Genomic DNA, 72089 nt, shown 5'->3' with positions numbered 1-72089 from the left:
TCTCACACACACACTCCATCTGACCTTACTATATACCACAACGTTACACAGCCACTGTACACCATTGTACAATTGATCTCTATGAGCACATCTGCACTTTGTCATGTTCTTTATCATGTTCTTGCTACTGTCATGTCACAATGATACACCGATCGTGTCTGACGTTTAGCATTATTTACTTAACATATTACATCTGCTGAGTGTGCACTGTATTGTCCTGTGTCTTGCAGGAGTTGCATATTTTTGCACTTGCACTTTTTGTCTGTTGTCCGGTACTTCTATGTTGTGTGTAACACCATGGTCCAAGAGGAACGCTGTTTTGTTTCATTGTGTACTGTATAAACGTATATGGATGAAATAACGATAAACTCACTCTTGACTCTATACAGTGGCACGGATTAATTAGATTAAATCACGTTGGACATTTCTTTTTAGTGGTCATGATTGTGCTAAATTGTGCTCAATTGTGTTAAATTGAGCACTTAGGGTAGAACTCCACTGGCGATTTTACCTGCAATATCTTCCGTTCTGACGCAATGAGACTAATTGCAGGCGTCACGTCGGACGCACTGAATCTAATGTAAGTAATACAAATGTCGAACATAGAAGCTGATTGCATCCGACATAACTGTTGGATGAAGATGCAACATGCAGCGTTCACATCCGACAGTCGTGTCGTGTCAGCTGGAATCAGCTTCTCTGTGTGACATTTGTATTACTTACATTAGATTTGGTGCATCCAATGTGGCACCTGTGATTAGTCTCATTGCGTTGGAACGGAAGGAATCGCAGGTAAAAACGCCCATGGAGTTCTACCCTAAGTGCTCAATTTAGCACAATTTTGCTCAGGACCACTAAAAAGAAATGTCCACTGTGATTTGCTCTAAGTAATCTGTGCCACTGTATATTGTAGAGGTATGGGATACATTATCCATAAAGCTCCGAATGACAGAAAGGTCATCTCCCATAGAGTTCATTTTATCCAAATAATCCAGATTTCTAAAAAGTATTTAGTTTTTCTCTGTAATAATAAGATATAATATATCTTTAATATAATTAATATAATTAATCCGAATTGGAAGCAAAACCCACCTACTGTATTAGGATTATTTAATCTTTACATGTTCTTCTATACACTAAGGTATGGCTATCCAAATTATGGAAAGATCTGTTATCCAGAAAACCTCAGGTCCTGAACATTCTGGATAACAATTTCCATACCTGTATATTCCCCATACAGTTTGTAATGTAAAGTGGCCTTAATGAATTCAGTCAATATGCACTCTCCATTTCATCTGTTTTAGAGCCAGCCAACCCCCCCCCCATATGTGCAGTGCCTTTGATTAGGGGGAACTCGCTGACAAGAGACAGTCGTGAGATAGCTGGGAACCAGGAAACACGCAAACCCGGACTAAAGGTAGGCAGAGGACCCTTCATCAGGTACCTGCTCAGCAGGTGTGTACCTATCTTTGATAGGCCTCTTCTGCCAATCCCTAATTCCGGACCTCTGTGGGTTATTCATAAATGACCCCTTAGCTATTACTGAAGCATGTGTCATTTCTCTTTGCCTTCATCTTCTATCCTGTAATTATACTGTTCCATGATTTTATATTTTCCTAGATTTTACACAATTTTTCTCTGGTCCCCTGAAAAATGTAAAATGGGGGTTCTACTGTAGTAATATTCTGAGACAATTTACAACTATCATTTTTTTTAATATTTGTGGTTTTTGTAGTTATTTAGCTTTTTATTTCAATTACAGCAATCAAGTTGCAATGGTCCAAATTAGCCTAGCAACCATGCATTGATATGAATAAGAGACTGGAATACGAATAGGAGAGGCCTGGATAGAAAGATGAGTAATAAAAATAGCAATAACACTACATTTGTAGCCTTAACAAGCATTTGTTTCAAGATGGGGGTCAGTGAAAACTGGAAAGAGTCAAAAGAAAAAGGAAATCATTCAAAAACTATAAAAAAATATAAAATGAAAACCAAATGAAAAGTTGTTTAGAATTAGCCCTTCTATAACAAACTAAAAGTTAACTTTAACATTACCATTTAGAACAATGTAGACAGTGTGAGTCTGACACATTATGAGAAATATTTTTCACTTTTTTATGGTTTTTATCATCAATACTCACAGTAACTTTAAAGCTAATTAATTCTAAGGCTAGCTTTTACAGTTTTTTATTATTTTGCATAACATATCTATCTGATGAGGCTATATGACAAATTCAGAAGACAAAGAATTTCTAGATTGGAAAGAGCTATAATATGTCGTAAACAGCAGCGGCACTTACATGCAACATACAACTTTGCTTTTAAACTTCACAGTCGCATATGTGAATACAAGGTGTACTGTAGAGTTTAAGTGCCAATGCAAATTGCATTGTAGCACCATATTTTACACAGTGTTATTAATATGCCCCTTGGGCTTTGCTGCCACTTTATAATTACAGAAAGAGGGTGTGTAAAGTGCAGTAAAAAAGGCAATAATGATTATTGTATTCATTGCGGGCGTGGTAAGTTTTGACTATTAAAGACTAACACACACAGTGAAGGCTTCCTAGATTTTTTTCCTATATGTCATCACCTGCTTCATAGACATGCAGTCTGATTTTATTTAGAATCTTTTAAAGAAACAGTAACACCAAAATGAAAGTATTCCAAAGTAATTAAAATATATAAACCATTGTTCCCTGCACTGGTAAAAATGATGTATATGCTTCAGAAAGTATATTATAGTTTATATAAACCAGGTTCTGTGTAGCCATGTGGGGCAGTCATTCAAGGCTCAGGTTACACAGCACATACCAGATGCACTTTTTAGAATCCCATTATATTCTATTAAAGAGCTTATCTATTATCTGTTAAGAAACCTGTGCCTTTTCTCCTTTTTCATGCCCCCATGGCTACACGGCAGCTTGTTTATATAAACTATAGTAGTCTTTCTAAAGCAAACACACAGCTTTACCAATGCAGGGCAACAGTATATTATATTTGAATTATTTTAAAATGCTTTAATTTTTTGGTGTTACTGTTCCTTTTAGGATTGTCTACTCACCAAACAAAAACACAGCTTGCCTGGGTGCAGGTAAAATGTGTACAAAAAAAAATATCGCACTCAACAGGCTCAGTTAGAATAACTGATTTTAATAGAAAAACAAAAGAAAGTCCAACGTTTCGATCACATCATAGTGATCTTCCTCAGGGAAAAAAAACTAATAATAGTATAAGCAGTGCAAACCCTTAAGAACCTATAATTATATATAATTATTCAGAAAGCTCTAATTGCAGGAAGGCCATCTCCAGTAGACTCCATTTAAAAATTATTTCCTTTTTCTTTGTGATACTAAAACAGTAGCTGGTACTTGATCCCAAGTCCCAACCAAGATATAATTATTCCTTACTGGGGGCAAAACAATCATATAATCTCAATCGTATTTTAAGGAAAGACCCAATATCTGGATAATCCTAGGTCCCAAGCATTCTGGATAACAGAAACCGTACCTATTGTAAGATATGTGTGTAAAAAGGGAACGCTATTGTGTTTATTTCACCAGTGTTAGACTGGTGAATATAAAACTCCAGGGAATATACTGTATGCGTGTTGTTGCACCAAGCATGGCTGTAAATGTGTACTGGAAAAGCTGGTTAATGGGTCCCTGGGGTGAATGGAAGAGAACAGGGTGGGCCTTCCATTCCTTGCTCCAGTAAAGGTGGCCATACACGGGCCGATAAAAGCTGCCGACAGACCAAGTCGGCAGCTTATTGGCCCGTGTATGGGGGCCCCCGACGGGCTTCCCCGATCGAGATCTGGCCGAAAGTCGGCCAGATCTCGATCGGATGGGGTTAAAAATCCCGTCGGATCGCGGCCGCATCTGTTCGTTGATGCGGTCCCGCGATCCGACCGCCCGTTTGGCGAACGCTAGGATCCGATCGTTGGGCCCTAGGGCCCACGATCGGATCAGCCCGATATTGCCCACCTCAAGGTGGGCATATCGGAGGGAGATCCGCTCGTTTGGCGACATCGCCAAACGAGCGGATCTATCTGTGTATGGCCACCTTAAGTGTTTTGCAGCTACCTAAGTTAGAGGTTGTTAGCTTATTAAGCTGTAGTTAAAAGGTGGTGTGAGACTACACCTCAGTGCTTCCCCCTTGAGACCTCCTTTTGAACTCAGACTCCTTTTCTGTGCCGTGGCCTATGGTTTCAGCTACGTGAATGTCACTATATATATAGATAGACAGACAGACAGACAGATATATATATATATATATATATATATAAATTTATATATATATATATATATATATATATATATATATATATATATATATATATATACAAATTTGCTTCAATATTGATAGATTTTACAAGTTGCAGTTTTACAGATAATCAGAGAGAACTTTTTAAAAAGGAGAAACAAAAGGGGAAATGATGCAAAAACAATGTGTAGGTTGTTCTAAGGAAATATGAGGAAATTTATTCAGAGAAAGTGCGTAGTTAAGTTTTACAATAAAAACCATCAGACTTTTGTAGGCGTCTTTATATTTATATGATCAGTAAACATTGATTATAGTAAAGTTTGTATTCAGTATCAGATTTATATCTATCCAATTATTGCTTGTCATTTTGTAATGCATTTTAAATATATGAGGGCTTTCCATATGCAGTGAAAAATAAACTCTAATGTCTTGACCTCAAGCTATGATCCATACATTGGTATATACTAATCCTTCTGAAGTGCAAACGCTGGCCCTGAGCATGTAGGCACATGATGCGCGTGTCATTAATGGAACACAAGTATTTAGCACCTTGTGTCAGGACACCACTTGATTGTGATGTGATGTCCAAAGCACCATACTTTATGCTTTTTGTACCTTCACCTCCATGGAAAAATAAGCCCTATAATGTTTGAAGAAGGCTGACCTCTCCTAAACCTCCCACTGAGGATGAACAGTCACCGAATATGGGGCACAGGACTGCACCTTAGTAGATGAGTGGCAGGAGTGCCGTAAATCCAAAACGTCAAAACAGGAGCGAAGAAACAATAGAATGGTCAGGTAGGCTGGGGTCAGTTCAGGCAGCAAGAAAATCAGGATCCAGGAAACAGGCCGAGTCAAAATACAGATAATCAATCAGTTATAACACTTAGTGTCTCACAGGAGCAATGATCACTTCACAATGGAGTCAGGTTCTCAGCATCCTTTTAAGCCGAAAATGCACTGGCGACGGACACCTGTGACGTGACGCAGAGCGTGAGACCGAAACGACTGCGATGTGACGCAGAGCATGAGACTGGACGTCTGCAATGTGATGCCGAACCAGACACGCCATCTTGAGAAGGGGTAGAGACACGAACAGAGTTAAGTTCCTTACACACAGGCAGTCTTCTGCCTACCTGTATTTCTAGTCTTCCTTTCCTCCAGCCCATGCAGCTACACACAATACATTCCTACATCAGAAAATGTTTTATATGATAAGATAATGTACTAATATGGCCATTAAACACCCAGTGACTCCTAACATCATTACTTTATGTAAATAAAAAATAATTAACAAAGACCAATTGAAAAGTTGTTTGAACTGGCCATTTTATAGCATACTAAAAGTTATCTTAAAGGTGAACCTCCCCTTTAAAGCAATTCAATTGGGTATTTATGAAATAGGCATCCCAGTCCAGTTTGAACCAGAAGTAGAGAGTGGGAGAGCTTGGAATGCCCCAACACTCATGTATATGTTTGGGGATAACCCAACCCCCTTCATAAATGTATAAGGCATGGAATTGGTCTGATTTGGTGTTTCGGATCCCACCTTTTGTAAGCTCCCCAGGTAGGGTTCCTATAAACAGGCGTTCTTTTATGCATTTTTCAAATGCATGCCGAGTGCAAAAAAACACATATATTGCTTTTATATGTGTTTTTTAAACTCTGCTAAGTGCTGTTTTGTCAGTTCCAAATGCAATGGTCTATTGTTTTCTATTGGTTCTGAACACACATCAAGTGCAAGAAAATGCAGCATATTGAGTCTAATCAAATGCAATGAAATGCAAATGCAAATGGAGTAAAACGCAACTCAGAACGCACATGCACAGTACAGGTATAGGATCTGTTATCCGAAAACCTGTTATACAGGGCCGAAAAGCTCCGAATTGTTTTCCATAAACTCCATTTTAATTAAATGATTCAAAATTTGAAAACATTTTCTCTGTAATAATAAAACAATAGCTTATCCTTGATCCAAACTAAGATATAATTAATCCTTATTGGAGGCAAAACAATCCTATTCGGTTTGTTTAATGTTTAAATTATTTTAGCACACTTAAGGTATGGAGATCCAAATTACAGAAGGGCTCCTTATCTGGAAAACCCTAGGTTCTGAGCATTCTGGATAACAGGTCCCATACCCATACCTGTACAACCAGGCAGACTATAATGGAATCAATTATCAAAATGTGTCTAGGTGCACTCAAAAATGTGCCTCAAACTCAACTCAAACGTGTTAAAAATGCCCTTACAATTAAATCACAGAGGGAGACACAGTTTGTAAGTCTCAGCCAGTGAATAGGCAAGTGTTCCTAAAATAAAGCTGGGATGACCAGGGTTATACAACCAAACAGTCTAAAACATCATGGAAAGGGGGTACACAGATTAGTTGTCTGACTGAGTGCCCAGTATTTTGTATTTTTGTAGGTTTGCTAATGCATTTTATTAACTCTAAAAGGTTTACTACACACCAGCTTTCCATGTGATGCATATTATTAGTAAATGTTACATTTTACTCTATTTGAAGAGTATACATTTGTTATATTTGTAGCTGTTGTCACATTCTGGGCAGAAGGTACATGCATATATACTTATAATTACACAAAAAGCACACAGGGTAGCATATATGTATCACTTCCCTACTAGCTACTTGTCTACTTTGTTGAATGGGGCAGACTTTAATTATAGTTCTTTACACTTTGCAAAGATCTTGTAATAAAGTTTTAATAAACAACATACAGGGGAATGTAATAAAAGTCGCAAACAGCAAAACAATTCGCACCAACAAGACTAAAAATCCACATCTCGCAATGTAATATTGTTCCTAAAACTGTTATTGCATTGCGACTTTTAATTGCGCATTGCGAATTTTAATTGCGCACTCATAAGAAGTGCTTGAAGGTGTCGTAATCTTTTGGAGCAAACATAACGACTTTTTCAGTAAGAATTTTTATTACATTGACTGCGCATTGGCGCAAACTATAAAATTCGCAAACGGTCTTTCACTGTCGGAAGTGGTCGCTAAACAGTTTCCGGGCTCGCAAAAGCTATATTAAATTCGCACAAAGCAAAATTTGTTCGCACAAAGGCATAACTTTTCGCATTGCCAATAGTTTTTCCGTTAGCGATTTTTATTACATTCCCCCGATAGTACGTTATATCACACATTAGCTCCAAAATATTATTGAGCATTGCTTTAACATTAATGCAATGTGAATGGATGGAAGGATTAATTATTCAAAAATTATCTTCTTGAATATGGAACAGTTCAAAGACCTTGCTAAAGGGCCAGTTCACCGTTGAATTAAAATATAGTATGATGTAGATATTTTGAAAAAAATTGCCATTAGTTTTATTTTTTTTTTGGTTTTTGTGTATGTTTTTAGCTTTTTATTTAGCAGCTCTCCACTCCAATTTTTGCAGCTATCTGGTTGCTAGGGTATTATTTACCCTAGCAACCAGGCAGTGGTTTGTATGAGAGACTGGAATATAAATAGTAGAGGGCCTGAATAAAAATATGAGTAATAAACAAAACAATAACAATAAAATTGTAGCCTCACATACTGTTTTGGCTGCTGGGAAATTGAATGTCTGGAAAAATACAGATAAGCCATCTCTAAGAAACAGTCACAACAAAAAACCTTGCAAAGAATGAATATAGAGTAGCTTTAGTTTCCCTGTTGCCCTGTTAATACAAAGAATACCAAAAAACATAATTTTTTTGTGATTAAAACAATAGGCACAATATATATCTAGCAAAAGCCATATTCATTGAACTGATATTGAACATGGGGGGTTTACTGCTGATTAAGAGTCAGTCCTCACGAGCAGATTCGGGGAGATTAGCCACCCCAGCGACAAATCGCCTCTTCTTCGGGGCGACAATCTCTCCGAACTGCCTTCCCCCTGCCCTCCGCCGGCTAAAATGAAAATTGCCTGTGGCAATTCACACACGACGCTTAGTTTTCCGAAGTCACCCGAAGTTTCCTCGTGAGGCAACCCGAGGAAACTTCGTGCGACTTCAGGAAAATGAAAAGCCGCGAGTGCCATGCCGCAATTCGGGAAGATTAGTCGCCCCAAAGAAGCGGCGATTAGTCGCTGGGCCACTAAATCCCCCCAAATCTCCAGGTATGACATTTGCTTTAAGTGTAAAATTAAAGATGTTTGAACTTGTTTCTTTAGAGGAACTAGATGAGGATAAATAAGCAATTTATTCAGATTGCCCTTCCCAGTTAAATCCCCTGTAACTCCTTCTTATCTAAGGTGTGTGAGACACTGATAGTAATCACGGGGAATAGAGAAGCTCATTGTATAGAACTCATCTGTTTTTAACTAACTGCTCATTCCATTAGAAGCAAGGGGAGGAATTACATTACCAAACCACTATCAAAATGCCTTTTATAAAATAAAAAAGAAAGAAATTCTAAACAGTCAGAACATGTATCTATAGAAATAAGTCAAATCAACTGGACTTGCTGTGTTTTTTCCTTAAAATGCATATTTGCTTAACAATAAGCAAATGTGCATTTCAAGGAAAAAGCACAGCAAGTCCAGTTGATTTGACTTATTTCTATAGATATACCATGACCTGGATGAATGAGAATCTTCACAAACAGTCAGGATATGTGTTTAATACAAGTACCATTTATTTTGTTTATAATTAACCCTTTAATGGGGGGTGTTCACCTTTGAGTTAACTTTTAGTTTGATGTAAAGAGTGATATTTTGAGACCATTTGCAATAGGTTTTCATTTTCAGCTCTTCATTATGCAATTTCATCAATCTAATTGCTAGGGCCCAAATTACCCTAGAAACCATGCATTGATTTGAATAAGAGACTGAAATATAAATAGAATATGGCCTGAATAGAAAGATGAGTTATAAAAAGTAACAATAACAATACATTTGTAGCCTTACAGAGCATTTGTTTTTTAGATGGATTCAGTGACCCCCATTTGACAGCTGGAAGGAGTCAAAAGAAAAAGGCAAATAATTAAAAAACTATAAAAAAATAAAATAATGAAGACCAAATAAAATGTTTCTTAAAATTGGCCATTCTCTAACTTAAAGGAGAAGGAAACCCCCTGGGCGCAAAACCCCTCCCCCTCCCTGTGTTGCCCCCCTCCCTCCACCACCCTGGCCTACCTGTCCCCCTGGGCAAATGCCCCTGACTTGTTACTCACCCCTCTGCGTAGGTCCTGTCCACGGAGTTCACAGTCGCCATCTTCTCCCACGAGCGTCTTCTTCCTGCTTTGACCGGCGTCTTCTGGCGCATGCGCAGTAGGAACATTTACCGGTATTTACATTTTGTGCTCTCTGTTTTTTTTAGTTTACCTAGGAAAACTAAACATTATTTCTTTCAGAAGATCTGGAACTTTCTAAATCTGCCTAAGATTTCTATCTTCTGTCCTTTACCACCTTATTGGTCACTGAGTTTAAGTCCCGGTTGAGCTGCTCAGGGATTGGATAGCTGAGGTTTGAACTTCTCCTCCAGCTCATCCAATCACCAGCAGCTTTACCAGGACTTGAAATTCTGTGACCAATAAGGGAAGAAAATGCTGTCACTGGAAGAAGATGCAGCAACCTGTGCTCCCCTCCTCCCTTCTGTAGTTGGCAGCTCACTGACAGCAGGTTGGCCACACTAATGAAGTAAGTGTGACACTGCCCCCCTAAAGGTAACCCTTTATGGTCCCTGTTGTGTGGTGGGGCCCTGGGCACCAAATTTTTTTAAACTTCTGGGGGTGCAAGTTTTTTTACATGGACGTTTAAGGGGGGCCCTGGCCACCAATTTTCTTATAAAGTGTGGGGGGGCCTGGCCACCAATTTTTTTCCACATGTGGGGTCCTAGCCACCAATATTTTTTTAATGGGGGGCCCTGACCACAAATGTTTTTTTTAATGGGGGGGCCCTGTGCACAAATGTTTTTTTCAATGGGGGGGCCCTGACCACCAATATTTTTTTATTAACATGTGAGAACCATAGCCACCAATGTTTTGTTTTTTTTAGTGTGTGGTGGGGGGTGGACCTGTGGGGTGGGAAGGGTGGACCTGTAGGTGTGGCTTGTGGTGGACGCAGCCCAGGGGGCCCAGGACATTTTTTTTCGTATGGGGCCCTGTGATTTCTGATGGCGGCCCTGCACCCAAATGAAAATGGTACATATGAATTTTCACGGATGACACTCTGTGCCATAAGACCCCCTAACAGACTCTAGAAAACCAGTACGGAGACCCTAGAAAACCATATATTTTCAGAAAGTACACATTCTGACAAATGGGTAAACACGACTTTCTATTGCAAACTACCAAACTGCAAAGCCGTGCTGAGCGTATCGGTTTTTATGAAATTTCTGAAAATCTTTACAAAGCTTGCATTTTACCCCATTATATGCCCCACATTTGATAATGTACCAGCATAGAACATCCTACATATGAACTCCAGGGATTTACTAAACACTTTGATGCTCAATATGCATATATTTACCAAACAACGTGGCACACAGAGACCTCCAAATGAATATAGCAGACAAAGTTTCCATGGGCAAAATGAAGTAACAAAAACAGTGAGAAATGCAATAAAATCACTATAATCCAAAAAAAACCCCACAAAAATCAATACTTTTGAACCTAATTTTGAATATCTTAGCTTAGGTTTTACAGACAGAAACACCTACGCAAGAAATGCAAGAAAATAGCTAAAAATTAAATAAAATGGGCAAAAATGCAAATACGCTATTAATTCTGTTTTTTTTTTCCAAGGATGGAGTAAAAAAAAAGTAACAAAGTGTGTAAACGTGTGCACTTGGGGGCATATTTATCAAGGGTCAAATCTAGAGTTTGTGGGAGTTTATAAAAACTCAAACTGAAATTTAATTCAATTTGAATTAGATTCGAGTTTTTTCACCAAAAAAAAAAATCTTTTTAAAAATGTTTTTTAAAAACAACTCCAAATTGATTGTAGGAGGTCTCCCCTGGGCTAAAGGTGGCCATAGACGCACAGATAATATTGTACAAAACTAATTTTTGTACTATATTCGGTGCATGTATGTTGGGAAAAGAGCCAACCGATATCGGCAGAAGACTTGGATATTGGTCGGCTCGTCGATCGGGCTGGACTCAAAATTTTGATCAGGTGCCTTTAAAGGCACCCAAACATCGCCCATTGTCAGTGCTGAATCCTCAGATACAGGTAGAATTTTATTGTTTCTACCTGTATATCTACCTGTATATCTGACGATCAAGCTCTTCACATGTGTATTGAAACGAACAATCTTTCTTGGAAAGATATTTTCCAAGAAAGATCATAATTGTTACAGTATGTCTATGGCCACCTTTAAACACCAATTCGGCAGGTTTTAGATGGTAAATAGACTAATTTGAATCCTTAAAGGGACAGTACATGATAAATTTCAAAATCCTAATTTCTACTTTTTTTAAACTCAAATCAAATTTCGACTATTCCCTAGTCGAATTACACTTAAATAAACTTGAAATTTGAATTTAAAAATTAGAATTTTCAATTCGACCCTTGATAAATTTGCCCCTTAGTGTATGTGCGTGCATGTGCAAGTATGTGTCAGTGGTGTGTGTAGTAACCTGCTTGTGAAGACATTCTGGTTAAGGGCATTCTGCTGTTTTGCCATTGCTTGATGATCATATTCCTGTTCCTATTTTGTGTGCTTCCTGTTAAGCTGAGAGCAAGCATGGAGCAGGCCAGATCTACCTGCCATGTTCTAATAAATATACCAAAAGTTCCAGGGTGTATCTGACTACTTACCTGAACTAACACAGTAGAATCATTAACCCACTGCTAGCCAGCAGTTTATTACAGTGTGAATGTGTGAAACCCCACAAAAATTTTTGTGAGTGTAAATGTAAGTGTGCAAAAAGTGTGTGATCGTGTATTTTGTGTGTGTTACACTAACCTGGGGTATGAAGGCAGTAAATCAATGTCCAGGAAGGCTGGAGGACTGAAGGCACCCCAGAAAGCCCTCTTCTCCGTGATCCAGGCAGCAGTAAACACATGTGTCTGCTGCACCTATGGGGCCCATGGGCGATCGTGCCCACGGGGCCACTTTCCCCCACATTGCGCTTATTGCCTAAGGGCTTCTGAGTGAGCGGGTAAGGAGTAAGTAGCCGCTCTTCCTCCTGGAAGAATCTATGTTCTGTGGCACTTAGGTACTTTTATCCACAGATTCTACCACTTAAAGGGTTAAATACTGTCCAGGTAAACATTATGTTCTCAAATAAACTGAATGCAGAACCAATAAAAAGTTAAAGGGGTGGTTAACCTTTATGTCAACTTTTAGTATGTTATAGAATGGCTAATTCCAAGCAAGTTTTTAAGTGGTCTTAATTTTTTCTGTTTTATAGTTTTTGAATTATTTCCCTTATCTTCTGACTCTTTCCAGCTTTCAAATGGGGGTCACTAACCCCATCTAAGAACAAATGTTCTGTAAAGGCTACAAATGTAATGTCATTTCTACTTTTAATTGCTCATCTTTCTATTCAAACCCTCTCCTATTCATATGCCAGTCTCTTATGCAAATCAAATCAATGCATGGTTGCATAGGTAATTTGGACCCTAGCAACCAGATTGCTACATCATGCTAAAAGTTAACTCAAAAGTAAACAACCCCTTTAAACTGCATTATGGAAAGTGGTATATGGTATGATGATACAGGTATAGGATCTATTGCCTGTAATGTTTGTGGCCTGGAGTTTTCCCAATAAGGGGTCTTTCCTTTATTTTGATTACAATGCCATAAGTCTGCTAAAATTATTTTAATTATTAAATTAAACCCTGTACCAATGTGAATTTATGCAAGTACATTGCTCTGTTTTATTATTACAGAGGAAAAGGAAATCATTTTTTAAAATTAGAATTATTTGCTTAGAATGGCATTTCTGTGATTTGTTACTTTCTGGATAAGTTTCCAGATAAGGGATCTCACACCTGTAACTCTCCTCTCATACCTGTACTGTCCTGTACATGAAGCATTGTTATTTATACTCTTTTATTTATGTTGCCTGCAATTCTACTACTATGACTTTCTTCCACGGGCAAAGTAATGCTGGCATTCACGTGTTTGTAGCAACTTTGTTAATATCAGTAGTTTCATTTTCTTTTCTTAGTAAGAATCCAGATTGCTGGGACGTCTATTGCATTTGTGCAGATCCTTCCCAATCCAGCAAAGTGATACAGTAAATTGTAGACCATTCCTAAGAATGAAAATGTCCATCAAGTCAGATATCCCTAAAAAATGAATACCCTAATATAAACTGAGAAAACATAGAGTTGCATGCTGTAATAAGTCATACATGAAGTGCCGTCTTTCCTTCTTTTATCCCTCTACCAAAATCTTTTCCCATACTAACATCCCCCCTTCCTTAAATGGTATACAAGGAAATGCATAAGGAAATATGTATATTACAAGAAAGTATACTGTATTACCCTGTTTATTTCTATGTCAAAATCAATAAAGAAAGATTTGGAAACTAATATAAACTGAGAACAGAATCAGTTAAAAATAACTTTAACCAGATTTTAGATTTTGAACAGAAACCCCACTGTCTTAGTAGGGCAGCAAATGGTTTTTAGAACTTAAAACATTGGGAAGTTAAATATATTGTTTACGTAATGTAACATAGAAAATGTATGTATTATAATGCAGTAGTAAAACTAGATAAACAATTTTTCCCAATAATACAGAGCAAACAGTAGCATAAAAACTGCAGTGGAAACGCCATTGGGGAATAAATAACTTATACCATGGGCCTCAGATTTATGGCATACAGGACATTTTCTCTGCCAGTGGAAGGGAGTACTTTTACATTTAAATGAAAATTGTGACTGCCAGATTTGGCCAGAAAACACACATTTGAAGCTGAAGCTAATGACAGTCTCCTTGGCAACTCTGGTGCCACTCTGGAGTGAATGGGAAGCAATTTTTCCCCATACAGCTACAAAACACTTGGGCACAAAAACATTTAATATGGCAGAGAGAGTAGTATTCAGCATCAGCAAAATGTTTGTTACATATCTGAACTGGATTTGGTCAGGACAGGCAGGAAATAAAGTAATTAAGTAAATCTAATCAGGGCCACTGTGACATCCATTGCTGGGGTCATTGTCTTTTATACTGATGTAGTCACTGTCACACATATTGCTGTGACCACTGTCTCATATATTGCTGGGTTTACTGCCTCATATATTGCAGGGTTCACTGTCTCATATATTGCAGGATTCACTGCCTCATTTATTGATGGGGTCACTGTCTCATATATTGCTGGGTTCACTGCCTCATATGTTGCTGGGGTCACTGTCTTATATATTGCTGAGGTCACTGTCTCATATATTGCTGGGGACACTGTCTCCTATATTGCTGGGTTCATTGCCTCATATATTGCTGGGTACACTGCATCATATATTACTGGGACCACTGTCTCATATATTGCTGGGGTCCCTGTCTCCTATATTGCTGGGGTCACTGTCTCATATATTGCTGGGGTCCAGGCCCGGACTGGCAATCTGTGGGTTCTGGCAAATGCCAGATGGGCTGCTATAAGATGCCATAAAAAGTCACTATTTAGTGGGCTGGTGGGGGCTGTTTGGGCCTCTGTGTTGGCTGATTGGGCCTCTGTGAACCTGAAATTATAGTGCCTATTTTAATTCTCAGTCCGGACCTGCTGGGGTCCCTGTCTCATGTATTGCTGGGGGCACTGTCTCATATATTGATGAGCAGGGGGCGATCCTAGTGCTAAAGCTGTCTGAGGCGGTATTCGCTATGCCGCCCCCACCTCGCCACCCACACTTACCTTTACAAAGCCAGCAGAGGTACGGGGGGCACATCGTAGCACCCTAGAAAAGCTGGATTTCTGGTTTAATAACTGCAAATTAAGCTCTTAAAGTTACCAGGAGCTGCTTTTTGCCACCCCTGGTAACTTGTGAGGAACTGCTGCCTCATGGCAGAAACACCCCTGTTGATGAGGCCACTGTCACACATAATGATGTCACTGCCTCATATATTGCTGTGGTCACTGTCTCATATATTGCTGGGGACACTACCTCATATATTGATGAGGCCACTGTCACTCATATTGCTGGAAGTACTGTGTCATTTTATTGCTACCCCATGCTATTTTAATCATAACTACCAATTAGAAGGTAGTATTTACTGGTTTGATGGGTTCCAAATGTTTACCTAAAAGCACTTTGCAACTGTTATTCAATTACTCAATAATGCAGTGTAACAACAAGGCACAACACAAGCACCATCTATTCATGCCCATTGAAACCCACAGAGAGAGAAAAAAATAAAGGGATGGGAGGAACGGTGTCTAGTGGCTAAATCTGAAGTTGTAATCTTTACTATTGTTGGAGGAAGTAGAATAAATATGAACATATGGTCATTGTGAACAAATTCATGCTCCAAGTACTTGTCACTTAACCCTCCAACAGCTAAAGATTGCTGAGGATAGGGGTGTAGGGAATTGTAGTTCAAGAGAAGATAAAGAGAAGATACTTAATGTATATATGTTATAGGGCTTGCAAAATTTGTTGTGGCCCAGCATCCCCCTTTATAAGCTACAAGCCTGCCTCAAGGTCTGTTCATTTATAGTATAAGATATACGTTACAGAATTCTAATCCATAAGGAGAAACTGGTATTTTATCTGCCTTCAATTTTAGTGCCACATTATTATACACGGTCAAAAATCTGAGGTGAAAGTTGAGTGAATATTAAAATAAAAATGTTGGCTGAAGTAGGAATTAGGATAAGAGTTAGGGCAAATAACACAACTGTGGCACAGCAGTGCAGCTTTTCCCGCATATTAATGTTGTCTGACCCTCAAGAGCTACTTTCATTTTCCAGTAAATATAAAGACTTTTTATTAACGTTTTTTTTAAAGAAAATAAACCGGCAGAAATGTATAACATATAGCTATATGCATGTGCATATAAAGGCTCCATGCTATTTTGATACAAAATAAAATTCAGCTGCATATACAATTTTTTATTTGAAAGGAGTTGTTCACCTTTAAGTTAACTTTTAGGAGGTTATTTATCAAAGTCGAGTTGTTTTTTCCAGGAAAATTTTGAGTTTTTGAGAGTATTCTAAAGTGAAAAATAGATTTTTCGGGTTAAAAAAAAAAAAACTCGGAAAAATGGTCTTCCTGTAATTGTATTAAGGGATTTTCGTATAAGAGAGCCCACATCTGTATTTGCAGCAGGGCATATTGGCAGTTATTGTTTGTGCAACTGTTCAGTAATGTGATGGCAAGGAGCAAGTGACTTCAGGCAGTGTTCAAATGTTTGGGGTAAAGATAACAACCCAAAGTAGGTCACAGCTGACAGGCTTATTGAGACACTGAGACAGGTTGCAACAGACTATTTTGGTACAATCTGTATTATATTGCAGCAATCAAGATTCCACTTTGTCATGGCTGAGCTAAAAAGCTATAAATACCGTGAGAATGCTGTTTATGAGGGTAAGTCCCAGCTGGCATTCACTCTTCTTCTGGTTGCAACCATGGACATCTGCATTGGCAGTTTAGGGGCATGTTGGTAATACAGGTATGGAACCTGTTATCCAGAATGCTTGGGATCTGGAGTTTTCTGGATAACAGATCTTACCGTAATTTGGATCTTCATTCCTCAAGTCTACTCAAAATAATGTGAACATTAAATAAACCCAATAGGTTTGATTTGCTAACAATAAGGATTAATTAAACATGTTACATTGGATGAAGTACAAGGTACTGTTTTATTATTACAGAGAAAAAGGAGATAATATTTTAAAAAATTTGGATACAATGCAGTCTATGGGAGACGGCCTTTCCGTAATTCAGAGCTTTCTGGATACCGTGTTTCCAGATAACGGATCCCATACCTGTAATTTTATACATACAGTACATACAAAGGGCTATCTAGCTGCCTATAACTGCATTATGCTCAGGGCTACAAATACATTACATAGTGGTGAACATTGATTTGGTCCTGTTCGCTACCCTGGAAAGGTTTTTGTGCAAACAATGAATCTTAGTAAGTCATGCCAAGGTGTCAGCAGCTATGCCCTGAGAGCTTATCTGGTTGAACAAATTATTTTGATCATACTAGCCACTGCATGGAAACGCAAACCCATGCATATCCAGGTCATCGTATCCCCATACCCCATATCTTAATTCATGAGGAAATGGTGTTGAGTCACCCAAATTGCTCTAAATGGGGAGCATATGTATTATGAGAACATCATTTGAAGCCGTATGAGCTAATGGTTCCTGAGTGGCATTTTGAAACTTGTGATAGCGATCAAAATGCAGGCAATGTGTTGTAGGTCCGTTCCCAGTGACATCAAATGAAAGGAACAATAAAAATGCCTAGTGTGCTGCAGGCCCAAAGGGATCTCACAGCAGTACAGCCTGAGCAGTTAATATTCGTGCATCTATCAGAATATCTGAGAATGCAATAATCCATCTAATGTTGTGAGGATACCCAGAAAACAAACTGTCTGGGGAATATTCTGACAGACTTGGAAACAACTGCCTTCAAACAAATATATCTATATATGACAGTGGCATTGATCCTATAACTTATACAGTGCTATATGAGCTTTTCTATATTCTTAAGCATTGAAGTGCTATATTAGCCCACAATTCACCTTATACAGGCATTTTTAAAAAAATTTGTAATTCTGAGCTTTCTGGATAACGGGTTTCCGGAAAACAGATCACATACCTGTAGTTATCTTGCAGCCTTATGGGAAAGAACTATAAAAAAGCAAAGCGACTTATTGAATTTCCTACTCTCTCTCTTGCTGTGTTCCAGTATTATGCAATTGGATTCGAGCTATTATATTTGATATCGTATATGCGACTGGTTTTACAGAACCTCTTATATACAATGCAACAGATTAGAAACCTTTCATCTGCTACATTTATCCCCTACTCAGTGGTGCCCATATCTGTGTTTCCAAACAAATATTACTCTGTCAAAAGAGGGTTAATTTTGTTTAAAGTGTTTTTCTCCTTTTGGGGAGGTTCATGGTGGGGGTAGGGGTGCTACTGTACAATGGGGTACTGTCCGGCATCCAACTGCACGCTAATAGTTTGTTTTGCTAAAAACTCTATGAAACACCACATTATGTGCTAATGTTGCATGAAATACCTCACACTGGGGTAAACTGTGTTGCACAATAAAAACAAAACATCATGCGACAAGCAAAACCTAAAATGTAACGCTAAAATATGTAGCAACAATATATATCATTTATATATATTATGCATGAGTTTTCTCCCACAACATGTGAACAGACCACTTTAGAGCTAAAGAACAATTTGCAATCTTTCAGAACCTCTAGGTAACTGGTGTCAAATGCTAAATTCTCCCAAGATCCTCTTTGCTCCAAGAGGATTCTGGGAATCTAAGCTGGAAATAGCTGAGAATGTACGAGGAGTTACACATTATGAAGTACTTAAGAAACATTTTTGGCAGTCCATGTTTATCCCATCAGCATATAAAGCTAGGCACAGTGCCGGTATTTTTTCCTGGAAAATGTGGCAACCGTAGGCACAGTGTCTTGTTAGTAGTCTGACTGACCAGGCCAAAACAAGGCTTGCTAAAGTACCTACCAACACGGTTAGCTGCTGGATTTCATGCCATTGTTTGTTCTAACAGGACAATGTTGACTTCTATAGATGCAGTAGGTTTGATGGCTACCCAACCCATTATAATCACATAGCTGAAGATGTTGGCAATAAATTGCATTATCGTGTATGGGACATTAAAGGGGACAGAGATTAAAAAATAAAAGCTTTAAGCCATGCCACACTGGCACTAGTACACCCATGCCAAATGCCATAACCCCTCCCCAATATGGCACTGCTCTGCCTCTGATGCTATTACCCCGCTCCTTTTTTAGTTTTTGCATAAGTCAAAGGTGGCAACCCTAAGCCCAAATGTCATAGCAAGCACCTCAAGTGATCACTGAGGAGAGGGTTAGACTGGCCTGCAACTGCCAGTATACCATAGGCTCTCCCATGTGGCCCCACCAAGACAATTTTTATTATCTTACGATTAAGTACCTCTAACATGAAATGCATCAGGCTGTAATTCTCCTGGAATACACTGACTTTCATCATCTGACAGGTGATGATGAAATAGGCCCTGGCATTTCAAGTTGACAAAGGCCCACATAAGCCCCCCACTAGCCCAATAAACAGTGGTTGTCTGTGACATCTTACAGCAGCCCCTCTGGCATTTGCCAGAAGCTACAGATTGCCAATCCAGGCCTGTTCATCATCACTACTGGCCTGGTCTTTGGACTTTGTGAGAGTGTGCAAGCTCCTACTGTATTGTACAGTTCCTATCAATCTTTTCTTGTTTTCACCACAGGCCTATAAATGGAGGCCCAGTCCAGCACTGGCAGTGATACTACCTTAGATATTGCTGGATAAGGCACACAAAACTGGACAGATGGCATGGCAACCCTCTTTGGTCCTTGTGCCATGGACCTTCAAATAAAAAAAAAAAATCAGTGTTACAGAGTATAGACTATTAAATGTTCTTTTTTGCTTTATTTTCCCAGTCTATGCAGTTGTCTCATACAACCTCAACAGTTAGGATGGCCATATTGTGGAAACAATGCATTTTTGTCCACATACAGGCCAACTTCATGGCTGAAACAGAACAGAGACAGATGTGAGCAGGTCAGCTTTGCATGTGGAGAAGATAACAGGCAGAGAATCTTTGCCCTTTTACCCTTGGGTACTTTTTTGTGATTCAATTTGATTCGCAAGTGATGGAAAGTAATTTGGCTGCTAATTTTGTTAATTTCCCAATGAATCTCCTGGTGGTGTGGACCAGTGCATGATTTTATAGTAAAATGTCTAATTTATGGCCAGCAGTTTGGTTAGCAGTTTTATTCACTATTGTGTGTCTTAGGGTTGCCATGTTGGTGGGTTTCCCGCCAATTTGTGCTACTAATTTAAAGTCCAGGTGAATTTTTGAAAGTACAAATTAGCAAAATTACAGATTTGGGCTACTTCTTGGGCCTTTGGCAACCAGACAACGTTTTTTCTTGCCTATTGTACCAAACCTCCCAATGCATGTAGGGTAATGTAGTTTTTGTTTAACAGTTTGCCTACTGCCAAGTTTAATGTAAGACTACAATGCCCAGCATGCAATGGGACTATCTTGTGTAGAAGTTGGGAGTTACTAGATTTTGGGCTCTGTACCCCAGTCTACCGTCACTCTCGTGTTTTCCGGTGATTTCTTCAATTTCAGACAATTTTGGGGCAAAAATCTGCCGGCCATCAAAATGTCTAGAGGTTGAGCTGTTTTACCAATATTTATTGAAATTTCATATGTATTAGGGCTTCATGGGGCCCCTATTAGTGATGTGCTGGTCAGGGTTTTCCTGACCCGCACCCGACCCTAACCCGCCCTGCTGCAGCCCGTGCCCGCCCGCACCTGCGCTTCTGGGGTCCTTTTATAGACCCGTGCTGCCTCGTCGATGACGTCACAATGACGTCACAAAAGGGGCGGGTGAGCAGACGCGAGACTATAAAACCAGAAGTCGGAAGCCGGCATTTGAAGGTGGCAGTGCGAGGTTGACCCAGACCCGCGGGTATCAGGTCGGCCTGCACATCACTAGCCCCTATACCTCCTGGACCCCCATCTATAATTATGCCCCTGATGACAGGCAAATCTGTCCCATTTTGCTTCATGTAAAAATAAGTGAAAGTTTGAAAACGGCTATTTTCAAATATATTTTTTGTTTTTTAGACTTTTTCACTGCACATATTGTGCTTTTTTTGGGCTACTTTTGAAGTGCCTCTTGGCTGGTTTTCTTGCTTACTTTGGCTGGTTTTGAAAATTAGACCTGGCAACCCTGGTGTCTCTGTGAACTGGTCCCCATATGTTTTGAAGAACTAAGCTTCTTAATTACAGCGTCCAGGTCCTTCCCTCCCATATGACATCTCTCAGCCATATAAACTATAACATACCTCCCAACTGTCCCTTTTTCAGAGGGACAGTCCCTCTTTTGACAGCTCAACCCGCAGTCCCTCATTTGTACTGGAAAGTCCCTCTTTTCTCTGCGCTGAACAGCCAGAAAAAGAAACAAAGTTTCTCACTTAATTGGCTTTTAGCAGAGAACCCAGAACAGCTAACAGGTGCAAATAAGATACTTTGTAACAATTTTGAGATACAAAAACACAGTTTAGATAAGGAGAAATATTTTCAAACTTTCATAACCTGCCAAATTTTGTAAAACAAACATGGTAATTAGGGGGTGTGGTCACAGAAAGGGGTGTGGTCAAAAAATTGCTGCACTACATGCGGAAAAAAATTTTTTGTCCCTCTTTTTACTTCCAAAATGTTGGGAGGTATGCTATAACAGCAACAACAAATCATCATTCACAGCTATGCGCAACTTATATCATTTTCCTTAATTGGGCAGTGGGGACGTTAAATTGAGCCGGTAGCTTTACAGCTCTATCATAAAAGAACTACTAATAAGGGCTGAGACTACAACTCCCACAGCTCAGCGACACACTCAAACTCCTCATTGGAAACGTACTACTAGGGTGTGTCCAACTGTTTAAGCGGGTTCCTCGAAGACCCGCCCATTAAACCATAACCCCACCCCCGCATGTTGCCGCGCCCTCTTTATGTCGGGAACTCCAGCTCCTGACGTAATATGGGATTTAAGAAGCAGAGTGCGCGTAGTAAGAATTGCATGTTAGCCGGGACTTTCAGTCGGACTGTGTGTTGCACCCTCTCCTTGGATATTGCGCTACTCTCTGCCGGACGTATGAAAGGTAGGGAAATGTTGTGGCGGTATTGCGAGTAATAGAAGGTACAAAAGCTTTTTTTGTTGTTGGAGTCGCATGCATTTATTTTATTCCTATAAATCCGCATAGAATGTAGATTATAGTTTGCCTGCCAGTGAGTGTATCTATTATACTTGTTGCTAAAGCCTGTTGTTCAGCATATACTTGTGTAGTGTATGATCCCTGTCTGTGCGTCTGTCTGTGTGTCTGTGCGAGGATGCACCTGTATTATTGGCTGCGATGCGCTAATGGGGCGATGAGAGATGCTCAGGTTTTGCGGGGGTCTTAGTGTTGTCCCTATTTGTTTTGGACGTTACTGTGACAATTATATGGCACCTGGTGTCACCCCCGCCCTCCTATTCATTACAGTTATTATTACTGTGCCTATAGGGTAGATTACTATCTGCCTATTCCACAATTCCAGGACACTCGCAACTAAGTCGGTGGGGGTGATTGATAACGCATCAGTTTTGTTGCGATGATGTTGTTGTAGTAACTGCGTTTTTAGCCAAGAGCAAAGAACCTTCAGTGTTTGTGTCTGGCCACATAGAGGTATTGGTTGCTCTGCCCATCTGTGGGACTAGTCCAGACAGCTTCCTCCAGCTTATGCACTGAACAGCTCCATAGGCATCAGTGTAACCTACAGCTTGGGATCAGAATGCTTCAGCGTATTGAGGTGCAGTCATATACAATTCCATCTTCATTTGCAACATTTCTGGGCTAAACATCAAGTTGTTTTCTGCAACACCTTGTGACCTCCACTTTCAACTCCCAGCAGCTATGACGTTCTCAGGTTGGACAGTGCAGGGAAATGCCACAAGCGGTTACTTATTTCTTGTAGATTTATCATCAGTCTAGTTACTTGGAAGGATTTAAGGTGGCCATAGTCGTGCAGATTTTCCTTCACATCGGACGAACGATCGTTCGGTGCCATCTCCTGACCTGCGACTAACCATTCCGATCAAATAAAATAGTAAAAGAACAGATCAGATGAACGATCGTTCGGTGCCATCTCCTGACCTGCCACTAACCATTCCGATCAAATTAAGTAGTAAAAGAACAGATCAGACGATGTTCTGCCCTTGACAGGAATTGTACGAAAGTTATGTCCTACAAAAGCAAGTGAAAGTCACCCATTGATATTGTCAGATCGGCAATACATGCAGAGATATTATCGGTAGATGACAGAAATTTTCTAACCCGTCCGATCGTCTGAACGACTGATCGCCATGGCACGAAAAATATCGGGACACTCCGCACACGGCCCGAATATCGCACGAATCGAAGATTGGTACAATCAAATCTTTGCGTCTATGGCCAGCTTAAGGGCTCTTACACACGGACGTTTTTGCCTGCGCTCCCCTGCTTTGCACTTTCTTCTGTTCAGCCACAGGGTAGCGCAGGAGTAGACACAGTCAATTATTTTGAAGGGGGCTGCACTCACACAGACACATGTATGCGCCGAACACAGGTGAAATGCAACATGCTGCGTCTGTGTGAGTACAGCCCCCTTCAAAATAATTAACTGCATCTAAGGCCGTGTGTAAGAGCCCTAAGGCTCATCTCAGGCATTCAGCATATCCCACTGTTCTGTACAAGCTCCCCAAAAGTGTCTACAAATCACAAAGGCAGCAAGAAGTTTGCTTGATTCATTTGGAACTCTTGAATTATGGATGTAACTACAGAGGAAGCAGACCCTGCAGCTGCAGGGGGCCCCAGGAGGTATAGGGGGCCCCATGAGGCCCTAATAATGCTCAATTTCAATATCTATTAGTAAAGCAGTACAACCTCTGGATATTTTGGGAGCCCTAAAATTAATTTGATGTGGGGCCCAGTAACATCTATTTACGCCACCTGCCAAAGACACAAGCTGGCACATTTTCTATGTTATCTTTATTTCCTTTTGATAACAATGGCACAAAGTGTCATTTCTACTATTAAAATGCCTGCTAGGTAACCCTGTCAGGATAAGGTGATGCCAGGATGAGTTTCCCTCCAGTTTTTTTATACTGTAACTTTCTTTGTGAAATTCTAGATTACTGGAAATTGGCAGAGGGTAGCAGACCTTTAGTGGGCCGGCATACCAACCCAGCAAGTAAAAAGAATACATATAATTTGTTTTATGAGTTATACTGCTATTACTGAAGCGCGACATGTGTTGGGCGTTCAATTAATAATTTCTGGGTCAACAAACTGGCACTGTACATATCAGCCTAAGGTGCCATAAATGTAAAAAATCCAGCACTGTGTTAATTTGAAAAAAAAAATAAAATGGAATGATCCATGTGAGCAGAACAGTTGGTGGGTCAGATCCAGCACTGAATTATGTATAGAGCACCCTGTTCTTTATAATACCGACCGATAATTATGTTTATGTTAGGTGTGTGAAGACAACATTTTTGTACTCACCACAATTTGAATGTGAGTGCTAGTGCTACAATTTGCAGACAGGAGCACAAGTGGGCAGTTTAGGCAGCCTTGACAGTCATACTTGTTATTAGCCTCATTTAGCACAAACATGAGCTCATCGAAACAATCACAGACACATCACATCTATAGAAACTGACACACCCTAATACTTTCTCTAATACACAGTGCTACGCAATATGTTGGCGCTATATAAATACATAATAATAATAATACTATGTTAGAAGTAAAATAAAGTGTAATACTTGTACAGTGATGCGCCTAATGGCCAGCAAGTTTTATCTTTATACGCCATTTGATTCTTTGTACAACCTTTACTTGCAGACTGCACGCCATATACAGTATATAATGTTACACACTTGGTCGGCAGTAAAGGTTTTTTTTCTTTCATATGTTAACAACGTTGGTAAATATTTATCCAAGCCCTATGTACGTGATATTGAAAAGGTAGCAGAGTTTGCCTTCGTAATATAATGGTTCATCCTTCGAGTTGAGATCAGGTAAACCCACACCTAGGTGAACCTGTCACATTTCTTGCATGACGAGATACTCGGTCTGCTAGATAACAATAAGTCTATCGGTGCATTATTGTGCTTTGGTTGCTCTTCGCTGCACATTCAGATATGTGGTGTAAATGTAAGGCTGAACAGGTTGTTTTTAGAAACACTGTAGTACTTTCCTGGGGATCAGAAAGGAGGCATGCACAGAAGTATAAATTCATGCAGAGTATTTTAATACCGGGCAGGGCCATAGACAAAATAATCCACAATAATCTGCAGCTCTACAGCATCTAAGGAATCCCCCATCTTCCTCTATTAAATAGGAGGCATGGCAGCTGGCGGTGAGATCTGTCATATTGCATGGACAACAGGTGTTGAATTTTGCTCTTTTCTTTCACTTAAAGGGGTGGTTCACCTTTAAGTTAACTTTTAATATGTTATGGAATGTCCAATTTTTTTCAATTGCCCTTCGTTTTTTTTTATAGTTTTTGAATTATTTGCCTTCTTCTGACTCTTTCCAGCTTTCAAATGGAGTTCATTGATCCCAATGCTCTATACAGCTAAACATGTATTGTTATTGCTACTTTTTATTACTCATCTTTCTATTCAGGCCTCTCCTAATAATATTCCAGTCTATTATTCAAACTGATGCATGGTTGCTAGGGTAATTTGCACCTTAGCAACCAGTTTTCTGAAACTGCAAACCGGAGAGCTGCTAAATAACGCAAAAAAAACATAATAAAAAATGAAAACTAATTACACATTGTCACAGAATATCCCTCTATACATCATACTAAAATTAATTAATTTGAAGGTGAACAACCTCTTTAATATTTGAGAAAAATCTTGATAATGTCAGCCCCCTCCCAGTGGAATTGCATTTGAAGCATTAACATAAGCATCATACAAGGGCCATGTGTTTGGCCTATAGGGCTGATTAGTGCAAATCATATTCATGCATAAATCGATTTATGGAGCTTGTTGTGACATTCCTTTTGAATTTGTATTGTTGACACTGTACATGCATGGTAGAAATAAGCCCCATGTTTTGTATCTGTTTGTTACTGTCATTTTATTGGAAGAAAATCAATGAATTGATGAATCGGAAGTGATTTTTTTTTTTTACTTATAGTTTTTTAATTATTTGCCCTTTTCTTCTGACTCTTTCCAGCTTTCAAATGGGGCTCACTAACCCCATCTAAAAAGAAATGCTCTGTAAGGCTACAAATATATTGTTATTGCTACTTTTTATTACTCATCTTTTTATTCAGGCCCTCTCCTATTCATATTCCAGTCTCTTATTCAAATCAAAGCATGGTTGCTAGGAAAATTTGAACCCTAGCAACCAGATTGCTGAAATTTCAAACTGTTTTGCTGCTAAATAAAAAGCTAAGTAACTCAGCTAGTTTTGCTAGCGTTAATTTGGCATGCAAAGCGAAGTTGCGTTAGTGTTTGCTAATTTGCATACGGCGGGAAGTTACATTTCTATGGAGTATATGTTGCAGCAAATACATTACATTACACAAGCCCAGAGAACTTTAATAAAATAAAGTTGTTATAATGCCCTACACATGTGCCGAGTGTATAGTTTATGTGCCATGTGTAAGGAAATGTAGGGTGGAAGCCGGATACCCTAAAAAAAAATTACGATCTTTTGCAGCCTATCGCCCTGAAAAACTGAAAAGCGTTTTTTGGGACTTAAAAAAATTTTTACATTTTTTTTAGGTGAACTCCTATCTACTCTATTGCACTTCACCTGGTCTGAGGTGGCGAAGGCAAGTCTGGCGCAAGAGGTAACGTTACGTTCAGTAAAATCCGCATCTTAGTGAATTTGCGTAGTTACGTCCATTTGGCAGAGCGAAAATTCGCCTGGGGTTAGAGTGTGAAGTAGCGCTACAGTCTATCTCCTTCGATAGCGAATTTAGGCCAGCATTAGTCACTTCGCCCTTTAGTAAATTTGCCCCTAAAAGATAATTTAAAGGTAAACAATCCCTTTAATGTTTTTCTGAGAAGACCTGTTTACACCAACTGTAGGCTTTTTATGAGTCAGGGTATGAGTTGGGTATTTTTTCACTGTCAAAGGCATGTTATAACTGCCGTAAGCTTTTTATCTGATCATATTTATTTTTGTTAAACCAGTTTGAAGAGTAATAATAACTGCTTAAACAATTTGCACAGGGAAAAAATCTATATGTTTTGATTGCACATAGATTAAGAAGTTTTACATTCATTTGATGCACATAGCCTGAGTTGAACTAGAAACGATCAGAAAAATAGCTTCTTATTTGTGCATGTAATTCAAAAGGAATTGTGCCTTAAGAACCTTTTTTTACATATTCTTGTACTATATTGTCTCTTCCCTCTTTCAGTAGGAAAGGCTTGTTTGCATCAGAGACATAACAAGTGCACAGTAATTTATATAGTGGAGACAGAAAAATAAGAGCACAGTGAGCTATTAAATGGCTACAAAAGAGTTGGGATTGTGATGTGGGCCAAATCCCCTACTCCCTGCCCAATTAGCCTGTCACACTACTTGATCTACACACCCCACCCCAGACAACTGAAGCATGTATGTATTGCTTGCCTTTCAGTAATAGTTAATGTATCTTACAGCAAGTGTGACACTATCCTAAAATGTTCTAAATTATTTCATAATATTGCCTCTGAGATAATTCGCAATTGGTTTTAATTATTAATTAGTTGTGGTTATTGAGTTATTTAGCTTTATTTGCAATTTCAGCAATGTGGTTGCTAGGGTCCAAATAACCTCAGCAACCATGCATTGATTTGAATAAGAGACTGGAGTATGAATAGGAGAGGGCCTGAATAGAAAGATTAGTAATAAGAAATAGCAACAATTTGTAGCCTTACACAGCATTTTTACACTGATCTGTTAATACTTTGAACTTACTTTATTTCTAAATGACTCCTAGTAAAAAAAGCACAAAATGATCACAGGTTTTAACTGTTACGGCGCAAAACCTTGATGATCTCTTCTGTTTCCCTTGTATAGTAATGTGTGACCTCTGGGTTTATTTACTCACAGGTTGGGCGGGTTTGGGATGAAATTTGGGAAAACCATTGCAGGTTAGGGTTGGGTGCGGATCACATTGGCCTTGTACTCTCCTCTGCTCCTAAATATTCCCTGTCTTGGAACCAGATGTGCACATCATTAACAGGATGATGCTGGTACCAGTTGGGTGTGGGTCCTACAGTAGAAAGATTTTTTCAAGTTAGGTTGGGGTGCGTGGGCTGAATTTTTCCCTGATCCGCACATAACCATTGCACAGAGCTCTGAAACCTTACCAGTCTCTATCCCCATTTAGAAAATCTTTAAACCTCAAAAGTCTCTCATTTAAATTTGATGCTTAGAAGTTTCATAATAACCCATAATTTTTTAGGTGGGGGAAGCTCCACTTGGCTGCAGGAAGTATTAAAGGGAACATTAGGAGTGGCTGTGGCAAACCTGTGGCTTGCAGAAACCAAGGGATAACTGATGTGCACAGACTAATTAGAAGAGACACACCAAACAATCCTGCAAACTATGATAAACATGCAATTTAAAGCTTTACTCATTGTCTCTGTTGGAGATTCTATAGACCAGGCAATACTTTTATTTTCCTGCTGATGACAAATGGAAAATGAGGATGAAGGCAACATTTACATTTAAAAATCACATGAATCGTTGCAATGGATGTAACAAATCTTTAACAAACAGAATGCTGGCACGCATGGTTCATGTATTGCACGCATTTGCCAAGCAACAGGTGCCATTCTATGAAAGATTCTTATCCCCTTACTCACATATATTTCTATTTGTTAACTGAGGTTTGTCTTTTCATCCGTTGTGTGACATGCACTATTCAAACAAAAGCACTTATTTTATGTGGAGTGTGTGTGTATACAGACTGGTGTATTGTATGTATAATATGCAAGTACAGGAGAATAGCTTTCTTCAGCGTACCAATTGGTACGTTATATGCATCTACAGCTAGAATAAGTGCAATGGATTTGCTTGTCCATTCAGGTTACTGAACTGAAATTATGTAAATAATCTTTTAAATCTCAGGCAATTTATTTCTGCACATCAGACTGAAGGCATAGTAGTGTGGTCATTGAGCAATGATCTTTTTTTAAATCATGATTTAAAGGGGATATTCAGCCATTGCATTTTTTTTACTTTACTTCTTACTTTTTGCATGTTGAATATGGTTTTTTAAGCACTTTCAGTAGGTTTTCATGATATATTTTGCATTGTTTTGAATTAATAGCAGTAGCCCGCCTATTTCCAGCTTTCCTCCGAAAATGAAATATAGTTGTCGGAGTCAAGTGTGAGTTTTTCATATATATATATATAGTGAATAAAGTACCCCCTCTTGTAAAATATAAGGATTTTATTACCGAGAAGTTTCATGAACATATAAAAACACGAAGCCGCAGGCCGAGTGTTTTTATACAGGTCATGGAACTCCGAGGGGGAGTTTGCAACTGGGGGTACTTTATTTATTATAATACACAAGTTTCAGTGAGTCATTTGACAGAAATGACATCAGAACTCACTGTTTATAACTGATGACATCAGAACTCACCATATATAAGGATATAATTTACAAAATATTCATGGCTTTTGTGTATTATATATATATATATATATATATATATATATATATATATATATATATATATATATATATATATATAATTTTTGTTTTTAATTTTTTTTCAATTGTTTCTCTTTCTTTTTTTTTTGATAGTCTGTTTTGAAACATATTATAATATTACTTATAATACACCATATTTTATTATCACCCTGCTTTTGGAATATTGGGGGCTAATAGTATGCCAGAGGTGTTCCCTGATTCAGAGCGTGAGTGAATGACAAAGGGATATGTTGAGGCATGTCTCTGGCTGAGGCTCCTGCCAGCAGTGACTAAACTCTTACCCTCGGCACAGACTCATATGACACTGTGCTACTCGTGCTTTCATTAGCAGCTGACTCAGCCCTTTACATGCAAACTGGGAATCATCCCACTTCTAAGAAAGGCACATGAAATGCCTCTTTTATAATGAGTAGTAGTATATTTAGGTTCCCATTTCACAATAATATGTAGTTCTTCTTTGCCTCCTTTTGTGCTGTAGGTAGAAGTGGTGCAGTCATGGGACTACTCCTCCTGGCAATAAAACATATTTCTCTCTTTTAAGATTGTAAAATGAAGTTACGCATTTCATATTTCAGTCAAAGGTTTTCTCTACTCAAACACATATTGGGGATCCTTTAGATCCTTGCATCAATTTAGACACAATGATAGGTTGTTTTCTATAGTCCTTGGGGCTTAGAGGTTCAGTCGGCTTTTGAGCTACAGTGTTTAGTAGATGGGGAAAAAAATTATGTGTGCTCTGTTGAAAATCGGAATAGATTTATTAGTATCCAGACAAAGTGTCAAACACACTATCATAAATATAAACTCTGTCCAACTTTGGCACAGAAAGCAAAAATGCCCAAAAAACAGAATGCATGTCTGATGCATTCAAATGCAAGGTACTGCATGCAGAGTTGTAACTATAGAGGAAGCAGACCCTGCATCTGCAGGGGGCCCAGAAGGCATTGGGGCCCCATGGGGACCTAACTAATATGCAATTTCAATAAATATTGATAAAACAGGCCAACCTCTGTCGATCGGACAGGTTAAAAGATTTCTGTCGGCTACTGATAATATCTCTGCATGTATTGCCAATCGTACATACATATGTTTTCAGAGGGAGACTGTCACTAGCTTTTGTCGGACATAACTTTCGTACGATTGCTGTCAGGGGCAGAACATCGGCTGATCTGTTCTTTTGTACTTTATTTGATCGGAATGGTTAGTGGCAGGTCAGGAGATGGGGAAGTCTGATCGTGCAATGATTTGTACGATCGGATCTTTGCGTCTATGGCACTAATCACATGAGGCGATTCGTTTTCCTAAGCTGGAATGTTTCATCTTAGCCCGCGCAGAGTCAGGGAAGGCGTTTTTGGGGAGATTGGTCATCGCAAAGACGAGGCAATTAGTCGCCCCAAAACGCCCAGTGTGGCCTAACCCTAAGGCAGATCTTTACTCTGTTTTATTATTGTGGTAGTAAAGAAAGCCTCGTAAATAAATGGAATACACATGGTCAGAGTTGGTGTACTATTTTCAAGGAAAAGTCTAGTTTAAGACCACTAAAAAAGACATTTAATGGCTTATATATACACTGCACAGACTGACTCAGAGACACATACACTAACACTGATGAACGAGACATACTCTTGTATATATAGACATACATGTTGATTCACGCAGAGCAGACTAATGCCGATATACTGTACACACACATACACAACTGCTGATACATGAAAAGGTCTGACTCATTTTATATATATATATATATATATATATATATATATATATATATATATATATATATATATATATATATATATATATAGGTAAGCAAATAGACAGCACTCCAAGGAATATTCACCAGGGTAATATATGCGAAAGAAGTTTTATTGAATCCGACGTTTCAGCTCTATTGCAGAGCTTTCATCAGGGAAGGGGATTCAATAAAACTTCTTTCGCATATATTACCCTGGTGAATATTCCTTGGAGTGCTGTCTATTTGCTTACCTACATTTAACCTACCTCGACTAGCACCCGGGTTCTGATCTGGCTGAAGGTGTGCGTCCACAAGAACTAGTATATATATATATATATATATATGTGATGTGATATATACCGACAGGGACCAATGCAGAGCAGCCTGAGCAGCACAAGCATACATGCAGAAGAGCAGGTCTAGAAGGAAATGCTACCATGCATACAGTAAACTGGGCTATTCCTGTAAATGATCATGATTGGTTCTGACTGTGTTTGTGTAGCAAGCAGAGTAATAACTTAGATCTATTATCATGATGTTCCGTTTTTTCTACAATTAACACTAGGTTATAGACTCCTTCCAGCGAAGTCCAAGGTCACCATAAAGATCAAATCAGCCTGTTGCTGTAAATAGCTTGCATTCACTCATCTTGCACGTCATTTTGCACTCTTGATGCAACATTTCCTTTGTGAAATATAAGACTTTTATAAGAGGGAAACTACTTTTATAAAAAAAAAATGTATTTGTAATAGGCTGAGTACAATGAAGATTTTCAGTAAATATTAAAGCATACAAAAAGTATACAAAACTTTTTAGTACAGGTCTGGGACCTGTTATCCAGAATTTTCCATAATTTGGATATCCATACCTTTAGTCTACTAAATAAGGATATCTTGGTTGGGAGAAAGTACAAAGTATTGTTTTATTATTACAGAGAAAAAGGAAATCATTTTTAAAAAATTCATTAGGTCTTTGGGAAATGGCTTTCTTATAATTTGGAGCTCTATGGATAACAGGTTTCCGGATAAAGGATCCCATACTATATACTAAAAGTACCCTATGGGACTTGATAGCTGATTCACTAATAAGGTATTACGTCAAGTCTGGTAAACCCCGTGGCAGTTTACTTTGTTACGATGTCAATAAATATATATTTATAATATTTAATCACACAAAGCAGTGCTGTAGTGAGGAAACAGTAAGCACTCATTTAACCCAAGGCTATTTATCGGTTTTCTAATAGAACACATTGACCCTTTAAGAATATCTCTCTCCATGAGAAAGTTTAAAAAACCATCTGTTGGAATCCGTATTACTTACAGTCAAACAGTAAGATAAATGCAGGAGAGATTTATGGGACTGAGCGGTGGTGAGACAGAGTCAGCAAGAGAAACCACACCAGGAGCAAGTCAAGTAAGGATAAAGTGCTGAAAAAGAGTATTTAGCAACAGTGGCTCAAGATATATTTAAACCTTAATCTTTTAAAATGTTAACTACTAGTTCCCACAGTGATTAAGTCACAACAGAAAGTCACCCCAGATGAGCCGCATTGTCCCCTCTGGGTTATAAGCTCTTGGGTAGGCAATGGGTTTATCCAGCACAGCTGTAACTGATGTCACATAGTGGAGACATGATAAGTCTTGTGACATTACTCTTAGGGGCCGATTCACAAAGGGTCGAATATCGAGGGTTAATTAACCCTTGATATTCGACTGGGAATTAAAATCCTTCGACTTCGAATATCGAAGTCGAAGGATTTTAGCGCAAATAGTGCGATTGGAGGATTATTCCTTCGATCGAACGATAAAATCCTTAGAATCGAATGATTCGAAGGATTTTAATCCAACGATCGAAGGAATATCCTTCCCCATAGGCTAACATTGAGTTCGGCAGCTTTTAGATGGCGAACTAGGGGGTCAAAGTTTTTTCTTAAAGAGACAGTACTTCGACTATCGAATGGTCGAACGATTTTTAGTTCGAATAGTTCGATTCGAAGTTGTAGTCGAAGGTCGTAGTAGCCCATTCGATGGTCGAAGTAGCCCAAAAAACATTTAGAAATTCGAAGTTTTTTTACTTTGAATCCTTCACTCGAAGTTAGTGAATCGGCCCCTTAAAGTATGGGGTGGGGGGGGAATTATTCTATTTAATATTACATTGCACCAATTGGAGTTTTTTGTGTAAGTATAGTAAGCCATCTTTCACATGCTCTATTAATAACAAACAATAATAATTAGGACATGGGAATTTGATTTAGAAAATAGCTAACAACCACAAATCTTACCTATTGAACTATAAAAACTAAAAAAATTTAACAACCTTCAACAGATGGAAGGAATGCTGGGATCTGTGGGTTCTGTCAAATGCCAGAGGGGCAGCTGTAAGATGCTACAGACAGTCTCTATTTAGTTTAGGCAGAAACTGAGGTGGAGAGCTTAAAGGAATTGTTCAGTGTAAAAATAAAATCTGGGTAAATAGATAGGCTTTTCAGCTCTCTTAGTTTACACTGATTGGTTACCCTGGCTACCAGGCAGTAACCAATCAGAGATTTGAGGGTGGGCCACATGGGTCATATCTGTTGCTTTTGAATCTGAGCTGAATGCTGAGGATCAATTACAAACTCACTGAAAAGAAATGTACCATGTGGCCCCCCTTCAAGTCGCTGACTAGCTCAGAGTTATAGAGCTGAAAATCAGGAAGTTGGATTCTGCTGTTTTATTAGACATCTGTTCACTCCAGCCTGTATATATTACATTTTTGGCTAACTAACTATATTAGAAACATTTTTTATTTTGCACAGCCTATATATTTTATTTTTTATATCAATTAAGAATACTATCATAGGTGATCAGATATGGAGGCTACAGGGGATTACATGACAGAATCACGAGGAATAACCACAGGGATTAAAGCCAGGGTCTGCAGCCTGTTATCAAGTGATAAAGGCAATTCACAAAAACTCAAGCACAGCTTTTCCTTATGCAGCTGGCAGGAGATCAATAAGCATGTGTAACTTTGCAAATTTAATATTTTGAGTGATTCACTTTGTTTATATTACAAAGTGTTGCCATCTTGTGGGCAAAACAGAAAACTAGAATTCCCTTTAAGATATTGTATACAATGATATTATTATTATGCATGTTATTAAGGATATGCATTTTAAACAAACATTGCTCCCGAGTTTGGTGACCCTTTTCCATACACAAACACACACACTCTTGTAATTTATAATATGAGGCCATATAAGATGTCATAGCGATATACTCCAGTGTGTTCCCTTTTCTGAAAGACTGATTCATGACAATTTCAGTTCTTTAAAATGTCTTAGTAAGAGGGACATTCCATTAAAAGCAATATTTTGCGGCCGAGTGTTTTCTTTGGAAATGCAGGTCTTCTTGTAGAGAAAAGTTAAACAATTATGTGTTTAATGTCTTTATGTAAAGGGAAACTTGAAGGTTAAAAAGAAAGGCTTTGTTAATCTTGCATATGCATATAAGGTAAAAAAATCACTCTGCACTGTAAAATATAAGTACATTACAAATCACAGAGGAGTTTTTTGATCATATAAACAGCTATGGCCACAGCCTTTATGCAATTTCTTATATCCTTACCTTGTAAATTATTTCTCATAATATACATATTTTAGTGAATCAGGTAAAACAAATGACATTTGATATTTAGCTGGAAAGTATTGCACAGTATGGCAGAGGTCATAAACAGAAAATGTTTATTGGTTCTTGCCCAAATGATGTTCTTGCCCAAATGATGTGTTGGCTAGAAAGGTCTTCATCAAAAGACATATGGGTATATGGGCATTTTATCCAGAATGCTCGGCACCTGGGGTTTTTCAGATGAGGGATCTTTCTGTAATTTGAATCACCATACCTTAAGTCTGCTAAAAAATAAAAATCTTTATCTAGAGCAAGACTGTTACCCATGGGTTGGAGGTGGCCCTCAATGTCCACAATGTAACTTGTTCCTTTAGCATAGCCCATATTATGGCCAAAAAGGAGGTGCTGGCAGGAATATACCTTAAATTATGGCTAAATTCAGAAACCTAATGCCCCACAATGTGGCTGATGGTTTACAAAAGGGGCTGATACTCTGCACCAAGGAAAAGAATCTGCAGGGAGGTGCAGTTAGCAAGTATATAAATATTCTTCTGTAAGGCTGAGAACTTGCCCAAAACAGAATACCCCAAAGTAGGTCTGGGATGCGGTATGTTTGAGAGAGTAATTTCTATTAGTCAGTCCCTTTCATCTTACAGTTAATGCAAAATCTTTCAGTGTGTGGGAAGAGAAATGTGTGTCTGTTTATGAAGTTTAAATAGTTTTTACAACCACGTTGTTAAACATACATTATCAGTTACAGCATGGCATTGGAATTTGCTACACTTCAGTACTCTCACTTTTACCTCCCGTCCCAATATACTTCACTTACTTTAATTTTGTTCTCCCTTGCAGATTCTCACTCTGGAGCATTTTTGCTACTTCACTGACTGACTGAGCCAGTTTTCTACTTGTTTTAAGGATCACCTCACATGAGTGTTTAAGTCCAGAGGAGTCACTGCGTATCAGTCAAGGTGAGAAAGCTTTAGGGTTAAAATTCTTAAAATTTGGGAAATGCTGCCATTGAAACGAATTAGAAAATGAAGGGACTGTAAAAAAAAACAAAACATAAAATCCAGGCAACCATCGGGGGACATAAAATTGAGGTTTGAATGTATAATCTAATAATGATTGTATATGTTTAGCATATAAGGGCAGATTTACTAGCGGGTGAAGTGGCAAACACTAGCGTCAATTCGCTAGCGTTACTGCCCGTAGGGCCAATTTACTAACGGGTGCAGGCGTCACTTTCGCTAATGAAAGACAGACGTTAGCAGTCATTCGCACTCTTATTGCCAGCCGATTTTTCGCTCTGGCGAATGGGTGTAACTGCGCAAATTCACTAAAATACGGATTTTACTGAACGTTACCTCTTTCGCCAGACTTGCCTTCGCCAACTCAGACCAGTCGAAGTGCACTGGAGTGCATAGATCTTCCTCAATCTTCTGTTACTTACATCAAGAGCCTGCAAAAGTCCTTAATTTTTTTTTTGGGTAACTGGGTTACCCCATACATTTTCTAACATATGAAACATTAACTATACAGTGGGCTCATGTGTAGGGCATTATAACAACTCTATTTTCTTTATTAAGGTTCCCTGGACTTGTGTAATGTAATGTATTTGCTGCAACATATACGTCCATTCAACTTTAAATTTCCCGCCGTATGAAAATTAATCTGAGTGCAAGGCCTATAGGGAATTTGCGCCAAGCAGAAATGACCAATAGCGCAGCGAACGTCGCCAGCGTTCGGCCGCCCACCACGAAACTCTGCATTCCAGTGAATTAGCGTTGTCAGAGCGAATTTTCGCTTGGCGAAGTGTAGCGATGGCTGCGAAATTTTCGCCCTCGAGTAAATCTGCCCCTATGTGAGAAGGGATAAGCTATGTTGGGGCTTTCCATTTGGCCATTGTATATCAATATGTGTCTAGGGGGAATGAAAACGTGTGGAAACTCAAACTCGGCTGGTTTGCTACAAAATGCAGTGTTTTATCAGCTCTAACTGTAAAGCCAAAATAAAATTGGAAGAAATGTATTCTTAAGCAATGCTTCACACCGAGGGGCAAATTCACTAACATTCGTAGTTTCGCCAGTCGCAACTTCGCCGCACTTCGCCAGGCGTAGTTTCGCTCAGGGGTAGCGTAAGGTTGCGAAGTTGCGCTAGCGTTGATTCGGTATGTAAAGCGAAGTTACGCTAGCGAAGGCTAATTTGCATACGGCGCCAAATTCAAATTTCAATGGAGGAATACGTATCAGCACTACAAATGCCTAGAAAACCTTCAAATCAGCAAATACAATTTTTATTTTGCCCTACACATGTGCCCACTGTCTAGGTAAGTTGCCATGAGTCAGGAAATGTAGGGGGGAAGGAGGGGAGCCCCAAAAAATTTTTCGATCTTTTTCAGCCTATCACCCATAATGTAGAAAACACGCCAGCGTTTTTTGGGACTTTGAAAAAATTTTGACTTTTTTTTAAACAATCCCTATCTACTCTATTGCGCTTCGCCAGGTCTGAGGTGGCGAAGGAAGTCTAGCGTAAAAGGTAGCGTTCAGTACACTGCGCAAGTTAGTGAATTTGCGTAGTTACGTCGCTAGCGAAAATTCGCCAGGCGTAAGGGTGTGAAGTAACACTAGCGAAACTACGCCAGCGTTCGTTAGTGAATTTGCGCAGTAACGAAAATGCCAAACGCTAGCGAATTAACGCTAGCGTTCGGCGCTTAGTGAATTTGCCCCCATGTCTTGTACAAAAATCAGTACATATTTTGTTACTATTTATGCTTTCCCTTTTCTACAAATGAGCAATTTATTAAACTGCAGGTTTCCTCAGTCCCTGTGGAATTTGTTGCAAGATTCCTCTCTAAATAAGCGTTTGTAACCTTATACCTAATTAATATTACAAAATTAGACACTATTACTCACTGAACTCTTTTATAAACATTTTGGCCTCTCCCACAACTTCCTCTTTTCAGCTACTTATTCAGAGGTTAAACTCAACTAAAGGTCCATTTTTAAAATGTAAAAATAGAGCATAGCAAAAAATTGTGACTAAATAACGCTTAGTTGTGTAGCTTTTTGCTGGCAGTCTAATAATTGATACAGGCTGTTCAAGTCTGCTTCACACAGCATGATGTGCACGTAAAAGAAATGATTGTATGCCATTTCTAAGGAATTTCATTTTGTAATTTTTTTGAAATACAAATAGTCCCTTTTTTTGTTGCATGAAAACTATTTTTGTTTGTGGTTCTACTTCTTTTGTGTGAATATCAGCAGCCCCTCATACAGTAGCACTGAAATTCCTCACTGATAAAACAGGATTGTCACAAAGCTAATGCTATCATCAGCTTATGCAAAAGTTAGATGGCACAGTTTTACTGTATATGTAAGGATTGGGTTCCTATAGTGTACTTGCTTACCACTGTATAGGAACATATAAAATTTCCTCATCCATTCTTTCCACTCACACTCTTTGTGGTAGTCCATGTCCTCCAAAGTCATTAGATTTTTGGGGTGCAAGTATGTGAAAAATTATTTGAAGCAGAGTTGGCAAACTTATTTTGTTGTGGTGTATGTTAGAGGAATAGTTACCCTTTAAGTGAACTTTTAGTATGTTATGAATGGCTGTAAATATTCTAAAGTTCTAACAAATTTACTCCATCAGAGAAAGTTATCTCATGGTTTATCACGTGAAAACTTATGGACTATATTCAAGGAAAAACTTTTCTCCAAATTCAGTTCCAGTTTATTCCCACAGACTTTAATAGAGTTTTCACTAGATAAACGGTGAGATACGTTTTCTGAATTGAATTAATTTAATTTTGTCCATGAGTTTTCACATGATAAACCGTTTCTTTCTCAATTGAATCTGGACCATAGTTGGGTAGAAATTATGGAAATTATGTTTTGGTGTTCTGTACCAGGCCAAGACAACCAAAGCCCTTTAGCAGAGAAGATATGTGCCTCTGAAGATGCCCCAGTATCTCCCATTTTCTTTTCTGCTGATTCACTGCACATGTTTTGTGCTTCTGACACTTACCTGAGCTTAGGGACTGATGCACAACATACTGAATATATATATATAATATGTGTCACAATACAAGGTTGATTAGTAATTAATTCAGATTCACATTACATGGCAGCTCATAAACCAGTACAATAATCAGCCCTGTAGCATCAGCTTCTGTGACAGGTGAACCTTTTATGCTTGATAATTTGTGACGACCCTTAAGCTCAGCTTCTCAAATCACACCGAGCGTGTGGGTGTCACTGACAGTCCTAAGAAAGTCCAAGAGGGTGAGCTCCTGCGACAACGTTGAAGGCCTGGATTGTTATAGTTACAGAGATGCCAAACCTTTAGGCTCGTGCAGTTCTGCATATAATTATGGCATTTATGTCTCCTGACTGTGGCTATTTAGCCAAGACAGTCCTTAATGGAGTCCTGAAAAAACACAAGGCCAAGGATAGTGGAGTTTAGAACAAATGAGAGCATGTATGGTTGAAATGGGCTGTGGTTTTAAATATCCAGATTTTTCAGATTTCTCAGATTTTCCAGAGGTATGCACAAATATGTGCTTAAAGGGGACATAGTTTAGCAATATTAGAATGAAGAAACATTGGTATGGAATCTATATGTCCCATTTATTAAAGGATATTACTAAATGGTTTTGATGAGCTGTTGTAAAGTACACTGTAATGCAGATATATTGAGGGCTGTGGCGCATTCATCGTTTGTCTTTAAATTCTATAAAAAAATATGTTGGGTGCAAACCCCCATGAAATTAGCTGATGAATAAAGAGCAGGGCACAGGGCAGTGTGACATCATAGCCTTAATGGCACTGGCCCACCCCCTGATGTCACCAGCCCAACCCCTGACATCACTAAACCTGCCCTCAGATGTCATAGGCCCATCCCTTTGCCTGGCTTTCTAGAAATACTATTATTATGTATTTAAATAAGCTGCTGTGTAGCCACGGGGACAGCCTTTCAAGTTCAATAGGGCAAACATGCTCATGTTTACACAGCAGGTAATAGATAAGCTGTATGGAATACTCTTACACAGGGAGATAAACAGGGGCCAAATGCCATGCATGGCTGTATGCATGGGTATAGAATGAAAACATTTCTTGTATAACATAGTCTATTAATAGGTGATTGATGAATAGATGCAAACTTTACATATAAATAAAACATATAAACCTTTTAAGGTTAACATGTCCTTTACATGTCAGTCCTGTGTATGTGCTTGTTGTGAGGGTTGTTTGATCTCTTTGATGTATTTACCTGGCCTTCTTAAAACTGAAATCTGTGCCCTGATTCTACCAGTGCACCCTACATGTTGTGGAGCACACCAATAATTCAACACTTGTTTTCGTTGTCTTCTGTGTGAGCAAAAAAAAGTGTACATAAAAGATTATTTTTCAGAGCATAAAAGATTATTTTTCAGAGCCTAGCAAACATTAAAAGGAGCTTGTTAGAGCTTTGGATTGAGACCCGCTGACAAGCTAAATGTCAAAGCTTCTTGGCAGTTGCTACCTTCCTTTGTTGTCTGCTCACAAGTAGCTTTAATTACTTTTGTAAGCATCTTTGTGTCTGGAGGTGATACAGTAGGCTCCACATTTATATACTCCCCCTCAATAGTCTCGACCAAAGCAGAAATCACGGAAACCAACAGGGGCATAACTGACAACCATAATAATGCAAAATGATCAAAGATGGGTTTTTAGCTTTTTTTAGCTCTTTTTCTATATAATAAAAGTTCAATCTCTACAATTTACTGTATTTATCCATTAAGGGATTATAAAATATGCAGTTTAACCCCAAACTCTGAGAGCTGCAGTTTGACCATTCCTGCTCCTGCTTTATAGTATTTTTTCAATCGATATGGATGAAAGAATTCCTGATGGTTTCTGAATTTCCTTTGTTGTCCTGCTGCAGTGAGTATTTGGCGTGCGGGGGGGTTCGGCGTATGACATGTACAGACATGCAAGGCTGGGTTAGTGAGGGCAAGGTGCGTGTTTGTGCAAGCTGGAACTTGCCTGACTCATACTGGAATGATGTCAGTGTGCCGCTGTGCTGGGTGGGAACAGTAGTAACATGATACAAGCAAACAAGACTATTTTTAACATGTCTGTTTTCTTTTTCTCTACTCCGAGCAGAAGCAGGAACAAGAGTTTCTCAGCTGCCGAAGTTAAAGGCACGGAATTTTTTTTTCCCTTTTGAACCAGGGAGGGTGTATTACATAAACAAACACTGCCAGTGCACAGATGGCTGCGTGTGTGTCTATCCAGACAGAACATTGCTTAAGTTTAGAATATGTTCTCCCTGGGTCAAAACTTATGCAGACTGTTATGTATTATTGCCTAACTGCCTATTATTGCCTAATTGATTGTTCTCCACCAGAATGATAGTCATATATTGTTCTTCTTATGTTATATAAAACTCTCCGTGCCAGAAGAAATAATAAATGACTCCCTATGTTTACATTTATGTGTGTTGGCAGACCTGCACCTGGAGGCTTTATTCAATATAGCATTTATGGAGTAGTGGCATTCAATTACACTATTATTCCATTTTGGCTATACAGTAGTTTAAAGTGACCCTAGTTCTTTTCAGTTTCAGTGCCTCATTTACACATGGGGCTAAATGAAAAAAGGTGAGAAGCGATTGTAGTTTGTCATATTATATCAACAATGCAAAGTATCTTCTTCTAGATCTCTTTAAGATTATTTTTAAAACATGTGCATCATTATGGGCATTAAGCTGGCAGGGCATGGTGTTTGTTTTACACTCCCTCTGGTTTCACATGCCCAGAACAGGGTGTGGGCACAGTATGGAAAGGAAACCCTGTATTTTATTCCTGAATAATGGCAGGTGTAATCCTCTCATTGGCTTTTTCATGTGGTAAAATGTACAGTTATTAAAAAACTAAAGGGTTTGCCACAAATTGACATTTCCATACACAAGTCTATGGAGCCTTTGGACAGACAGGGGCCATACAACTCTATTAGCAAGCCACATCTAACCGACTGACCCGGAGTCTGTAGAAGCAAACTACTACTTTCCCATATGCTGTTTGGGCATAATCCCCTGTGTCTCTTTAAGCAGCAGCCGCTCTGATAGGGAACAATATTTACTGAATTTATAATATTTTAACAATTTTATTTTTTCTGCCCCTTCATAGAAAATGCATTCAGCCTTTGCCATCCTCAAGCAAGCATCTGGGAATAAGGAAAAGGCTTGCAGAATGCTTTTTGGCCCCATGGACCATGAACAACTGAGAGCGGACTTTAATGAACTTATGCAGAAATCCGACGAGGAAGCAAAAGCTAAATGGAACTTTGACTTTGCCACTGAAACACCCCTCGAAGGGCAATATGATTGGGTAAAGGTAGAAAACAACACCTTGAATGGCAGCTCTCCAGAAAGTCAAAAAGAAAACCAGTGCCAAGATGTAGCCACAGAGAAATGTAACATTATCCCATCCTCTAAAGTGTTCCAGAATTGTGAAAGCAGCGATTCAGGCAAACGAAAACAAAAGCTGATCACAGGTAATTGTAACAGTTCTGGAAAACAATGAGGCTGTGAATAATGGCAGGGCATGGTGATTTTTTAAAACTCCCTCTGGTTTCACATGCCCAGAACAGGGTGTAGGCACAGTATGGAAAGGAACCCCTGTATTTTATTCCTGAATAATGCCAGGTGTAATCCTCTCACTAACTTTTTCATGTGGTACAATGTACAGTTATTAAAAAACTAAAGGGTTTGCCACAAATTGACATTTCCATATACAGAAGTCTATAGAGCCTTTGGACAGACAGGTCCATAAAACTCTATTGACAAGCCACATCAAACCGACTGACCCGGAGTCTGTAGAAGCAAACTAATACTTTCCCATGTGCTGTTTGGGCATAATCCCCTGTGTCTCTTTAAGCAGCAGCTGCTGCCATGTTAGGGAACAATATTTACTGGATTTATAATAATTCAACTATTGTTTTTTTTCTGCCCCTTCAGAGAAAATGCAGTCTGCCTTAGCCATCCCCAAGCAAGCATCTGGGAATAAGGAAAAGTCTTGCAGAATGCTTTTTGGCCCCGTAGACCATGAACAGCTAAGAGCAGACTTTGATGAATTTATGCAGAAATCCAACGAGGAAGCAAAAGCTAAATGGAACTTTGACTTTGCCACTGAAACACCCCTTGAAGGGCAATATGATTGGGTAAAGGTAGAAAACAACACCTTGAATGGCAGCTCTCAGGAAAGTCAAAAAGAAAACCAGTGCCAAGATGTAGCCACAGAGAGATGTAACATTAGCCCATCCTCTAAAGCGTTCCAGAATTGTGAAAGCAGCGATTCAGGCAAACGAAAACAAAAGCTGATCACAGGTAATTGTAACAGTTCTGGAAAACAATGAGGTTATTAATAATGAGTGAGAATAATGAGAGTATGCCCTAAAGTATATACAGCAATTCCACAATCATGGATCCGCACACACTTGTTTCCCCACTGCAGAAAAACTAGTGTGTGCGGATCCATGATTGTGGAATTGCTGTGCCTTCGGGTCAACGGATAACCAGCACCACTATAGCAGAGAAAGTGAGTAAAATTCCGGGTGTGCGGTGTAATTATTACAATACTAAAGTATATACACTCACTTCTATGTATGTGCTACACACTTCCATCAACTAGTTTTTGCATGACTTGGGCACCAAACCCCAGTCATAGGGTTTAAATAAATGAACACCTAATCGTTCAGACCTGCGGGGTTTCTCCAAAATAGATCTATTGTATAGATTATAAAAAGTTACTAAAAATTGTATTTATTTTGTATATTTTTACTTTGCCTATGAAATGTGGCTAATATTGTTTTTATCCTGTAAAGTACTGACATGTTTAAAAAGCACTTTTACAGAAATGATTCATCATTCACAGTAGTATTTGCTCTTGTGGAGCTTTTAATCTCATATGTTAATATAATAAAAAACAAACAATTTTCACAAATAGCAACAATTTAGTTTTCTTTTTAATGCTAGTAAATGTTTTATGCTTATTGGTTTTCTAGATATGTTAAACTCATTTAAGCTGGCTAGGTTTAAGATAGGTTTTCCTTGTTGCAAGTATGCTTAGCACCCATTATTACACTTAATACCTTTTATTAATATTTAATCTATTCTTCTGATTTTGCCTTAACAGATTTTTATCCTGTCAAGCGGAGATGTTCACCCGTGCCCAGCCTCCATGATTAATCACCATGCTGTTTACAAAGTCCTTCCTTTAGATATGAACAAAGTTTCATTTCTCAGATTCAAAGTGTAGGAACGTTGGATTTTCATGCTCTTATACAATACCTGGACTTTTATGGACATTGCATAGACTCCAGAGAACTACAAAACCCTTGTACCTCGCTATTACTTTAATAATTTAAACAGCCTGAGGAAGAGAAGAGCATTAGAATTAGAGGCGTGTAAAGGAAATGTGTTCTCAGTTTCTAGTTATTGCAAAATACTTTTTTTATTTTAAATAGTAAAACACTGCATTTTTATAGATATATGTATATAAATGAAACTTAAGTAAATTAATGAAAACGGTTAATATTTTGAAGTTTGCAACAGGTTTTCAGAGCAATATTCAAAAGTGCACTAAACTTATAGCACAGTTTTCTGTTTAAATTCATTCATTTGAAAATTACCATTTTGCCATATGTGCAACTTACTTTGCTTTCTGCACGTAGCATCATGCCTTGGAGATTTTTAAATGGGACCATACAATAGGCCAGCTTAAATTAAAGTGAGAAAAAAGTTAATCACGTAAAAAGTCATGGACGAGATTCAATTTGTGATGCAATTCAGGTCAGAAAAACATCTCACGGTTTATCACGTGAAAACTCTAAAAAGTATATGGGAAAAAAAATGGAACTGATTTTGGAGAAAAGTTCTTTCTCCTCGAGTTGAATCTTGTCCATTACTTTTCACATATTAAACCACTTTTTTCTCACTGAATTGAATCTGGCCCTATATCGATTAGCCCTCTGGCTGAATGGGCAGCTATTATACAAGTGGTCATTCACATGCATGGCTGTTCCATTTGGTTAGCTGAACAAGAGAGGAGCTATGACTCTTTATTTGGTTTCTTCATCTATTGTTGCACCATAAACTCTGACATGTTGCATCAGCAGTTGAATGAATCAATATGTCCAAACCGCCCGAGCATATCTGGGCATGTATAGCCAGCTTAATTGTGCTAACACTGAAATCTTGAAAATATTACCCCCTAGAGGGTGGGTGGACACCAATGCCACCTGCAGTGATTACAAGTTTTATTTTTATTTTTGCACTTATAGACATTCACATCTGGCGAAAAATAGCTATAAACAAAGACAAAATAGATGCCAAACACCTTACCATATCCTAGATCAGACCATTAAGGTACTGCTCCTGTGCCATGCCAATAAGAAGGCATCTAATTATAATGCTCTAGGACAGCAGTTCCCAAAAGGGGTCTGTAGCAATGGCTGGGGAGCTCTGGTTGAGGGTCAGTTAGGGAAAGATTTGTACAGAATTCCTATTTCTTCTTCATCTGGAAATCAAGTCTGAATGTAAATTAGATTTTTTTGAAGGGAACACCTATATCATGTCCTAAATATTCTTAATAATGGCCGAGTTAATCAAAGCAGAAGTATTTGCTTATCTCTGTAACTTTGTTATGAGATAAACTTAAAATGATATAAAAAAATAGAATGTGTAAATCAGCGGGGAACATCCCAAACGTATATTTGGCCATATTTTTTTGGACACTCCAGCCCTCACCAGACATGACTATATCTTTACTAGTGTTGTGTTTGACAACTGTAACATTGAACATTTTTAGAAGTATATGCAGTAATCATGTCAAAAACCCTGCACAATTTAGGTTTCCAGTGATACATCCTCTACTATGTCGGATAATCAGCATTGGAGACAACTTGAGTTTAGAATGGAGCTATCTGTGTACAAGTTCTTTTTGGGGCATGTGCTAATATAAGGGAAAGGGATATTTTATTTTAAAATATTTTAATTTATCTACAGTATGTGTATATGTTAAATTTGTTGAATTGTTATTATTGTATTAATATATAAACTTCCCTTTTATCAAGTTAAAATATTGCCACATTCCTTGTATTGCATCTTTTAAAAAATAAGTTGGAGCTGTTATAAAAAGGAAATAGATTTTTCACCGAAAAATGAACCATGTGATGTAGATTCTCTTAAGCAAACTAGGTAATATAATAATCTATGTTTTCAAGCAGCAGACCAGTTTATACTTCCTGTGGATTGGTTGCTATGGGTTACTAGACTTGGAGCAAGCTTTGCATCTGTCATTGCTTTATCTGCTAAAGGATTTAAGCTACAATTTAGGGATTTATTTGTCATGCTGTGAGGAGTGAAACATTACCGGTGATGTTGCTCATATCAGATCTTTGCTTTATTTTTCTAGCTCTGGACAACATCGCCAGCAATGTTTTACTCTACTATTTACACAGTATGATAAATAGGCCCCTTAATATGTTATAGAATGGTCTGTACTTAGCATCATTTTTAATTGGTCTTCATTTTATATAGTTTTTGAATGATTTTTGCAGCTTCCCATTTAAAACACTATTTGAATAACAGGGGTCACTGGCCCAAGCAACCAAACAGCTGCTGGTCTGCAAGGCTCCATTTTTACTGTTGACGTAACTCTGTAGTACTTATCTTTTCTACTTACTGTATCTGTCATTAAAACCACTGTCTGGTTGCTAGTTTAAATGGGTCCCTAGCAACTAAATCACAGTTGAAATGCCTAACTGGAAAGCTGCTGAAAGAATAGTTGAATAATCCAAAAACCACTAACATAGAAAATAAAGACCAATTGTAAATTAGAATATTACAGCCTATTTTAAGTGTGTTTGTAAATTACTTGGGAACACACTGTGAATTGTCACGGATCAATTTATTTTATAGTTAATGAATATGTATAGCACAAAGTTTATTTGGTTGTCTACAGATGTGCCCATCCATATTTTTCAGGCAATAGCTGTATCATGTTTCATATTCAGGGCAATTTAAAATAATAACAAATCTGACACTTGGCTATTCGATGTGGAACCTGTGGCCCTTACATATTATATGGATTACAGCAACACATCCCATTGAAATAATTATTTTTTTTTCCCTAATCACGACATTTTTGCTCATCTCTGCATCATACATTTGAGCTGAGCTCTCATCGGTCCTGCCTATAACCATAACTAGGTGCAACATTCTCATAATCCAAGCAGCATTGTGCTGAACACAACTTGTATGTGCAATAGTGTATACTTACTGTTCTGTAGATTTACACTAAAGAGCACAAACTAGTATCTTAGATGATATTTGATACCAAGGGGCCAGCAAAACATTTTCAGGTTTTGTTGAGGCAATTAAGGGCAGAGACACACGTGGAGATTTGGGGAGATTTAGTTGCCCGGCGACAAATCACCTCTTCTTTGGGTGACTAATCTCCCCGAACTGCCTTCCCGCTGGCTAGAATGTAAATCGCCAGCGGGATGGCAATGCTGGGGTACTACTACTGATATGTAACAGGGCGGCCTGAAGGGAGGGAAGGATATCATTTTAAAAAAAGAAAAAATACAGAACCACAAATTTTCTTTCCCAAAATTGACTCAGTTTTTCTTCTTTCAATTTCCTATTCCAATATTTTTCCAAGTTTACAGGTAGAATTAAAACATTTTAAGGACAGCTTCGTGGACAGCATCCTTGAAGCTGTCCTTAAAGGGACACTGTCATGGGAAAAAAAAAAATCAAAATTAATCAGTTAATAATGCTGCTCCAGCAGAATTCTGCACTGAAATCCATCTCTCAAAAGAGCAAACAGATTTTTTTATATTCAATTTTGAAATCTGACATGGGGCTAGACATATTGTCAATTTCCCAGCTGCCCCAAGTCATGTGACTTATGCTCTGATAAACTTCAATCACTCTTTGCTGCTGCACTGCAAGTTGGAGTGATATCACCCCCTCCCTTCCCCCCCCCAGCAGCCAAACAAAAGAACAATGGGAAGGTAACCAGATAACGGCTCCCTAACACAAGATAACAGCTGCCTGGTAGATCTAAGAACAACACTCAATAGTAAAAACCCATGTCTCACTGAGACACATTCAGTTACATTGAGAAGGAAAAACAGCAGCCTGCCAGAAAGCATTTCTCTCCTAAAGTGCAGGCACAAGTCACATGACCAGGGGTAGCTGGGAAATTGACAAAATGTCTAGCCCCATGTCAGATTTCAAAATTGAATATAAAAAAATCTGTTTGCTCTTTTGAGAAATGGATTTCAGTGCAGAATTCTGCTGGAGCAGCACTATTAACTGATTCATTTTGAAAAAATTTTTACCACTTTAGTGCCGAAACCTGTAAAATTGATTCTATGGTTCGGGGTCCCCTCTGCTCTCTGCTGCATCATGAGTAATAAAAAGTAGCAATAACAATACATTTGTAGCCATACAGAACATTTGTTTTTAGATGGGGTCAGCGACTTCCATTTGAAAGGTGGAAAGAGTCAGAAGAAAAAGGCAAACAATTAAGAAATTATAAAAGACCAATTGAAAAGATGCTTAGAAAACATATTCAAAGTTAACTTAAAGGTGAACCACCCTTTTAAAGGTGGCAGTATCCTTTTAAACAAAATACTTTAGCAGAGGGAACCTTACCTGAACCATTGGCCTATAAAAGAGATTCATCTGTATGATCTTGCTGTTTGGATTTTCAACTCATTGCCCTGCACTGGTACCATACCCCTTCCCACGGCTCTTATCTAATTTTAAATCATATGGGCAAACCAAGAGTGATCAACCATCCACTGAAGGAATTCTCCTTAATTCCATTAGTTTTGCTTATTTAGATTGATGACATTTACCATGAAGGTGGCTTTAGCACTTTATACTGTACATATTTTATGGGATAAAAAAAAGCACAGGCATTATTCTTCGGGCAAAACCTGTGTTTACGTTCAAATTTGCAGCACGGCTTTAAAACTCTTTCACGTGTATTTGTGCCGAGGGACAGAGCTCGAAGCACAACAAGGGCCTGGGTGCTGGAACAAGCTCAGTTAGGTTGAAATAAATACCCAAAAGTTAATAAAGAAAGAAAGTCTTAGAAACTCTGTCTTGGTCTCTTGTCTGGGAACGTGTCCAGAGAAGGGAACGCGATGAAAAGAGTGAGAATCAATTGAAAACTTTCTTTTTTTTCTATTTTGCATAATCACTTCAAGGCAAGTGCAATGCTCTTTGCAACTTTACATTCAATTGTGTGCTTGCTGCTATAACACATTCGTTTTGGCCTAATGAAATATAGATACATGCGTTTATATAACTGCTGTTTATCAGTGGGATAAAGAACATTCTTTTTAGTCTCTTCCCAACCTTGGAGAAGAAGTCTATTGGGCCTTTTATATACCTTCACAACCCTTCCCTGAGCTGCTGGGTCTGCTGAATTAACTGTTAAAATATATATTTAATTGTTAAAACACTTCTTGGCAGTCATTATTGCTAAAGGGTTATGCAGATGATTGGTAAACTCATAGGAGAACAGAACCTGTATTATTTTTCCTATTTCAGTTGTCACATTAGAATAGCTTTCAATATTCTCCTGGAATCTATTACTGTCCATGTCCATTTGTTATGCACTTTGCTATGCTAAATTTTTTTGCCAGCACTAATCGTTGATGGTATGTACATAGCATGGTGTTGGCTATTTTTTAAAGTAAAAAGTCGAAAACATATTTATTGTGAATAAAGAAGCAATGACTAACTTAAATGCCTGTTTTTTTTTTTTTTACTGTGTGACACCCGTGAGCTCCGTCCGCTTTTTTGGCAATCATTCTGGTTTGGTCCTGCCCATGGAAACACATGCAGATGAGGAAGGCGAACACAATTGGCCATTCACAGTCTATTAAAAATTCAGTTCAGCGAAGCCAGTGACAACAACAACCTTTTCATAACAATCTTTTTAGCTTCCGTAAATGTATCAAACTGTGCGAAGGACAAATCATTGTCAGGGTTTTGGCTCGTTTGAACTTAAACTACAAACTGTATCACTGCCCATTGAATGAATGACTATTGTGCTGTAGAAATTCAAGAATAGGACTTTTTTTGTCTCCTCTTTTGGAGACTGATACTTTATTTAGTGATCATAATCAGACGCATTTCTTAGCTGGTTTTGGGTGTACTCATAACTAAAAAAAACCTAGAAAAATTAAGGATTCATTTTCTGAAGGTGGGTCAGGGTCCAAGGTATAAAAAATAGGGGCAAGTTTGCATGTTTTCTCACTTTGTGCCCTGCCCCACTAAACTTTTGTTTATCACACTAAGGAGTGTGATGTTGCACCCCTTAGTTCTCTATCACTTGCTCCGGCGTCATTGTATATGACCCCTAGGATCTTTAAAAGTCATAAAATATCTGACTTCAAAAGACAGCTCTTAAACGGATACTGTCGTGGGAAAAACATTTTTTTCAAAATGAATCAGTTAATAGTGCTGCTCCAGCAGAATTCTGCACTGAATCCATTTATCAAAATAGCAAACAGATTTTTTTTATATTCAGTTTTGAAATCTGACATGGGGCTAGACATTTTGTCAATTTCCCATGTGACTTGTGCTCTGATAAACTTCAGTCTCTTTTTACTGCTGTACTGCAAGTTGGAGTGATATCACCCCCTCCCTTTTCCCCCCAGCAGCCAAACAAAAGAACAATGGGAAGGTAACCAGATAACAGCTCCCTAACACAAGATAACAGCTGCCTGGTAGATCTAAGAACAACACTCAATAGTAAAAACCCATGTCCCACTGAGATTTCTTCAGTTACATTGAGAAGGAAAAACAGCAGCCTGCCAGAAAGCATTTCTCTCCTAAAGTGCAGGCACAAGTCCCATGACCAGGGGCAGCTGGGAAATTGACAAAAGGTCTAGCCCCATGTCAGATTTCAAAATTGAATATAAAAAAATCTGGTTGCTCTTTTGAGAAATGGATTTCAGTGCAGAATTCTGCTGGAGTAGCACTATTAACTACTTTAAGGCTGGTGTAACATCCAAAACATTACATTTGCATTCAATTCATCTTTTTGACAAAGATAAGACCTTGGAGTGCAATTTCCTTCAATACATGAGCATCTGTTGTTAGGTGGACTATATCTAGGCAAAGCATTTTTGATGCTTGTGAGCTCTTATTTAACCCATAATTAATGGTGGAAATGTAAATGTGAATGTGTACATTGTTACCACAGCTGACACTTTATCAGTGAAGTCCCCAGGCAAATCATAGGTAAAAACGTTATTATAAGAGTTATTATGGTATCAGCATTTAACTAAGTAAATGCACCCACGGTCTCTATTAGGCTGATGCCACATGGGGTTGAATCTTGACCGGCTGAAAAATGCAGGCTGAGAATCCGCTCTTACGCTCACATCAGCCTTCTCCTTGCCTGCACCTGCAACCATTGCTTCAGTCCAGGTGCAGGCACGTGCAACAGATTTCAGTTTGGAAATATAAGAGCTTGTCATCATGTACCAGGTGGATGCATTGGTTCTGGGTGCAAGCAAGGGGAAAGGTCGATGGGAGCTTAGGGACTGATTGTTGGCCTCTGTTTTCAGCAGGCCAACATTCAGCTCCATTTGGCATCAGCCTTACTTGCTGATACAAGTGCACACATAGGATGATACCTTGAAAAATCCTCTGTGGTTGTCAAGACATGGAAAACCGTCTGACATAGCAAAGTAAATTAATTGTGGCTTGTTTCGTACATAGGGCCACATTCACTACAGTGTGAAAAAGAATTGGACAAGATTCAATTTGAGGAGGAAAAAACGACTCCCAAATCAGTTCCAGTTTTTTCCCATTGACTTCAATAGAGTTTTCATGTGATAAACCGTGAGATGTTTTTCTGAATTCAATTGTAAAATAGGTATCTTACCTCTCTTCTTAATAACATTTATATGAAAAACTCCTATGCCTTGGTTTCAAACTGTGAGCTAAATCCTCCCCCGCCAACTGCTATGCGGCTTTTAAGTGGGAGAGACTGCCTTCAGGCTAGATCCTCCCATGCCGCTAGCATTTTCGGCTTTTATACTGAATTATTTATGAGACAGGGGACATGGGAAGTGCATTGTAAGTAGCACTTCCATTATACTTAAATATATTTTGATTTAGCCTTGAGTGCTTCCACAATTCCCCTCGAATATTGTATATTGGCCTGAAGCTGTGGCATATCTTTATGTGGTTTTTCAATAGCACCCCATACCCACCCCTTAAAACTAATGGTGGTCCTACGCTTTTAAATATGGGCGTTGGTTTGGGCAATCCCTCTCTCTTAAAAGCCTTTACTGGCAGGGGAGGATTCAGCCTTCAAATTGAAACCAATGCTCAACACACACTGAACACAGGTAATGCTATTATGCAGAGAAGTATCTCTTTTTAAATAAGTAAGTTAGGGACTGCCATATGGGGTTTACCTTGACGTGGTATGGTGGCTTTTCAATTTTATGATCATAACTTTGGTAACTTAAAACCCCTGTTTTGTAAACATATGCCCTTGCATTTATACTGAATTATTTATGAGACAGGGGACCAGGGAAGTGCATTGTAAGTAGCACTTCCATTATACTTAAATATATTTTGATTTAGCCGTGAGTGCTTCCACAATTCCCCTCATCCATAATAAGATAGCACTTATTTAAAAATTTTAAATGGCTCATAATATATGTAATGTTATTTTCTTTACTGCTATTTGAGAATTTTGCAGAGTTTTGCATTTACTTCCTGCCTGTTTTTAAAGAGGAATACACTATATATGGCCAAAAGTGTCCACCTGCCTATCCAACAGCTCATTCCTAAACCAAGGGAATTAATCTGAACTGGTGGTCCCTTTGCTGCTATACATTTCCACTAGACTTTGAAACATTGTTGGTGGGATTTGCTTCAATTGAGCCACAGGAGCATTGACAAGGTTCAGTCCTCCACTGATGTTAGGAGTCAGACTTACGTACCGAACCTGCTTTGTGCATGGGGGCATTATTGTTATTGTTCAGGAAATAGCCTTCCCCAAGCTGTTGCCACAAATCACAGAATTGTCAAAAATGTTACTGAACTCTGTAACATTAATGTTTACTTTCAGTGGAACTAGGGGCCTATCCCAACCCCTTAAAAACTGTTCCAGACCATGCTTCTTTCACAAAACCTTTGGATTATTCATTAAGGCAGTAGTGTAAGGTAGTGTTTTTCTGGCATTTGCCAACCCAGACTTTTCTGCTAAATGTGAGCTGCCATTTATCAATCCATTGCAACATTTTTTAACATAATTTTAAATCTAGCAATAGTTTCTGTACATTTACATTGGTTATCCACGAATGGACCCTAGCGCAAAATTGTCTCCTGGATTTCCAATATATTACTCAGCCCTGTTAGCTACTAAAAATACTCATTCTGTTCTTGTTTTATTGTACATTGCTGGCTTCATTCTATTGTTTTTTTTAAATGTAGACACATAGATCATGCACTCTCGGTGCAGTTGGAACCCCTTTGCTTACATCACTGTGGAAAGCATATGGCATGCATCTTAAGTTCGGCTGAGATCTGAAAACATAAACACATAGGGGCAAATTCATTAAAGGGCGAATTTTCGCCATCGACTGCTTCGCCACACTCCATGCCACTACACCAGGCGCAAATTCGTTACCACTAAGCTAATTCACTAAAATGCGTAGTTGCATCTCAGCAGCCGAACGCTGGCGAATTTTCGCTAGTGTTACTTTGGCTGGGCGAGCATTTCATAGTAAATTTTCGCTAGCGTTCATTTCTGCCTGGCGAAACTTCGCTAGCACTCTCGCGCTTAGGTTCATTTAAATATGGGGGGTACCTAAAAGTGGTAATGTTGGTGCAAATGCTTGAAGTGGCCATTTTTTCAAACACATGTCCAAAGAGCTATAATAAAGACAGAAGAGATCCTCCAATGCTCTAGACATGAGCCCACCCTTAAACAAATGTGGCATGCCCCTCAAATTAGTTATTCTTTAATAGTTCGGACTTTTGAAGGCAATTCTGTTTAAAAAAAGAAAAGTCGCCATTGTTTTTTTTACAACTTTAATGCATTTCCGGCATACAGGATATGATGTCACTGACATAAGATTGAGGAGGATGAAGCTTCGTTTTATCAGTTCGCATGGTCTGAGGTGGTGAAGTAAACTCTGGTGAAAGAGGTAACATTGAGTAAAAATGTGCATCTTGGTGAATTTGCGGAGTTCACCAAAGCGAAAAATCACCTGGCGATAGGGTACGAACAAATGCTAGCGACGGTCTCGTTCACTAGCGAATTGTCCTCTACACCTGTTATTGAAATGTCCCTTCAGATGGGATTTCTGGTGACTTGTCGCTAGCGACGGCCACTTTGCCTTTAAGTGAATTTGCTCCACAAAATTCACTAATATTTAATGAAATCTAAACCCTCCATGAAACTGCCTCACTGTTCCCCTTATTCTGCTTACCAACACTGTGAGGGTTATTTATTAAAATCCAATTTTATCGCATATTTTAAATTAAAAAAGCTCGGCCAAATTCCCTTCCACGATTTTACCTTATTAATCATTAAAATGAATTGAATTTATCGAAATCTAGCGAAAACCTGAACTGTGCATTTTTTTTCGGACTTTGATCCCAAATCGCTAAATTTTTCTTGGTTTTTGCCAGAAAACCTTGAATTTTTGGTATTATTGGGCTAATCCCAGCACAAACCACAAAATCTTCAGATTGGGATAGGGACATCTGCCATTGACTTCTACCTTACCTCTACTGTTCTAAAATGGAGGATTTTCGAATTCGGGTTTTGTGCAGCATCAGGGTATAATAAATCTCAAAAAATTTAAGTTTTTGCCCCAAAAAGCCAGACCAGAAAAAAAAATCTAATTTTAATAAATAACCCAGTCATCTTAGTTTATCTTAAATTTGAAGATCATGTAATTTTAGCACACTTTGTGTTGTTTGTGTTGATCTGTACATGGTTCAGAAACACTTTTTTGTTAATATCCTTTTTAAAGATACTACTTGTTAATTATGTACTATGAAGAAGGGATTTCTAATAATGCATAACTGGCTTAATGTGTATGATTTCCATGTTGCACATATTAGGTATCATGGATCATCTTTAACATCATCTGAAACTTCACAGTAGGGAGTGGTACAGTTCAGTCTAGACATTATTTAAACCATGTACTGTATATAATGGGGAGGTCAAATAGAAATCAGTGATTTGGATAGCCTTTAAAAAACCTTCAAAGCACTGGATTTTTTTTTTAAACCATTTAACCAAGTTCTGTAAATACATTTTGCTTATACAGCCCAGCAGAACTGTACGGATAAACAGGCTTTGTTTCGAAAACAATTTAGGGCAGAGACACACGGGCAGATTCTGTGAGATTAATCGCCAGCAGGATGGCTTCACGAGCGCTCCGAGTGCCATTCAGGCAGGGAGGGAAGGAAGTTCAGGGAGTTTGCCGCCACCAAGAAGAGGAGATTTATAGGCGGGCGACTAATCTCCCTGAATCTGTCCGTGTGTCTCTGCCCTTAGCGTTACACAGACATATACACAAGCATTGACACACAAATGCACACACACACACACACATACACATATACATCCACTATGTTACCTCTATTCATGTGGTCTCCCAAGACCATTCTATTCAGAGAAGCCAATCAACCAGTACTCTGATTTACCTCCTACTGTAACATTATTAATCCATCTTCACTTTCCAGTTCAATCCCATTCTAATAACACAACACAATCTGTAAGAATTATTCTCATAATCCTCTGACCATGGCAGTTTAGCACCATGTAACCCACCTAAAGCTTGCTATATGAATTTCTTGGTACCATTCCCCTTAAAACAAGGAAAGAGAGTTCAGGTTTTGGGATCAAGAAGGCCACAAGTTTAAGTAAAAGCATAAATAACATAATAAGTTACTAATAGTAATTGTTAAATTTCAATCAGACATAGAACTGCAGGAACCCCCCACAGTAATGCTTGCCACTATTACTCAGTACTCACCACTGTTGGCTGCCTGCCAACCACCCAACCCAATTGATCAAGTGCGCAAGTGAAAACAGGCAAATCCAGTACAACAAACAATTCCTGCAACTGTCATAATCTGAAATACCTGTATGCCCAAATGACCCTCTTAAACCACATAACAAAAAACCCTAGTATTATTACTGGATAGGAGCAAGAGATGATCCAGTTATTACTGAATGGTGCTTGACCACGTCACCTCCTGGCAGAAACACTAGCTTTGCCCTTCCTCTCCTCCTAGATGCTCAGGTAAGACTGCCCTTCTCTTATTTTGGGAAAGTTGTCCCTGCTTCAAACCTGTTTCACTCATCCCACCACTCTCCAGATTTTCACCCCACAGTGGTCTATGCAGGTAGCATTTTCTCTGGTATGCTTTTGTTGGCTGCATTGTCTCTCCAGAAAAGCAGCATATAATAGAATATATTTCATCTAAAATTGCTCAGGAAGAAAATAAGGATGATAAATACTATAATGGTTGTTTGCAGAAACCAGGATGCATGATAAAGTAAAATCAAGAAGCATAATGGGTCGTTTACAACCGCAGTTGTTGCAGAAAAATGGAAGCAATTGTTGATCACATTGACGTCATTCATTAAAGGCACTTGCATCCACAGGTGCTCTTTGCACTTCTTTGTAGTTGCACTGGGCACTGGTGAATCCATCCTGCCTCCTATGCTGGAGCCTGCCGTCTTCAAGCTGGTGCTAATTTTAGGGTTCGTACTCCCGGCTGCATCAATAAGCACAGCACACCTGAGGAATCACATGCAGATATCATTTTGATGCTGAGCACCAGAAAATATACAATCACAATTCTGAAATGTTTTTATTTCAACCGCACCTGATTCATAAAAATGCAAACTCACAATTGCATGCAATTTGAGAAAATGAGTCCAGCTTCAACTCCCTTCTTGCCCGCAACGACTTTGAAATTGTATAATGTACTATATTATAGGTAAAAAACGGTGTCTGGAATTACACTTTGAAAATTACATTTGAATTTCTAAACGAGCCCTTTGGTTTTATTGTATAAGTTAGGCAAAATGTTTTAATAGGATGTATTTTATACAATAGCATATAGAGCAGGGTCAGACTGGACCAGTGGGACTCTTTGAAAAACCCTCATGGTCCTTACCAACTGAGAAGCCAATCCTCTTGAGTTGAGGAGACAGAGGTAAAAGGTGCTGGTGCATGTGTGCTTACTCTCTCTCTCTCTCTCTCTGGTGCACGGGTGGGGGGCATGGGCCCTTCAAGTCACACCCCTGATGGGCCTCCAATACCCCAGTCCAATGCTGAGGTAAAGTCTAAATACTGTAAGTGTTTAATAGAGAATTAAAGCTTAACAAAAAACAGACTAGAAATGTTCTGTATCAGCCCAAGGCAGCCACAGAACTTTTGTAGTGAAGATGTTTACCTTTCATCTTCTTTTTTGCTGATTACTAATGCTCTGTGTTGTCAGTTACCTGAGCTTAGGGTCATGCTTACAATATAATGAATATATAGAATATAAAAGTAAAATAAGAGGCGTAATTAATTCAGAAAATCCTAAACAAATTACCCTATCAACCAGGCATCAGCTTAAATGAAAAACTGAAATATGAATAGGAGATTGCTTGACTAGAAAGATCAGTAACAAAAAGTAACAAAATCTAAAGCAACACTACAAGGTCATATTATATTCTACATGGCCAAACGTAAACGGGAACTCATACAACACCTAGCAATGTTACAGCGAGAAGCAACTAAAGCATACAAAACTACCACAAAACGCCAAGTATCCCCAATAAAATTAAATAACAAACAATAAAAGAAAGCTATGATCTAGCGCTGCAGGAGGCAATACAAATAGAATCAATATAACATCAACAAAATACTATAAGGAAGGTAATAAACAAGGCAGACTGTTGTCATCCCTTAGCAAAGCTAAAAGAACTGCAAACATGGGAGGGATGGTGATACAATGCCCTAATGGCCTAACTACAAATCAGAAAATAATAAACACAACCTTCGCACAATACTATCAAAACTTATATTCGGCAGAAGAAGATCACCCAGATCAGGGACTAACATTCATACAGAGAGCAAACCTCCCTAAACTCAACGAAACTGACCAAAAAAAATTTGCGAATGGCAAGGCACCAGGCCCTGATGGCCTTCCTTGCAAGCTATTATCTCAACACGGAATAAACTCTGAACCATTCATCGTAAATAAAGGAACAAAGCAAGGCTACCACCTATAGCCATTGCTTTTCAATCTGGCAATAGATCCATTGCTACAAAATTTAAATCAATTACAAACTTTCAATGGTGTTAAAATAGGTAACAGAAAATAAACTATCTGCATACGTGGATGACATAATGCTATTTGTCACTAACCCAGTGACAGCAATTCCACACATAATGTATACAATAAGAGACTTTGGGGCCATTTCAGGCTTCCGAGCCAATTTAAACAAATCAGAACTGCTCTGGCTGGGAGCCCCCCCCCCCCGACAACAATACAAAAATGGCAGCTAATATGTTCCAACAGACCACCTCCCATTTAAAATATCTGGGAGTAAAGATACCAGCTGATGTAACACAGCTATACAACATAAACATAACAGAAACCATAGAAAAAAACATACAAGACCTGGAGCTGGTAAAATCTACCCATCAACTATATAGGCAGACTTAACCTCTTCAAAATTATTGTTTTTCCGGGGCTATATTATAAAGTACAAGTGCTACCACTCATAAAAAAAGCCCACAGATATAACTAAACTCAACTTAAAAACTATAAGCCTTCATATGGAAGCGTAAAAAACCTAGGATATCTTTATTGAAATTAGCGCAACCTAAAAGCAATGGCTGACTTAATCTACCATTAATAAAATTTTACAATTTGGCCAGTCTTATGCCAAGGACTGGATCAATCAAGAGAATATGTACACCAATACCCAAAGAGATCAAAACTTCACACCAAATATCTCCCTAGCCTATCTGCTACATGCCCTGCCCTTGGAAATCCCACACCACTACCGAACTAATCCACTCATCCACACTACAATTGAAGCGTGGCAAAAAGTCAGAACCAAATTACACGGTACATAAAAACTATTACTTTTTCTTCCCCTATTAAACAATAATAGCTTCCAAGATGCTGAACAGGTTCCTGCTTTAAATTATGGCACTCCAAAGGCTTAACAATGATTGGTTCATTCCTTAACCCCAACACAAGCACAATTTACAAATTTACAAAACTACAATCCAAATATGGCCTTCCTAACAACCATATCTGGAGCAAGTGCGTAAGAAACTCTTACCCTGGTGAACTGGCTGGCGGGGATGCCCACCGCGTGCTTCCTCTCCCTCTGAGTGCCGGTTCTCCTATGGAGTGCGTGATGACATCATCAGGCATTGGCGCGAAATTCAAATGTATTTAAAGGGATTTCGGATTCAAATTCATTGCCTTATGAATCCTGCTTGTTATACTGGTATTGACAGTTGCCTGCCTGCTTCACTACTCTGAACTCTGCAATCCTGACCCTAGCCTCCCTGACTATTCCAAACTCTCCAATCCCGATCCTTGCCTGCCTGCCTTGTTATTCTGAACTCTCCTATCCTGATCCTAGCCTGTCTGAACTTGCTTGAACTCTGCCTGTACCGACCCGGCCTGTCTGACCACGTTATTCCGTTTTTTTCTTCCTGAGCTGTGGCCTTCCATCCAAAATCCTTGGTAAACAATCGTGCCCCTTTGCTTGTCCAGAACTCTTGCTAGGCTCCTCTCTTATTAAGACCCAGCAGTTTTTCACAATATCTGGAGTATATGCTATCATTAGACCAAAAATAGATCACAACTCACGCACTGAGGGAAAATCGAAATGGCCAAACATCATACCAAACACAACAATAACAAAAATTACAACAGCATATATGAAACATACAAAAGCCTTATCAGCAGCATACTTCCAAGACGTGACCCTTAGACTCCTCCAAAGAGCATATGTCTCACCAAAATAGCACACAAAATTGTCCTAACACAGACTCCTATATGTATCCCACACCCATTGACAATACCACCAGGTAGCATCAGACTGGCAGATATTGTATTATATGGTAACAACAGTTAAGACCATCTTGGAATTTTGGACTCATACACAACCACCTCCAAAACAACTATGGGAACTCAAATTACTGTACATGATGCAACTACAATAGGTCTTGGCATTGCAAGACAAGGAATTCAAAGGCTCGCGTTTCTTTGATATTTGGAGCAAGTACCTAGACACATTGGAAGGACAGAAACAACAAAAACTACTTGCCTCCTTCAGATATACTAAATGGTGGACAGAAGCCTCTCTCAGAGGAGAACTTACCTAGCAACTCAAGAACAAAAAATCAAAAAAGAGATGCGCCTCCTCCTCCCTCTCTCTCCCCAAGTTTTATTGTGCTGTATTGACATAATAAAAATATGTTAAAATTGACTGATGTTGATCAACAAACTCAAGAAACAATGTCATTTGTATACCCATTATGTCATAACAAACACACAATGTACGGTTTTACCATTTTAATTTCAATTTATTCTATTTGCTTTTGGAAATACAATAAAAAACGTTTGAAAAAAAAATTAACAAAAAGGATAAAATTGTAGTCTCACAGAGTAATAGTTTTTGACTGTCGTTGTCCATTCTATTAAGTCCCTCTTCTATTCACATGACATAAAGTAAATTTAAAGGTGAACAACCCCTTTAACAGGATGCTGTCACTTTGATTTTTGTGATAGAATCTGCATTACCTGTGGGCAACAAAACACCTGAAAATACCATGCTTTGCCTGAATTTGGGCAGAGCTTGTCTTATTGTGCATGGTCAGCTTTGGAGTATATACCCATCCTTAGGATGCTGCAGTTCTTTTTAAAATTAAAGGAGAGATTGCACCACCTTTGTAAAAAAAAAAAACCACAACTTTGTTATTTTCTCTTGCTACTTGTGATGTTCATATCACAAATTACATTTGTTTTTTTTTTCATAATAACAGGTGAAGCCACATTTTCAAGCCAACACAGGAGATAATAATTACACATTAGGGTGCAGGAAAGGATTTAAACTCAAGCTTTCATAATTAGCAATAATTAGCTAATTACAAGTACTTTGTGCTGAGCTTTTTAATTTAACTAATAGGAGCTGCAGTGTAATGTGTGTCTGCGTTATTTAATTGAATTAATCATTAAAATGGGTGTTTTGCTTCACGGTTTAACACTTTTGGGTAGCACTTTCCCTTGTGATGTCACTGTTTGCTGAATTTTTTTTTTACTTCCTTTATGGCCGGCGTTTGATAAGAGTTCAAAGTCTAGCCTGCCCAGAGTGTTTTATAAACATGTCTGCTAATCTATTATAGGTCTTCACTGAGTAAAAAGAGACTAATTAACTTGGAGGAGGGAATGTATCATAGCTGTGCAAAAGAGATTTAGGTGCAAAGTGTAAGGAAGAGCAACAGATCAGTTTTTTCTTACTGATGTAATACAGCATGATTAAAAGGGTGGTTTGCCTTTAAGTCAACGTTTAATATGTTATAGAATGGCTATTTCTAAGATTCTTTTCAATTGGTTGTCATTTTTTCTTTTTAATAATTTTTGAATTACTTGCCTTCTTCGTCTTTTGACCCTTTACAGCTTTCAAATGGGGGTCACTGACCCCACTTAAAGGAAAACTATACCCCCCAAACAATGTAGGTCTCTATAAAAAGATATTGCATAAAGCAGCTTATATGTAAAACCCTGCTTTATGTAAATAAACCATTTTCATAATAATATACTTTTCTAATAGTATGTGAAGAAAATAGAAAATTGCCATTTTAAAAACAAGGGCCTCCCCCTGGGATCGTACAATTCACTGTGCACACAAACATACCAACAAACTATAATTCTTAGGTCACATGAGCCAATTAACAGACAGAGTTCTGTCTTTTGCTTCAACACTTCTTCCTGTTACAGGTAGAGTTGTATTTCTGGTCAGGTGATCTCTGAGGCAGCACACAGACCATCACGAAATGGTGGCTCAAGGCAAGAGATGTAAAAGGACAATATTTACTTAACTAAACATAACATAACATAATTTAATGAATATCTATTCCAGTTTGGTAAGAGTCTTTAATATGCCACTTAATATAATATAAACTATCAGTTGCTTAAAGGGATATTGTCATGGGAAAAAAATGTTTTTTCAAAATGAATCAGTAAATAGTGCTGCTCCAGCAGAATTCTGCACTGAAATCCATTTCTCAAAAGAGCAAACAGATTTTTTTATATTCAATTTTGAAATCTTACATGGGGCTAGACATTTTGTCAATTTCCCAGCTGCCCCAAGTCATGTGACTTGTGCTCTGATAAACTTCAATCACTCTTTACTGCTGTACTGCAAGCTGGAGTGATATCACCCCCTCCCTTTTTCCCCCTAGCAGCCAAACAAAAGAACAATGGGAAGGTAACCAGATAGCAGCTCCCTAACACAAGATAACAGCTGCCTGGTAGATCTAAGAACAGCAGTCAATAGTAAAAACCCATGTCCCACTGAGACACATTCAGTTACATTGAGAAGGAAAAACAGCAGCCTGCCAGAAAGCATTTCTCTCCTAAAGTGCAGGCACAAGTGACGACTGGGGGCAGCTGGGAAATTGACAAAATGTCTAGCCCCATGTCAGATTTTAAAATTGAATATATAAAAAAATCTGTTTGCTCTTTTGATAAATGGATTTCAGTGCAGAATTCTGCTGGTGTAGCACTATTAACTGATTCATTTTGAAATTTTTTTTTTTCCCATGACAGTATCCCTTTAAGTATTCATTTTGGAGGTATAATATTCCTTTAAAAACAAATGCTCTATAAGGCTACAAATGTATTGTTATTGCTACTTTTTATTACTCATCCATTCAGGCCCCCCTTCTATTCAAATTGCAGTCTCTTATTCCAATCAATGCATGGTTGTTAGGGCAATTTGGACCCTAGCAACCAGACTGCTGAAGAGCTGCTGAATAAAAAGCTTAATGAATAAAGTCAGGTGTATGGCCACCAGTGCCAGAACTATTTTCTAAAAAAACATACAATCTGGCTGCAGCAAGTTTTTATGAGCATTGTCTAATAATGAGATCATCTGTTCAATATAATATCTGTGCTTCTGTATGAAGATTACATGTCTGGAGGAAATCTATGCTGTATTCTCCATTGCAGTACTCCAGTTTAGATGTTCTTCTGCAGTGAGCTGCATTCCAAAGTGTTAACATTGCCCACAGTTTACTGATGAGATTAATGGTTCCCAGGGGAAGAGTATTAGAAAATCTGTACTGAAAGCATTACATTATAATCTAATGTTTAGATTCAAAATGAAAAAGCAACTAAAGTCCAGATCATCTGTGAACATCAGGTAATGATCCTCAGATGTAAATTTTGAATCTCAGTCCAGGCCTGCTATCATGCATATAGATGCCATGAGTATTGGCAGCTGTGAAAAGAAATTCTAACTTGCTTTAAATGAATATATTAGCGGAACAACTAAAGACTTTAGGGGCTTATCAAATTCAAAACTGAATTACCATGCTTATGAATTTTTAAATCCAAAACAGGCTTCAAGAAAAATAATTGTATTCAACCTAGAATTTCTGATGCTAACACAATTTTCTTTATTAGTGCAGTAGGTTTGATTAGCTGTCAGTTGCTTGATCCTCACACAACATATCATAAATTGGCTTTCCCTCACACATGTATAGGGGGTCATACCCACAGTTTGGAAAGTTCTTCAGAAAAACATGATTGCGAAGATTTTTATTCATCCAGGTCATGGTATATCTGTAGAAATAAGTCAAATCAACTAGACTTGCTGTGTTTTTCTTGAAGACATTTCACAAGTCGTCCAACTAGCTTTGAGAAAGCCAGTGGGGTGACTGGTGAAATGAAAAACACAGCAAGTTCAGTTGATTTGACTTGTTTCTACAGACATTCTTCACTAGAAGAAATGTATTTAAATGAATGTTCATATAATAAGGATTCTAACTAGGTATGGGCTCATCAGGTGCATCTTGGAATGTACCCGGAAGCACATCCTTTTAGATCAGGCCTGCTATCCAAACAATGTAAATTACAGACTTAATTTCGCTTTTGAAGTACAATGTTTACTAGTAATCTAATTGTTGGCACAAAATAGTTACTGTGTCCCACAGATGAAGGCGTCAAAAATCAAGTTAAATTACATGTAACCATGACTCAGAAAGGGTGAATTATACATCTATTGTAATATATTAGATATAACCTTGGAGTTCCATGACCATATAAAGTCATGGAGCTAAGGCAGAGTACTTTTATACATATGTGGGACTCCAAGGGGACTTAAAGTATATAAAAATCTGTTGCGATCTGTCACAAGAATTGTTTACAGTCAAAAATAATCTACCCCTGCTCTGCATATGAAAAGTCCTTGACTGTGCTCAGTGTATGTTTGAAGAGTTATAAATGGTACCCAAAGGGTGCTAGATGTTTAGACCCCTGTCAAAAACTCATATATAATAAACCCTGTGAAATATATTATCCTTATAAATAGTGCTTAGTGATGCCATCAGTTATGCTTAGTGATAGTTAGATTCTTTAGAAAAAAACAATACTCTGCAAGTTGTGAAATATGATAATATTATAACTCCCAGCATTTTGAAAATAGAAAGAGGGACAAAAAGATTTGGCTCTCGTAGCACCTCGAAAAATTGTGGCCACGCCCATTTTGTGGCAACACCCCCTAATAACCATGTCCATTTTACAAAATTCAGCAGGTTATGAACGTTTGAACACAGTTCTGTGTTTTTTATGTGTTATTACAGTTTTGCTAATGAAGTTTAATTGCCCTTTAAGATGTAAGTCTGAAACTGTTACAAAAGTATCTAAGTATCTATTCTGGACTCTCTGCCAAAAGCCAATTAAGTTAGAAACTTTTTATCTTTTTCTGGCTGCTCAGTGCGGGAGATCAAAGCGAAAGTCGTGACGTCAGTAACAAATCTGGGTTTGCAGGCTGAGCTGTCAAAGTCGGGACTGTCCGGCGAAAATTGGGACAGTTGGGAAATATGTGATATTACAATTCACCTTGGAATTCTATGACCTGTGTAAAATAACTTGGCCTTCAGCCTCTTGCCTTTAAATTGTCATTGCATGTTCATAATATTTTATTAATATGATATTCTATAATTGGGAGTACATTATTCCCTATAAACTGTATTAAATATTACATTTACCATGTAAGAGAAGAATTACACGAATCAGAAGTCTAATAATAACATTTTGTTTTTTTAGCCTACTTGAGGGTGAACAAATTGAGTATAAACAGGGGAAAAGGGGGCCATAATTTGAACTGAGAAAATACAGTGCAATTTCCTGCATTAATCTTAAATTCAATATTGTGTTGTTTTTATAGACAAAATTAGGTCCCGTATTCACCAACAGTAAGAAAAATATAATTAGGAATATTAAGAGCTTAAATATACCATAAATACATTTTAATAGCTAAAAACAAGGAAGGACGGGCATGGTTTTAAAGCCATATGCTCCTTTGCCAAGCTATACAAAACAACTGATTTCCCTATTAATTAATTTATTTAATACAAAGCAAGAACCACTCTCACCCTGCTTCTTTCTACCTATTAATCTCTAAGAGTCCATTTGAAATATGCAAAAAATAGAATCCAATGTGATGCCCTAAGGTCTAATGATATATCACACTATTTAAAGGGTCAGTTCACTTTTAAGTTAACTGTTAGGTGGTTATTTATCAAGGTCCCAATTTATCTCAATATCGGCTGCTACAAACTCCGATCTAACCTGCTCGGGTTTATAACGCTTATTTATTATTAAATTTTCCCGAAAATTTGCTTTGCGGGAAAAGTTCAGTTTTTCATGATATTTCCGTGAATTTTCCCCGAAATCTCGAATTTTTCGGAGTTTTCACCCGAAATCTCCGAAAACATTGTGAAATTGCCCGAAATCCCTGACACAACCAAAAATCAATGGGACTGTTCCCATTGACTTTTATGCAACCCAGACAGGTTTGAGATGCCGTGTTTTTATATTCGGGCTTTTTAGCCCTCGAGGTTTAATAAATTCCAAAAAATGCGTGATTTTTTTAAAAGTCCGATTTTATAAAAAAAAGCACAAATTTTTCAGATTTCGGGGGAATTTCGGGTATTCAGAGCTTAGTAAATAACCCCCTTAGTACGTTATAGAATTGCCGATTTTAATCAACTTTTTATTGTTTTTTAAATTTTTTTTTTTTTTTTCTTTAATTATTTGCCTTCTTCTTTCTTTCCAGCTTTCAAATGGGGGGTCACTGATCCCATCTAAAAAACAAATGCTCTGTAAGGCTACACATTTATTGTTATTGCTACTTTTTATTACTCATCTTTCTATTCAGGCCCCCTCCTATTCATATTTCAGTCTCTTGTTCAAATCATGCATCGTTGTTAGGGTAATTTGGACCATATTGCTGAAATTGCAAATAGGAGAGCTGCTGCATAAAAAGCTAAACAACTCAAAAACCACAAATAATAAAAAATTAAAACCAAATTGCGAATTGTCTCATAATATCACTCTCTACATCATACTAAAAGTTAACAACCCCTTTAAAATAAAACTTTTTTGATTTTTTTCACAAGACCTGTTGAGTGTGATACTTGTTTGATACACAGTACTTATTGGGAGCTGATTAGAGCAGATCTGCTTTTCTCTGACAGTGCATGAAACGCAGGTGGAGAAGAGCGAAGCCCAAACCCTGTGTAACATTAGCCTAAATGTTTTTGTTACTGTTTGCAGACTGCTCTTTTTTTTTTTATTCATGCTATATATAGAAAGAATAACAATTTTGCCTGAAGGCTTTGAAGACTTCCTGGTATGTATAAAATGGGAACCAAATGTTCATTCAGCACAGACAAGGCCTGAGAGATACTAAGGACATGACCCAGTTTGCTAACCATATAACAATAAACTTGCTATCCACAAAGAATATTAGGGAAATGGATCCCTTTGGGCTTTAGAGACAACATTCTTTTAAACAGCCTGGAGGTTCAAAGTTCATTTCCACATAATGGGAAAATACCATAGTTCTTCATGTCCAGTAACTGACTTCATGTGCCAGAGACACAATCCCTTTTATTAACTGCCCCCTCCCCCCAAATCACCTGTTTATTTCCCGTAAAGTTTTAGTGCAGCCAAATAGTAATTAGAAATAATAATAACGGGCAGACAGAATTACAATCAAGTGACTGCGTATGCTGCAATTTCAGCCAAACAAAATAAACACAATTGTGTTTTTTCAGTGTAGCAATACGACAAGAAAGCTTTGAGGAAGAATATGACTTGCCAAGTTTAGGGAACTTTTTGTGCTTAAACAATATGCTTTGTTACCTAAAATGGAAAGCAGTAAAATACATGTACAAGAGCCAGGGACATATAGTTGAAATTTGAAAGGGTACTTAGATCTGCTGATGGTAAATACACTGAAAAGGAATTTTTGCTGCATCTAGAAAAATACATTCAGCATCAACGGAACACACAGTTACCTTACATCTGCAGATTGTTCACATTTGTGCATAGCTACCTAATAACCTTATCTAATCTAATCTCCCAAAAAAGCCTTCCCTCCGACTAGAATATAAATAATTAAAAAACTATAAAAAAAAAAAAAAAAAAAAATGAAGACCAATTGAAAAGTTGCTTAGAAATGGCCATTTTAAAACAAACTAAAAATCTATTTCGATTTTTCTCCCTAATACAAAGACCAGAGTTGAATGAATCGTGTCACTGTCTTTCAAATGTTAACAAGATTTTGATGATGTTTTGTAATCTCCAATTTTTCTTTCTTTGGTTATTGAACTATCCAGGGGTCATGAAAATGCCCAGAAGCACCTGTCTGGTTCATTGTGCAGTCGGCTGTTTCCATAATCAAAGTGATTTTTCTGGCTGTATAGTACATGGCATACGATCACAGAAAGCAAAATTTGACCAAGCCATTTTATGTATACAAGCCAACACCTTGACTACCACACCTATGAACATAATGTATTGGCAAGGAATTGTTTTCAGAACAATTAAAGAACACCAACATCACTGGGACTTCGAAAAAAAGTGTGTGCGAAAATACAATTGATTGCTGTACACATTTTAAAGACAGATATTCTAAATATACTGTTTATTACATTGTGGGGCAAATTCAAACTTAATAAAATTCAAGATTCAGAATTGTCAAGATTTATCAGTGAAAAAAAAATTAAAAAAATCCAAATCCAAGTCAAATGAATGGTCAACATTCAAGCTATATTATTTTTTGTAACAAAAATTTGTAACATTTAATGGAACAATGCAATTTCTTTGCAACTGAATTTATTGCCATGACAACACAATTACATTTTTCTAAATGAAGTTTTTCATACTTACTGCACATGCACACTGAATTTGACAGAGATACCTGAAAACCCTGGGGGTTTCAAATCAGTAACTTTCAATGAAATAGGGGGACCTGATATGTCTACTGTCCCCGGCAAGAGAACCTAATACCAACATCTAGTGAGCGCTAAGGCTATGGGCACATGGATCTGTAGACTCTGCTGCTCTCAATTGACCTTAATTGGATGTGCCTGCATGCAGGGTTGCCACCTTTTCTGGGAAAAAATACCGGCCTTCCTATATATTTATCTTTCTTTTCCTATCAATAACTTTGGGATCAGCCATCATTTTTACCGGCCAGGTGCCAACCATATATACATGCGTTAATACACGAAAGGGGGGATCTTCAGGCTCTGCTCCGTTCTGCTGTGTGTGGCTACACACAAGCAGAAGCAGTCTAGATGAATGGAGCAGAGGCATTGAGTGGCTCCATGTCCCTCCTACAGCTCTGTGTGTCCATAGTCTGCAGCCACACTGGACTGATTCTCAAGCTGCAGATAAACAGCAGGCTAAAAATCAGCCCCTATGCCTGAATCAATTTTTTGCATCTGCATTTCGAGCCACTGTGTTGATCCGAGTGCATTCACACTGAGTGAATTTCGGTATTTAAGGGCTGATGCTCGGCTTGTGTTTATCCACAGGCTGCAAATCAGCCCAGTGTGGCCGTAGCCTAAACATTTTCTTCATTCATTGTTCAAACATTATTGTTTACTATAGCTTCAAAGGCACTGTTTTTCATAATATTTTATTCACTTGGCCAGTTTAGCAAAATCAGTGATAATTATTTCTTAAAACCGTAACTGCAACTGAATTGGCAGCTTCCAGGAATACAGAGTCGTGACCACTGCTGTGTTAGCAGCTGTGTTTTCTTGTGTGTTCTGTTAGTTGCATGGTGCTCAGTTCTCTAGTAAGAGCTGTGTGACACCTTAGATAGACATTGAGCACTGCATAGACCAATCCTCCCTATCCCCGTGTTGGTATTGAGCAGCTTATATAGTTGTTTTGGGTTGATGTATCTTTAAGTTATACCTGTGCAATAGCTTTTGCTTTCCTATTTATACTGTGCAAAATCTTTTAGAGACACCCCTGGCAATCCTGTATCACTAACAGCCTCACTGGCTTCTCCCACTTAAAGGGGAACTCCACACAAATGTAACTTAAGCTTTTTGAAAAAAAAACATAATATCAAGCAACTTTGCAATATACATCAATTAAAACATATGCAGGCTTTTCATAGTTTTTAATGGGTTGGAACAGTTCCCTACGCCTAGCCCCCTGCTCTCCTGCTGGTCTGCCTGACTACTTTGCTGAGCTGACTTACTACTGTTACTTTGTATCAACAGCCAGCTGTCCTCAGCCTGCATCCTCCAAACCCAACAATTCCCTGCATATGTGATTTCAATAACGAACAGAACATCACAGTGCAATGCATTATGGGTTATGTAGTTCCTGCATGCTGTCTGTAAGCTGTGGAGAATTTGTTACAATTTGTAACATCAGTGTTTAGTCCCTCCTTCCCTGCCAGGATTTCAAATGATGCAGAAAGAGAAGAACTGTTAACCAGCTGGATTTCAGCATAGAAAATGGCATTTATTCATACCCTTTAAAGAAACAGGTAACGGTGATGTGTATATTAGGAGTTTCTGTGTTATGTGGAGTTCCCCTTTAATTATGACAATAAATTTGGCTCCTGTCTTTTCCTTGATCCCATTACAGACTCCTAAACTAATTTCCCCTATCTTTTATGATTTGTTTCCCTGGATGCTCTATATTAAACATTTCGGGGCAGATTTATCAAAGGTCGAAGTGAATTTTCGAATTAAAAAACATCGAATTTCGAAATAATTTTTGGGTAGTTCGACCATCGAATAGGCCAAATTCGACTTCGATTAGAATTGAAAATACTTTGAATATTCGACCATTTGAAAATCGAAGTACTGTCTCTTTAAAAAACTTCGACTTCGACACTTCGCCACCTTAAACCTGCCGAATTGCTATGTTAGCCTATGGTGACCTCCTAGCCTATAGCCAACATTTGGCTGAGTTTTTAGAAGTCCAAGGTTTTTTTTTTTGAAAATCGCGTAAATCGTCCGGTTCTAATGATTTCTACGATCGATTTTAATTTGATCGAAAACAGCTAAATTTAAACAAAAAAAAACTCTGACTATCGAATTTTTCAATTTGATGGTCGAATTTCAAATTTTAGCACTTCGAAATTCGACCCTTGATAAATCTGCCCCTTTGTCTTGTGAGAGTGTGAGATCCTAAGAGGATCACTCTCTGAAATTTTCCCACTTTGTAGTTATTAAATGTTAATGCTCTGTGTACAGATAAGGGGAAAGGCCCTCTGAAACCAGGGCATGCAAGGGATGGCAGGCCAGTGCAACTCTTACTGGTGTATTTTAGAAACATTCAGAGAGGACTATTTATTCTCTGACATATATACATACATTTCGCATTTATAGTAGTTTGTTAAGAGTTGTTTTGAGTTTGGAAGACATGCTACAGATCAAATTCTGACGTTTTCTTTAAAATATGTATGTTTTGTAGGTAAGGAAATGCTCAAAGGGAGGATGCAAGAAGAGCCTGAGGGCGAGTGTGTACTGTATGTACAGAATAGTTCTCCTATATTGTTTGAGATTACAGATCAACTCTGCTAGAAAACACAACTAGGGATGAGTGATTTTTTTCACCTGAATATCAGACTTAGCAGAAAGGAGTCTTAGCTAAATCTGATAATGGGCTCTGTAGGCTACATGTATTACATCTGTAATCATGGTTCATGTCCTTTAAAAAAACTGCATAACAAGCCTGAACAACTACAATAACGCTCCAACTGCAGTTTAATATGTCCTGCAGATCAGCAGTCCGAACCTTTTTTGCATCAGGGACCAGTTTCACTAAAGGCAATGTTTACAAGGAGGGAGGGGGCTTTGGTTTTGGGGTGTAGATTCGTGGGTACATTTCAGGCTTACGGAAAAAACTGTCCAAACAGTATCTTTGTCCTTATCACGATCAGTAGAAAGCTACCTGGGCTTTGCACATGTCATGGCAATGGCACATCAGGGAGCTAGGATTGCATGTATTTAGGGCCTTTTTCATTCTTTTTGTAGCTATTATAGACTGGACCAGAGGCGGCCCAGTTCGTGGGCCGCCGTGGCCCGGTGGTTGGGGACCCCTGCTGTAAATCTATATAGCGATGGACACCTATAAGATTGCCATGCTGCAAAAAGTGCTGTTTTGTAATAATGTTTTAAAGGGGCGGTTTACGTTTAAGTTAACTTTTAGTATGTTATAGAATGGCTAATTCTAAGCAACTTTTCAATTGGTTGCCAATATTTGTGTTTTATAGTTATAACGTTCATATAAGGGTCTCTGACCCCCTCTAAAAATTAAAAAATGTTCTGTAAGGCTACAAATGTATTGTTGATGGCACTTTTATTACTCATCTTTCTATTCAGGTCCTCTCCTATTCATATTCCAGTCTCTTATTCAA

The 72089-nt window shown here is 38.3% G+C and overlaps 1 protein-coding gene across 4 annotated transcripts; it reads left to right on the top strand.

The window, feature by feature from the left end:
- Nucleotides 1-21929: 21929 nt before the first annotated feature.
- Nucleotides 21930-46155, top strand: cdkn1a.L (cyclin-dependent kinase inhibitor 1A L homeolog). 4 transcript variants are annotated; one of them, XM_041581043.1, is made up of 6 exons: nt 21951-22086; nt 26751-26818; nt 35882-36000; nt 42204-42570; nt 43034-43402; nt 44211-46155. In XM_041581043.1, exons 4-6 carry the CDS (start codon nt 42207-42209, stop codon nt 44261-44263), a joined length of 786 nt encoding a protein of 261 aa, XP_041436977.1. In that variant the 5' UTR covers nt 21951-22086; nt 26751-26818; nt 35882-36000; nt 42204-42206; the 3' UTR covers nt 44264-46155.
- Nucleotides 46156-72089: the final 25934 nt, after the last annotated feature.

The sequence above is a fragment of the Xenopus laevis genome, chromosome 2L (genome assembly GCF_017654675.1).
Source record: "Xenopus laevis strain J_2021 chromosome 2L, Xenopus_laevis_v10.1, whole genome shotgun sequence".
Taxonomy (NCBI): Eukaryota; Metazoa; Chordata; class Amphibia; order Anura; family Pipidae; genus Xenopus; species Xenopus laevis.
This window is presented reverse-complemented; position numbering and strand designations above follow the sequence as displayed.

Bases quoted from the DNA above. Each gene is read 5' to 3' on its own strand.
- cdkn1a.L (XM_018245204.2), top strand. From the start codon at position 42,207: ATGCATTCAGCCTTTGCCATCCTCAAGCAAGCATCTGGGAATAAGGAA. The intron at 42,571-43,033 runs GTAATTGTAACA...CTGCCCCTTCAG, and splicing joins AAAACAAAAGCTGATCACAG to AGAAAATGCAGTCTGCCTTA. The intron at 43,403-44,210 runs GTAATTGTAACA...TTGCCTTAACAG, and splicing joins AAAACAAAAGCTGATCACAG to ATTTTTATCCTGTCAAGCGG.